The sequence below is a fragment of the Bidens hawaiensis genome, unplaced genomic scaffold (assembly GCF_021521415.1).
Source record: "Bidens hawaiensis isolate Kalapana, Puna unplaced genomic scaffold, B.hawaiensis_p1.1 tig00021974_1, whole genome shotgun sequence".
NCBI classification, from domain to species: Eukaryota; Viridiplantae; Streptophyta; class Magnoliopsida; order Asterales; family Asteraceae; genus Bidens; species Bidens hawaiensis.
This window is the reverse complement of record NW_027493400.1, coordinates 40,996-113,084: the sequence shown is the minus strand read 5'-3', so window position 1 is coordinate 113,084 and position 72,089 is coordinate 40,996. Positions and strand designations below refer to the sequence as shown.

Here is a 72,089-nt window from a genome sequence, read left to right as displayed (position 1 = left end):
AGAGAAGATGATTGCTGATGAAAAGGGGGAGCCTGTGGATGAACATGAATACAGAGCCAAAATTGGATCCCTGGTGTACCTTACTGCAACAAGACCAGATATTATGTTTGCTGTATGTGTGTGTGCAAGATTCCAATCAAATCCAAAAGTCTCCCATATGAATGCTGTGAAGAGAATTTTTAGATATTTGAAGGGAAGACCAGACTTAGGAATTTGGTATCCAAAGAATCAGTCTTTTGATCTGATTGCCTACACAGACAGTGATTATGATGGCTGCAACATGAGCAGAAAGTCAACTTCAGGTGGATGTCAATTTTTGGGTGACAGGATAGTGTCATGGCAATGCAAGAAGCAGACCACTGTCTCAATATCAACTGCAGAAGCTGAATACATTGCTGCATCTGCTTGCTGTGCACAAGTTCTATGGATTCAAAACCAGATGCTGAACTATGGTTTGAATTTCTTGAATACTTCTATTCTTATTGATAATACTGCTGCATACTTTACTGTTAAGAATCCAGTTCAACATTCTAAGACTAAGCACATTGAAATCAGACATCACTTCATAAGAGATTGTAGTGAAAAAGGTTTGATTGAAATGCAAAGAGTTGATACAAGTGATAATTTGGCAGACCTATTCACCAAACCACTTGATAGAACCAGGTTCAACTTTCTTTTGAAAACCCTGGGAATGATCAACTCTGATGAAATCTGATTAAGGATGTGTGCCTAGTTGTGTGCCTCTTTGTGCTAACTGATTATATTGTTAGATGTTGCACATAATGAATGTTAAGTGAATATGCTTAATTATGTTACTTGATATGTGCTTTAACTGATTATGAGTGCAAAATTTTGATATGATTGATATTTTTGCATGTTTATCAGTTGATGTGTGTATGTAATGTTAGGATGGGTGTTTTTGTTTTGAATTACCTGAAAGTGTAAGCTTATCTGACATCACTGCTTAATTGCTTGATTATGTACTTTATCTGGTCTTTTGATATTATTAGGATAGGCTAGACATTGAATGTTAGTACTGTCTGCTTATCTTGATGATATTATGTTTGATTAAGAATTGATTATGTTTGACAATTGTTTGTGTCAAAATAAGTTTTATGTCAAAGTGAAATGATATAATGAATTTACTAATGAATTTGCATAAACACTTTATTTTGGTCAAAACATGAGCAAGTTGATTAATGGTGTTGAGATATGATAAGACTATTCAGTTCAAACTTTAAAGAAGCTTAAAAGAAGGATTTTTTTAAAGAAAAGTCTCAAGTAGTTGTTTTTGCTGAAAATTATGTCATTTGTCCAGTTAGATGGACATACACTTGTGTATGTTTGGTCCTATAATCTGTATAGATTTAAAGGATAGCCATTAACCAGAAAACTGAAAACATTTGGGGCAATTATAACTTGTTTTCAGTTCATTCACTTAAAACTATGTCAATAACTCTGACTTTGAAAGGACATATATTCACATATATGTTTGGTCCTGTTGACCATTTTTGGTCAAACAGGATAGCCATTTGCCTGCCAAATAAGAGAAATTCGGGTGATTGAATATTAAACTAATTTTAATTTGGGAAATGATAGTACATTGTCTACTTAGCCAATCATATGGATTTAATAGGCTGAAAAGACACTTAGTATAGTCACTAACATGTATGGTTGCTTTCCCATGATGTGTAAAATCCAAGGTGATATAAACATAATGAATATGTTGATCTTTATGTGGAGATACATAGTTGTCTTTGCATGTCTCAAGATAAATCTCTCCAAATGATAGGCAAAAAAGTGATTACCCAGTCATACACAAGCCTGTTGTTATTTGGTCAACCAAAATGAAACATCTTTGTATATGACAAAGAACATGCTTAAGAAAAATTTGTGAAAATATCAAAAACAAGGGGAAGAATGAATAAATCAACCAAAAGTTGATAAGTGTTTTAAATATTTTATCAAACAAGAGGGTTACAACTAGACTACAAAGATGTTGACTAAATCTATCTCATCTTGAATGAAAGGCCTGTTATTTAAACCGTAAGTCCAACGTTCAACCTCTATATATGTTTGAAAATCAAAAATACAAAAAGATCCAATAAGTTCTGTCATATAAAAACAAATTTTTGACCAAATACAGGAGGTTAGAGTCAAATTGGGGTGATCTGGGGAAAGCCAAATAAGCTTTGAGAAGAGATATGAGGCATCATAGCATAGTGTTGACGATTACTGAATTATGCTTTAATTGAACCTTAATCATATCACCAAAGAGATGAAATTCATGCTAAGTCTAGACATGCTGTTAACCTATCTATGTTGTCATAATAATGCTGAGAATGAAGTATTGAGAAAGCTACTTAGTCAATATGATCCCATTCTTGAGATCTTTTCAGAAATAGAAGAAATTGTTTTCAAGAGAAATACAACTGAAATTTGATCTCTAAATGCACCATTTGCTCTTAAACTATGATCTTTAATGAAAAATCTACTTTGACAAGTGGTTTAAATCAAAAAGTGTTGCATTTTGCCTAAAAATGTCTGAATATGAATTTTCGGGTAAGGTTTGATGTTTATAACCTTTTCGGGCAAGCTTAGTCATTTTGGACTAAGTTTATGATTTTCGGGCATGCTTTGAAGTGTTTACACTTTCCGGGTAGAGTACACAACTGTACTAACTTCCCGAGCAAGCTTGAAGTCTTCAGATGAATATATGATTTAGCTAGCTTTTAACAAGGATTTCTTGTTCCGGGCAAGATTTGCATCTTATATGCTGAATGATATACCAAGCAAGCTTTGTGAACTTAGTTTTAGTACACTGAGTAAGCTTTGTGTTTTTAATTGATCAAGAGTGAATATGTTTCTTTCTTTGAAATTACAAGTGTTTTCGGGCAAACCTTGTTTTTCCAGGCACACTTTATATTCCGGGCACACTTTGAATGTTCAAATGTTCCCTTAATATACTTAGGTAATTTCACAGTTTATCCAAGTACACTTTGTGATAGAAATCCCTAGCACAATGTATTCTGTATCGGGCATACTTTGTATTAAAGTATACTTGACTGATTATTCAACTTGTAATTGACCGAGTAAGGTTTGTGATTAAATGTTTTAAATGAGCAAGGTAGTTAAATTAGATGTAAATTATTTGGGCATCTTAATTGATTCCTAGTAAGGTTGCATTTTTGATGTGTTATACTTGATTAATGTTACTTGTGATTTAGTTCTCAAGAAATCTTGTATTTCAAGTAATCTTTCTTCATTTTAACTTCTAATTTATACCAACTTATAATCGGGTAAGCTTTGAGTAAGTGGAGTATACCGAGTAGACTTTGCAAAGTTTACTTTTCCGAGCAAGGTTTGCTAAACTTAAATATTAAAGAGTTGGATGTTTTCAAATGTTTTTAAAATATCAAGTGGATAATGTTACTGTTTGACAGCTAGTAACTCACTAAACGACAAAAGGCATTTAAAACCCACTTTTCAAAAGGTATATAAGAGGGAGTGAGAGACGGTTTATACATTATTTTTTCCCTCTCTCTCTCTCTCTCTCTCTCTCTCTCTCTCTCTCTCCTTCCACTGATTACTCCAAGTAATATCAAACCGACTCATCGCATTCGATTAATCCTAACCCTAATTTTACCAGCCCACTAATTCCGACTCAGTAAGCAATAATTACTTGTTTTCCGACCACGATTAGATGATTATGGGCTTCGATTATGTATTTGATTACTAACACTCTGTTTTATGATTAGGTTATTAATTTGTCGAAGATCAGGTTCTTAATGATATTTCTCTCTTTCTTCTTCAAATTTATAACTTGAAATTGCTTAAAGTAATGAACTTCTATGCTAATTTCACTTTGAATATGTTTGATTGTGTTGTTCAGATATGGCAGAAGAAGAAGATCAACCCAAATATGTCTTTGAACAGAAGCACAATATGTATGCCCTGTTGCAAATCACTCCTGACAATGAGCAGGTGTCTAGGATGATTACATGGATGTCAAGATCAAATGTGAGTTTTGCTCTCACGGAGTGCCCAGTCATTTAAAGAAATCATTCACTCGATTTCTGGCGCTCAGCAAGACTGGTTGATGATATAAATGGTCGAAGAATAGAAGCGACAGTTGCAAGACAAGAAATACAGTTAACTGAAAGATTGATCAGACGATGCTTGCAGTTACACGATGACGACCATAACCCTATCAATTTCAACACTGATCACCTACTGAGAATCTTTGAGCAAACGATGGGATATCAGGGGACATTACATGATGGGCAATTTCAAAACGACATGTTCCCTATGCTGTACAGATTTTTAATTCATCATGTGATACAGGGGTTTGCCCCGAGGAAAGGATCATGGACTCTAATGAGTCGTGACTTAGCAAATGCCACTGTTGCTATCATATATGATCTACCATTCAATTTCTCCAAGATGATATTTGAAGGAATGGTAGGAAATTTGAAGAAGGCTGAAGTGGATAGATTCCTACAATATCCCAGATTCCTACAGATAATCTTCAACAAGGAGTTACATGACTTACCCAAAATTGGCATTACTCATTTGCTGCAGAATCCCAACACATTTAAAAGAATTGTAAATCCTGGAAGAGCAAACAGATTTAATCCAAACATCCCATTTGAGATTTTGCCATGGTTATTGAACCATGACTTGGAGATTATGCCAGTACTTGACTTGAGCTCAGAGGAGGAAGAAAGGGATGATGTTGGAGATGATGATGGAGACAATGATAATGATGGAAATGAAGGAGGGGCTGGAGGAGCCATGGCAGTTGATGTACTTGATCAGGGGGAGAACCAACCGATACCAACTCCACCATCCACACCTTTAGCCTCACAACCTCTTATACAATCACCACCACAATCACCACCACCCATCTTAGACCAATCACCACATGTATCACCACTACCACAAGACCACACAACTCAATCCCCAATCCAAACCTTAACCCTAAGCCATCCTGAAACATCAACTCATATATCCCCAACACCACAAACACCACCAACCACTAGCCCAATTCAAACAGATTCATTTATTCCAAGCCCACCCTATACACAATCACCACCCCAACCCACTATCCAAACTCAAACCATAACCAAGAACAATCTGAACATGAACATTTCTCTACATCACCACCTACAACCCCACATACTGAAACAGACCCATTTCAAAGAAATTTGGATTTAATAAAAGAAAATGCTGAACTAAAGAAGAGGAATGAGGAGGTGACAATGGAGAATGTGATGTTGCTAGATCAGTTAGCCCGGGCTATGATAAGAATTCAAACCCTGGAGCAGGAGGTTGAGAAGACCTCAGCTGCCCCAAAACAGGGGGAGAATATAAATGTGCCAACTGATGCTATGGAGAATGTGGAGATTGAAGAGGATACAAATGATGAGACTATTGATGGTTTGAAATGTATACTGAATGCATATGATGATGATGAGGATAGTGAAGAGGGGAGAATAGAGGATGTTGATTATGAAGCAAATTCTTCTGATAAAGGAGAAAATTATGATGTTAGTGATGAAATAATGAATGTGATATGGAGAGAAGAGGATGCAGAGGATGATGAGGAGAGTAGGGAAAAGGAGAAAGTAAATGAAACTGAAATGATGATCAATGAAGAAAATGTGGTTTCTATTGATGAGGCAACTGATGTCTTAACTGACATTCTAACTGAAGAACAAACTGATGTAATAAATGAAGAAGATGCTGCTGCTGAGGAGTTAATACTTACTGAATCTGAACAAAAGCTCCAAGACTGTAGAGCATGATGAGGAAATGGATGAGTTAGATAGAGATATTGATGATTCCCCTCCAGAGAATGCAGAAGAATTGAAGAAAAGACTGGACAAGGGAAAGGCTAAAGTAACTAAAGAAGAGCCTGTTAAGGCAAATCCTGTGAAAGAAATTTTATTCACTGAAGATGAAGAAGCTGCTGCTGCTGCAAGAAGAAAACTTGAAGAAATTATAAGAGAAACAAGGGAGAGGGAGATACTGGCCCAAACCTTGACTCCTCAAGAATTAGCAGAGCATGAAGCATTGATTGATCAGGCCAATGTTGCCAAAGTAATAAATGAAGAAGAGGCTGATGATCAGATTGTTATTGAAGCATTGATAAATCTGAGAAGGGATGAGGAAGTTGACAATTCTCTAGCCATGGTTGTGAGTATGTTTGCACAAAAGGATCCTGAACCTGAAAAAGAATCTCAAAAGAACCTGAGAAGGAACCTGAAAAGGAAACTGAAGAATCAATTGAAGAAATGTTGGCTAAAGCCTCAAGAATACATTAAAATGTGGGCAGATTTGAAAAGACATATTCTAGAAAGAGAAAAGCCACTAATCAAGGTATGAGGGAGGATCTGAAAACCAAGAAAGGAAAATGGGATGAAAAGAACAAATGTTATGTAGAAACTCCTGATGATGAAGATAGTCCAATCAGAGCAGTTCCATTGCAAACTTTGAAACTAGGTGAAATCTGCCTGGTGTTCCAGATGTTCCAAGTGTTGATACAACACCAGAAAGTCCAACTCCTGATGAACCCAAAATTGATGCAGTAAATGAATCAACAGAGGAGAAGGATGAGTATGATGAATCTGATAATAATGATGACAATGATGGAAAAGATGATGAAGTTACTAATGTTGTGTCCCCACAAGTCACAATGACTGATGAACAAAGGGAAAACATTGAGCTGAGTATGTTGGAAGCTAAAAGGAAACATCCATTGGTTATGAAACTGAGAACCTTTGGTATAAGCTTTGAAACTTTGGCTGATTTGGATGACAATCAGTTGCAAAAGAGATTGGACAAGGAAAGATATGAAATCAAGAAAAGAATGGAACAAAAGAATAGAGATGCTCAAAAGTATAAAGAATATTTGAGAAAGCATGGGTACTCTGAGAAAGATTTAACTCACTTCAAGATTGACAAGCTTCAAGATCTCTACAATAGTGAAAGAGAAAAGGTAAAAGAAAAATATATCAAAGAAAATGAAGAGGCTGAGAAACTTGAGGCTTTAAAAGAAAATTTTGATGGTAAGTGTAGATACTTGTTGAAGAAAGGATTGAAGCCAAGTATGATTGATTGCTTGGAGAAAGAGGCTGTTGATACACTCTACAATAAAATGAAAATAAAAGACGAAATGAAGGAGTTGTTACAAACTGAAACATCCAATGTTGAATCAAAAGCTTTAAAGCAAGAAAAAGAAAGACAAAGATTCACAGAGTATCTAAAGTTGCACAATCATTCTAAAGCTGACTTGAAAAACTGCACTTATGAGCAACTCAAAGATCTTTATCACAAAATCAAAGAAGCTGAAAAAGAAAAGGAGTTTGAAAAGGCTAAGCAGAAAGTTGCAAATGAGAAGGAAAGGATGGAAAAGATCAATAGCAAGTATGGTGGAAAGTGCAAATTTCTGATTGATCATGGAAGAACTTTGAATGACGTGGAATTAATGACTCAAGATGTGGTTGAATATGAATACAATATTTTGAAAAGAAAGATTCTGAATGAAGAAAGAGAAAGCCAGACTAAGCCTCCTAAGAAGAAAAGGAAGTTAATGTCCTTGAGGAAGAAGCAAGAGGCTGATAGAGCTAAAACCCATGAAACCCCAATCCCAGAGGAAGTAAAGCCTGAACCGGTTGATGAACCCATTGTTCCTTGAAAATGATGAAATGATAGATATCTTGAGAGGGGTGATGACTACACAGAAAGGAATGGATGTAGATGCCTTTAATGCACTGAACAAAGATGAACTGAAAGAAATGTTCTATATGCAAAAGGCTGAGTAGGAAAAGGTACTGCTGCAGGGGGCAAATCCAAGAAGTTTTATTGGAGGAAGATTTGTACCTGTTGGTTTACTGCGTAATGAGGCAATTGATGAAATGATTGCAAGATTGTTTAGTGAAGGGGGTGAAAAGCTGGATGAATTAGTTAATCTTCCTGCTGAAATGGTCATGAGTTGGTACAAGAAAAGATTTGAAGTAGAGGGGCCCAGTCAACCCATGATGTCTACACAAACAGGGTCATCCACATCAAGGCAACAACCAACAACTCAAAGAGGTGAATCAAGTGGAGCTGAATTGCAAAGAACAACAAGACCACAATCGGATGTGGATCTACCCAGAAAACTCTACTATGATTCAGTCTCTCAGTCTCTAAAAGTAGTAATGGAAAGTAAACAATTAAGAGACATTATTATGAAAGAAGACTTTGCTGAGTTCACCCCAGAACAATTGAAGTAAATGGCCAAGCTTGACCTTTATGACTATCATGACACAAGCAAAATGGCGGGAAGACAGCAAAATGAACTCTCAAAGTTCCTAAGAAATGAAGTTGACATGGGATTCTCCTTCTTGAAAGAAAAGAAAAGCTGGAAAATGAAAAGACTTGAGAAAACAAGAACAGCTAAACTGAAGAAATAGCTAGTGCTGAACTGAGATATGAGATGAATATCAAAGATAAAAATCCTTTGTCAAATATGAATACCTGCATTAGAATGGAAAGAAGAATGACAAGACCAAATTACACTGTGCAGAAGAATGGCATCATTGCAGAGATTGAATAAAATGAGAATACAGGCCATTATGTTCTTAGAAACTCAGATGGAGTAACTTTGGCATTAATCAGAAGAGATGAAGACTTGACTTACCTTCACTATGAAGACTTAAGAGATATTAGGGATTTGGTCATTCTAGAAAGTCACACTCATTACCAAATCGTTGATATTTTCAAACAAAGAGCAGCAGCAGTCATGGTGAATAGAAGACAAGCCTACTACAATGCAAGAAGAAAATGATTTTTTGTATAGGATTTGTTTTTTAATGTCTACGGACAGCATTTGAATATGTAATTATTTGATTTTGTTACGAATATGTATTTTGATTTTGATTTGTTATGTATTTTGACTAAGTGTATGTAACCATAGAGTTGTTTTAGGCCAGCTGAGGTGTTCCAGTCTAGGGGGGATTGTTGAGTCGAAGATTTGACCTAAAAGAGATATATGGAAGATTGGAATCTTCTCAACCTCCTCAGAATTCACTAAGTATGGATCCGGGCACACCTTAGACTTCCGAGTAAGGTCTTACTTAGCCGGGCAAGATTATCTTCTAGAATTCTTCTTTAGTGGATATCCGGGCAGGGTTTGCAAATTTGTGTATAGCCGGGTAAGGTTCACTAGTTTGTACATACCAGGGCAAGGATTACTTTATCAAGCAAGTCTGTTCTTCATAGCCAAGTAAGATTTACTCCCGAGTAAGCTTTTGGCTAACCAAGCTCATGAAGCCAAGTGATTGGAAGACCGGGCAAGGTATTCAATAATAATACATTGGTCCAAGTAGGCTAGATGAATAATGGAATATCCCAAGTTACATCGGGCAGAGATCAACTCATGCAAGGAATAGTGCTACTGGGCACACTTTGCAAATAAGCTATTTTCTAGTAAAGAGTTGAAGGGAACATTGAAGAACAAGGTTGCTCGTAAGAGTTTGTCGGGCAAAGTATGATAAAGTCTAGAAGATTGAAGTCTACCCGGAAACTGAGATCGGGCACACATCTATATTACCAAGTACTGAAGGAACGCAGAGCACACAGTCTACTCGGAAAATCATATTGCTACAAAGCCTACCCGGGAGACTTGTTTTACACTTAGAATAGTTTTGAATATGTAATTTGAATATGTTTTAGCATTTAGGGTTTCTAGAAGGAATGATAGCTGTAAAGGAGGTGTTAGGCCTATAAAAGGAATAATTTAGGGCACGCCTCAGAGGACGGATTCAGGCAATCACACATTTAAGATAAGAAGGAATATTTCTGAGTGTGACAGCCGTCCTAGGAATCGCACGGATATAGCTTTCCATTCAAGAAGCCCTAAATCGATTATCGTTTGTATGATGAACATTATATGAATGGAAATCTTTTGAGTGAATCTTGAGTGTGTTAGATACCTTTGATTTATTTTTTAGCAACTACCCTGTTTGTTATTGATTCCGCCTTTAACAAACGGTTATCTTTCTATATATAGCAACCCGTCATTAACTCCCTTATTTATTTGTGTGAGTTATGACTTGATATGTGTAAGATCTACCTGAAATTGGGGACCTAACAAGTGGTATCAGAGCTTGTTGCTGTTATTTCAGAAAGATACTTGTTGCTGATAGAAGATTTGAAGATACTTTTAGAAAGATATTTGTGTAAGATCTACCTGAAATCGGGGACCCGACATGCCCATTTGCCAATGGTCCCTGATTTCAGGTAGATCTTACACAAATATCTTTCTAAAGAAAATATAGTTCCTTAACGATTAAGAAACATAGCATTTCATACACAAGGAATATAAAAAAAACATTATTTCTTTATGACTAAGAAACATAAGATTTTACATTCAACACTAGCAATAATTGAATGTTTCTTCTTGAAGAATAAACAGATTATAGATGTTTCTTCATGAAGAAGAAACTCAGCATATGATTTGGTAAATAAACAGAAAGACTACAGGTCTCAATATTTTATTCAAACGAATGCTCAATCAAGGTTTAAAGCTATCAAAACCAGACTAAGGGTCTGTAGCCGGATCAGATGACGATCCGGATATTTATATAAACCTATTTTATAATAGGTCAATCATCAATCAATCAATCATTCACAGTCAAGGTTTCAAACGAGATCACCATATCATTCAGACAATCACAGGTGAATATGTTAACCTTTTCAATCAATTAAAACATATTTATACTCGATAAAGATGAACGGGTGTTTGTCTTAACGAGTCAGTCAATGTTTACATAAGATTATGTGATCTTTAAAACGTTATAATACAATATAGAAAATAAAAGCAACTTAGACCGAGTACACATGTGTCTGGACCCAAACATAACTGTCCAGTCCATCAATCAATGGCCGGGGTGGCCGCGGGCTAACGGTCATAACTAGTTCTCCTTGCAGGGGCTATACGCATATAACTCGGGGGAACAGTTGTGTGTGTGTAGGGGAGTGGTACAAATCCCAGATGTGGCCGTGCATCTGCTGAGTGAAAAGAAAACTATGATTGTATTGTAATTGTCATTCAAAATGTTTTATAGGGTCATACGTGTTCAGCAGCATATAGCTGACGTATTTTCCCCACATTTCAGGAAAACAGATTAGCACAAGTAGCAAGGAATATAGTCATTCATGAAGATAGATGCTCGCAAGGTAGAGTTGGCTCAGTTTTAAACTATTGAATTATTATAAACAAGATTTAAACATGGTTTATAAATCAAACATTCAGAGATTTATTATCTGAGATGCTTTCAAATAAATTAATATTATATTATAACCAATGTCTTCCGCTAAAATAAATTGCAACTCTGATGTATTTACAAAACAGGTACCAACTATTGGTCATACGCCTAGGCCCTAAGCATGGGTGTGACAGGTTGGTATCAGAGCCATCGATTTTAGCGAATTAGGTATTTAATCATACCTAGGCTTTGATCAAAGATAGATATCAATCTTATAAATATGAGCCATCGGTTACAACAAATTAGGTATTAATTTATTGGTACCTAAGCTTTAAATTATTTGTTGAATAAGTAGGGATAAGCAAGAATTGATAATATCCCTGAAGCATAATTTGTTCATATGTCTTATATAAACTACCTTGGGCATATATGTCGAGTAGTTAGACATTCAATCACCGCATTCGAATCTGAGCCATCAGACATGGCGAAACAGTAATAACAGTTGTTATACAAGCATTATCAGTTAAGAACAATCGATGAGTTCCTAAATTTTCCATATGAAGGTCAACTGAAGTATCTTCCTGGCAATTCATAAGTACTTATAGGAATATCAAACATAGTTACAGTAAATTAGATATTTGATTGAAAAATATCTAAATAGAATATTCAAACATTACGGATAAGATAGGAACGCATTCCTACTTTCAATCAAACCTCACGCAGATGTCTAATCACAATAGTTATACCAGTTGACCTCGATTCAGTAAAGGAAAGGGGCACATTGAAACTCCTAATTCATGTGTCCAGTGACAAAGACTTATATTAAACAACAATGGAATTCAGATTCATTCGATACTAAGACTCCGCCATTTCTGATAAGTGCAAATCAGAAAACGTAAAGAGCAGGATCAAATAAATCAAAACCAAAAGGAAAAAAAGAATAATAAGGGACAACAATATTACAATTATCGAACATTTTCGAAATCCTTACTTTGCTCACGCTTAAGGAAAAATGCTCGAATATGACTCAAAATTTCCTTAGAAGGAATGTATGACATTAAAAATAATTCTAATCATTACGAAATCAATGTCACCAAATTAGTAGAAACACTGCTTAAGAAAGAAATGGAAAACGAGAAAAAGCACCAAGAAGGAAAACAAGATCAAGAAATCAATCATTCGTTGAAAGAAGTAGACAATAAAGATCTTAATAGTTATAATCAGTATAGAAATAGAATAAGAGCATAAAACTCTTAAAGTAACTCTCCTAGCAAGTCTGGAAGAAAGAAAATGTCAGCATAAGGAAAAGTTCAGGTGGACAGAATCCCAAGGATAAGTGACCTCAAGTCAATGCTAAAGAAATATTTAACAAAAGAGACGTAAATAAACCTAGGAAGAGAATTAAAAATTCTCATGGGTTGTCTGTACACAAGGTATGTACTAGTCATTTCAAGAGCACACAATAAAAGGATGAAGTGATTATACCTCTATAGAACCGTATCAAGCATCATCAAGATAACCGGAGAATACTATGGTAATTATGAGATATATGGATTTATCATTTCATAAAACATAAGGATTGTGCTTAGCACAAGACAGATAACCTCAAGGAAAAACTAGTTAAGATAAGAGAAGAGTTGGAAATGAATTCCTCAAAGAATACGACAAATTTATAATTAATAGATTTCTTATACTTGTAGCATTAAATCCATATGTCACGTAGTTTATCATTAGTATAGAAGTTTCTTTTATACTGATGCAATCCCAGTTACAGGATGTCGAACCTAAATAGTCAAGCAAATAATGATGAAGTTTCCAATCAAAGAAGCAACAAGAAAATGACAGAATCTGATCGTGAGATTCATGAACAATGTTTAGTCAAATTGCAAAAGATAATTCATGACACAATAACTCCTCTCACTGATGCGATGAAAGAAGAGATACATAAAGTTAACCATTCAAATAAGGTCGTTAGAAACCATCCTTATCAAAAACCTACGCATTATGATAAAAGCATTCAGAATCTCAAAACTGATAATCGATTCAACAATAAGCTCAAGAATCCTATAGTAACTTAAGGTTGTAGTTTTGAGGATTTCAAAACCTTTGAACCAAAAGAATTTTATGGAAACCAAGGTGTTATACCAACTTTACGATGGCTTGAAGAGATCGAGTCCATCGTCATCATTAGTCAATGTACTGAGATTCAAAAGATTCAGTACGCATCTCTGAAATTCAAAGGTGAAGCTTTTGAATGGTAGAACACTCTAATCATAAGAAAGGGCAGAGAAACCTTGTATCAAATGAAATGGGAAACATTCAAAGAACTCGTATTACAACAGTTTTGCCCCAACCAGAAGCCAATCTTATTCAAACTAAGATGGATATCACAAATCTCATAGAGTACAACACTATGTTCCTTGGAGATTACCAATCAACTTTGCTACTAGACAACTCAGAATATGACAAAGTTATTTAATACACATCAGGATTACCCAAAGAGATAGGAGACATAGTAAGAACCCATATGCCACAAACTACCTCCTCGGCTATGGAATTGGCCAGGTATTTGATCAACAATATGGAAAGAAGAACGGAGGTTAAAGAAAAGAATATAAAGAAAGAAAAAGCCACAATCGAACAAATGAAGAAGATCAACCACGAGAAACCATTTGAATACAGCAGACCAATTTGTGAAAACTGTGGAAAACGACATTTTGGAAAATGTCGAACACAAAACAAGAACAAAACAATAATCACCTGTACTTTTTGTAACAAAAACGGTCATTCAGAAGAAGACTGTAGAAAGAAAACAGTTACATGTTTCAAATGTGGAGAAAAAGGACATTTTAAAAGTGGATGTTCAAAAACACAATAAGCAATAAAAAGATCAACAACAGCAACACTAGAAAGGAGGAAACACAAGAAGCATCTGATAACTAAGTATAAATGCAAACAAGAGGATAAGGAATAAATAGTTAACTCTTGTAACCGTTTGTAAACTAGTGTTTAAAAGAGAAGTTTTGTAATAGAAAAAGGGTATTTAAAACCCTAATCTATATAAAGAAATATATTAGCAACTGTCTTTACATTTTGGAAAGAGGTAGTTAAATTTCGAAAGTTCTCGAAATACAAGAAACTTTGTTATTCAAATTAGCATGTGATAGAAAGATGAAAAACTAAGACATAAGAATATCTGAACTTCGAAAGTTTGAAGGTATCATTGATAAACGGAAGGAATCCGTCAAAATCATGAAGTAAAGAATTACATGATCCAAGAATGGATATCTTGAAAGTTATCGAGATGAATAAATTAAAAGGATTCAATAAATTGAATTCAAGATACAATCGAGTTAACATCAGTAAATGTTTAGAATATCCAGCATAAGGTAAATAATTAAACACAACTGACCACTGTGTTTAGCAATTTACAGTTACTTGTGACGTTCTGAACCATTAACTGAATACATCATCCAAAGACGTGAGTTAACAACAATCAAGAATTCAAATCATTCAAATAACTCTAGTTAAAATACAAGAAACAAATTTGATAGAATCTGATCACAAATCAAGAATTAAGAAATCACTCGCAACGAATCTCGAGGACGAGATTCATTCCAATGTGGGGAGGATGTAACATCCCCAAAATTTCGATCCAAATTTGACAACTAAGTAAAGTTGGAGGATCAAAATTATTCCCTAAAATAAGTGTTGGGAAAATTTAAATAAAGAAAACAAGATCGTTCTATAAGGAAATAAAAATATTCCATAAATAAAGATAACTTATGTTAAGGATATGGAATAAGGAAATTCCATCCCACATTGAAAGATGTAAGAAAGTGAAAGCATTCCACATGGGTATAAATAAGAAATGTAATCTCATCCCACATGGAAAGTGGTAAAGAAATGGAAGCTCTTTATAAGGAAGAGAGATTCCATTATAATATTCTTATATGTCTAGCATGCACCAGTGGTCCTAGCGGAGGGTGCGAAGCACCCGACGCGCACGGGCACGGGCACGGGCACGGGCGAAAGGCGTTGGGCGATGGGCGCAATATGGCGCTTTGATGGTGCACTTTGCACTTCGCACGCCCGCATCGCCGAGAGCCGCCTTAGTATTTTTGGACAGTGGGAGTTAAACCCAGAAGTAACAAGTTATCAAAAGACAAGGGACTAAAAGTGAAAAATTGAGTTCAGGGACCCATCGCGCTACGCGATGAGCCCAGAACACAGGTCATCGCGTATCGCGATGGACCTTGGTGAGTCAGCGGACACGTGTCATCCTGTGGTATGGCGGCGTAGAAAATGCGGCACAGCGATACGCGACGTGATCACCCAGACCCATCGCGTATCGCGATGGATTGCAAATTCATATATAAAAGGGGGGTTCATGGCACATTCATTCCTCACCCCAAATCCTTTCTCTCTCTAGAAATATACTCTCTCACTACCTCGGTTTCCATGCCCCGACCCGACAATCGTTACCTCGTAATACGTGCCATATACCAACGATACCTCAAAGTGCGTGCCATCCAAAAATTACCCGACAATCTATCTCGAAGTACGCGCACGACATGACAATCACCACATGTCGCCTCGATTTGCGTGCCAAGTATCGTAGTGCGTGCCAAGCTCTAAGGTTCCGACAGTTTAAGCTCTAGTACGCGTCAGAGAGTAGAAGTGCTGCTCAATCAGTCTTATTAATCAAACTCCGAATATCCGTGTAAGGTAGAAATTCTGCCTAAGTCATTATTTTATCATTATATTATTATGGCTTAGACCATAGTTAGGGGTATAGCCCAAACCTTGATCATAAATATGTTTACATATGCTTTGAACATACAAGGATTATAGTAATATTTCTTTACAATTAAGAAACATCAATTGTACATTCATTCATAAGAAAATATAGTTCCTTAACGATTAAGAAACATAGCATTTCATACACAAGGAATATAAAAAAAAACATTGTTTCTTTATGACTAAGAAACATAAGATTTTACATTCAATACTAGCAGTCAATGAATGTTTCTTCTTGAAGAAGAAACAGATTAGATGTTTCTTCATGAAGAAGAAACTCAGCATATGATTTGGTAAATAAACAGAAAGACTACAGGTCTCAATATTTTATTCAAATGAATGCTCAATCAAGGTTTAAAGCTATCAAACCAGACTAAGGGTCTGTAGCTGGATCAGATGACGATCCGGATATTTATATAAACCTATTTTATAATAGGTCAATCATCAATCAATCAATCATTCACAGTCAAGGTTTCAAACGAGATCACCATATCATTCAGATCAGACAATCACAGGTGAATACGTTAACCTTTTCAATCAATCAAAACATATTTATACTCGATAAAGATGAACGGGTGTTTGTCTTAACGAGTCAGTCAATGTTTACATAAGATTATGTGATCTTTAAAACGTTATAATACAATATAGAAAATAAAAGCAACTCAGATCGAGTACACATGTGTCTGGATCCAAACATAACTGTTCAGTCCATCAATCAATGGCCGGGGTGGCCGCGGGCTAACGGTCATAACTAGTTCTCCTTGCAGGGGCTATAGGCATATAGCTTGGGGGAACAATTGTGTGTGTGTAGGGGAGTGGTACAAATCCCAGATGTGGCCGTGCATTTGCTGAGTGTAAAGAAAACTATGATTGTATTGTAATTGTCATTCAAAATGTTTTATAGAGTCACACGTGTTCACCAGCATATAGCTGACGTATTTTCCCACATTTCAGGAAAACAGATTAGCACAGGTAGCAAGGAATATAGTCATTCATGAAGATAGATGCTCGCAAGGTAGAGATGACTCAGTTTTAAACTATTGAATTATTATAAACAAGATTTAAACATGATTTATAAATCAAACATTCAGATATTTATTATCCGAAATTCTTTCAAATAAATTAATATTATATTATAACCAATGTCTTCCGCTAAAATAAATTGCAACTCTGATGTATTTTCAAAACAGGTACCAACTATTGGTCATACGCCTAGGCCCTAAGCCGGGGTGTGACACAAATAGTATGTTTACTTAAGTTTGTGCGATGTTACCTATTTCTGAAACGCGTAAACGACCAACTTGGCCAGGCACGGAAAATGGTGAAGCTGAGACAAGACTGGTTTTGAACATTTCATATCGTACAACGTAACAATCTAAGACTACTGATTGTTCTAACAGCCATACCTAGACTAGATATACAGCCCGATTTCGTTTAAAAACTGTACTAATATTAACAATACAATACCGATTATATGTGCTATAATCAAAGTGTAATACATACTACACGTGATACTGCTCGATGCCACTATAAGGTGAGTTGCTCGATACCACATTTGGGGTGGAAAGCATGTTTATATATGCCTATTTATTTGGAAACCTGTTATGATGTGAATTATCTAAGTGCTAACTCATAAAAGTCCCCCCCCCCCACACACACACACAAGTGATTAACTATGAGCCCATGGCATGTGAATAGTATTATTGGTTTGACAAACCCAACTGACAGGGCCGGTGAGGTATGTCGGAACATGTTTTACAATTGCACAAGACCACACGAAACTTTTAGTAACATGCTATGTGGTGTTAGACATAGTACCTTTGGGGAATGTGGCAGTTGAGGCCACGGGGAAACACGTGCGCGATGGAGGCCACGTGGTATAACGTGTCAAGGACATTAGAAAAGATTTGGGAACTCATGATCGGCTCGTATCCTCCTGTCTCAAGTAACTGATGTTCCTCCTTCTCCTACAACTCAAAATCAAATTTTGTCATCTCGAATGACTGATTTTCCACATCGATGATCTGGGTGTCGGACGTGTCTCTCTGACAGACCTTCGTAAGATAGTTGCCTCCATGCATCATGAAAGTGTCGATGAAGTAGAGAGTGTCATCATGCTGCTGAGTATGCCTCATGGATTTCTGCACGTCGAATGTGACTGTATCATCATGAACTCAAAGAGTCCATTTGCCATCGGCAACATCGATGAGAGCACGTTCGGTGGCTAAGAAAGGACGACCGAGGATGAGCAGAACATTCGAGTCCTCATCCATATCGAGAATGACAAAGTCGACCGGAAATATGAATTTTTCCACCTACACCAACATGTTCTCCACAATGCCCCATGGGAACTTCACAGATCGATCTGCCAACTGGATACTTATTCGGGTGGGAAGAAGCTCTCCCATGTTAAGTTTGGAAAATACAAAATATGGCATGAGGTTAATGTTCGCACCGAGGTCGGCCAAAGCATTGCTAACATGAAGATTACCAATCAAGCAAGGAATGGTAAATCTGCCCAGATCTGTCATCTTCCTAGGAAGCTTGTTATGTATGGCGGCAGAACACTCCTCACTAAGAGTAACAGTCGAAAGCTCCTCAAGTTTCTTTTAATTAGTGAGAAAATCTTTCAGAAACTTGGCGTGTTTTGGCATGTTCGCGAGAGCTTCAATAAATGGAATGTTCACATGTAGCTTCTTAAGCATGTCGAGAAACCTAGAGTACTGCTCCGAATTATTCTTCTTCACCAGACGACCGGGATATGGCGGTTTTGGCTAATAGAAGCGCACCGGTTCCTGCTCAACCTGCTTCTCCTTCTCAACTGACACACTGCCTGACCGTGAGGTACTTGCTGGGCCTCGCCTCTGGTTCACCTTTTCAGGCGATGTCTCCAACTCCAGCTCCTCATCGACTTCCTCCTCCTCACTTGATGTATCTCTAACAACACCTCGCCCACTTCGGGTGGTCACTGCCTTGGCCTGAGCATTTTGAAATGGTTTAGAATAGGTGGGACCAGGATTAGGGACGATGTTACTTGGAAGACTCCCAAAGGGTCGTTGATCAATCTTTGCGGACAACTCACCAAACTTGGCCTCGAGATTCTGAAATGCGACCTGTTGTCCCTTCATAAACGTCTCATGTTGCAAAAGAGTGGACTTGGTGCTGGCATCATTTTGTAAGAGCTGATTTAACAATTGAGATTGGTTAGCCAACATCTCCTCGATCTTGGAAGTACTATTCGGTACAGGAGCAGGTTCGGGGGCGGGATCTTGAAACAAATTCTCGCGTTGCTGATAATCGGAGTTACCTGCCCGCCAATTAGAGTTAGAATTATTGTTTCGCCACCCTAAATTGAAGGTACAGTTTTTATTAGCAATAAAATCTACCACCTCCTGAGAATCAATGGGACAATCGGCTGTCTCGTGATTTCCACGACATATCTCACACCTACGAGCTTGCAACTTAAGCTCTCTGACTTCCCTCTTCAGTGCCTCCACATCTGCCGACACACTCGTATTCTGATCAACATGATGCACTCCACGTGATGCTGAGATGGCTGCAGCCTTGGCAGCAGAGACAGACCTTCTACTCGGTGTATGCTGATCCCCTAATGCAATGCTCTCGAACATTTCTTTAGCCTCCTCTATGGTGAGTATATCGAGCATGTTTATTCCAGCGGCGACATTGAACCTTTATTGGGTTTCGGGAGTAAGACCGTTATAGAATTTTTCAACCACAGCCCAATCGTTTAGGCCATGCTGAGAACAACGACTTATAAGAGTTTGGAAACGCTCCCACGCAGAATAATATGACTCATCGGGGTACATATGAAAAGAACGGTGCTCGCGTAGACGCCCGACCTTCGATGGAGGAAATACTTCCTAAGGAACTTGGATTGCAAGTTGGCCCATGTGGCAATTGAGGCATTTTAAAGAGAGTCAAACCATGTAGCAGCACGACCGGAAAGTGAGAATGGGAATAACTTAAGATGAATGACGTCAGACCAGATATTATTAATATTAAAAGTTCCGCAGATCCGCAGGAATCGGGACAGGTGTCCCGGAGCATCTCCGTCATCCAAGTCGTGGAACTGAGCAGAATTGGTCATATAATTCATGACGTGAGATGGAATTTGCCAGTTTTGATTATTAGTCGCAGCAAGTCGGACAATTGCAGATCGGGCTCCTACGATACCATCGTTGGCTCTAGCATGAACGGTTTGTCTCGGCGGTGGAACGGCGTCGCCCATATCTATTATAGGAGTAGAGACGCTAACCTGGATGTCGGGCGAATCGCTCTCGCTATCAGTAGTCTCCTTAAGTCGCTCCTGAAACACTCTCTCAGGCTCTTTTAAAGCATTGAATAAAGGTGGGCCTTGAGAACGGGTATTATGCATGAACTAAAACAAAAATTATTTAATTTAATAAAAAAAATTAAGAAAACCTAAAGGCACAAATAGCAAGTAAAGGCACCTAAAGGAAAAATAACAACTAAAAAGTAAATAAACAATTAAACAGATCAGATAATCAACTCTGTTTAAACAAATAATTTTCCAGTGTCCCCGGCAACGGTGCCAAAAACTTGAGGTGTGAAAAACGTATATAATATTAAAAACCAATTTATATCATATTCACCTAAAAACCATACACAATCGGCAAGTGTATCGGTCGTAATGTAACTAGCAAGTAAGAAAGGATATCGAACCTAGGACACTATGGGTAAACTCTAATTATTAAACCTAATGATTACTAACCTAGACTTTCTTTTGATTTTTATATTTTTTTATATTACTTAAAAACTAATAATACTTAACTAATTAAAAATTAACTAAAAAATAAAACTTTATAAAAATCGGGTTTAAAACAAAAATAAGAAACGACTACCTAGGTAATTGAATCCTACTAGTTAATTTAATAGCTAACGAACTTGACTTGGTTGAAAAACAATATCTTAAAAATATGACACTGAAGACCACTAAAGTACGCTAGATCGCCTCCCGGCCTCACCAACGACACCCTAGAACTCTAATGACATGTGAAGCTCAATTGTTAAAGGTTTGGATCACCTCCCGGTCTCTTGCCTAATAATACTATGGTACCCCAAAACTCAAATCACCTCCGGGTTTCTTCGAATACAATATAAAATAATATAAAGAGAGTATTTTTAATTAACTTGAACACAATAATCTAAGGGACCTAGGATACCTCACTCCCGTGCAATTATTACCAAAACCCGCAAAAGACAAAGATGACACAACACTAAATTGTCTCCCGGCCGCTCTAGAGATAGAACAATAAAATCTAATCCACTCTCAATAATTATTCCTACGATTATTTCAACCATAAACCGCAAACAAGTTGAAAACACAAAGTAGACAACCTAATCATTCATCTAACAATCACCAAAAACTATTAAACACAAGTGAAATAAATATTAAAGTAATAAACTAGATTCAATTACTCAACAATACCATGAACAAACCAATTAAAAACTTTACCATAATACCAAATCAACCAAAAATCAATAATAGTTCGTCAAACTATTAATCAAACATAGTACTCAACCAAAACCTAGGCAGTATAAAATAATTGAGATATTAAAGTTCATTAAAAAGAAATAAAAATAGTAATTTACTAATTGGATTTATTCCTTCAATATACACAAGATCGTCGGCTAGGTTATGAACATCCAAACAAATAGGTCAACCTTTGACCAATCAGGTCAACCTTAGACCAGAATGGTTCCCCTTTAACCATTTTGAGTTTTCGGCCAGAAGACCAAAGTTTCAGAGTTTTCGGCCCGAAAACTTTAGACAGCCGAGAACCTGGAGTTCTCAACCAAGACCGAGAACTATGGTTTTCGGTCAACTGAGAACCATGGTACACAACCATTGAGTTCTCGGTCCAACCGAGAACACGTTTTCGGTCAACCAAAATCTCATGGTTCCCAACCATGAGTTCTCAGCCAACCGAGAACAGGGTTTCGGGTGTCTTCAGCCAGACCGAGAACTATGGTTTCCAACCAAGGGTTCTTGGCTAAAGCTGAAAACCCCGGATTTGTCCAAACAATGAATTTTTCTAGATTTACCACATGCATGTATGGTACCATCTTGAAAAACCAAGGGGCAACCAATATCCTAATGTTTTCGGCCAATATGGTAAAAAATACCATAAAATCTGAACACTTTAGATCCCATTTTGAAGCATGATCGTATAAGCGGCTCCTGATGCCATTGTTGGGTTTTTACAAGATTATCAAAGTCCAAATAAACCCTTTTGTTAGGAAAACGCAGTGAAAATAAGTTTTAAATCTTGTTTACCGAATACACATAAACTCGTTTACGTTAAACCCAATCAAGGATCCATATACAATTATCATGCTATCAAATACAACCATAGGGTGTTTTAAAACATACCTTCAAGTCTTAGAAACACCGAAGGGGATGAATGGTTTAAATGACGAGTCTTCAATGTAGAAAACCTCAAGCTTGTATACCCGAACAAGCCTTCAACAAACACCAAGTTGCTAGGATTCTTACACTTTGTAATCCTCTTGTTCTTCCTCTTGTTCAAGTAGAGAGAAGGAAGAGAGAGTTGTGTGTGTTAGAGAGAAACTGTTTGGTGAGAAGTTCAAGAATAATGATCTCCCTATCACACAACATGCATGTCTTGGAAATAATACAAAAGAGGAGACAGAGAGAGGAGGGGCCGGCCTCCATGGGGTTTCCCCCCCAAACCCCAAAACCAACTTTTGTTTGTTTTCTTTTAAATACGTACTTGTTATTTATCCAAATAAATAACATCTCACAAATATAAATTATCCATATAATTTATTTATCACACAAGTGCAAATATTTAGAAACCCATTTTCTAAATATTATAAGTGTTGATAATTATTACTTAGATCATATCTAATAATAAATCTTGTGGTGTTTGTCTAGCTTGTTATTGGGTTATACCGGCTTGGATCATAACGTACTAGCCACATCAACTCAAATATGTGTCTTGGGCAGATCGATTCCAACACTAATAATATTTGAGATAGACAAGGAATGAGGGATCAGACACTAATAATATCTGAGATAGAAAAGGAGAGTGATCAGACTCTAATAATATCTGAGATAGAAAAGGAAGGGATTCGACCCTAGTAATATCTGAGATAGGAAGGTCAGTAAGTATATAGTATAGAAGTAATAAAGTATAAATGTATGTATGAAATGAAAGTAATAAGTAAAGTACTTAATGTGTATCTATGGATACATAAATGAAGGTAAGTGTATGTATTATATGATGTATGGTTAACTAGAAATCACTCAACGTAGATGCCTTTTAGTATGCACGCAGGAGAGTAGGATGAGGCGGCTACCTTGAGCGGGGCACATGGCAATTGAATAAAGAAGCTGGAATCTGAAGACTCAAGTTGTTTTTATTATTTGATGTTTAATTTGAAAGACAAGAATATTGATTAAGACAAGTTATGAATTACTATGTAATATTTTACGAAAGTTTTATATTCCGCAAAAGTTTTAATTAACTCTGATATTTAGAACTGTGTTAATGAATAAATCCAACGTCCAAAGTAGGGCACCGGTATCGAGGCCTTGCAAGTTGGTATCAGAGCATAAGTTCGATATTAAGCATCCTACATGCTTAGACTCGAAGAGAGAATGTGACTTAAGTAAGAAAAAAGAAGATGACAGTTCAAGAAAGCCATGTGTCGCTCAAGCAAGCTCGATAAAGGTAACTTGCATGATTAAGTTCATGTAAAGATTTAGAAATATATGTATATGTATGTTAAATGAAAGTGAAAGAATATATTATGTTAGCTTAATTACTAAAGTAAGAATTTCTGTATGCTAGCTTAATTGCTAGGGAAAGAATGTGTGTATGCTAACTTAATTGCTAGGGATAAGAATGTAGGTTATATGTATGTTTACATGATTGTGTGAGAAGTAGAAACTAGCACAAGTGAAATCATGAAAGGAAGTATGTAGGACCTGAGGAATAATGTAAAGAGTTAATTACACTTGGCCAATGTCATTAACTACTTACCTTACGAATCATGTGCTAAATAATTCCTAGAGTGATAACATTTGTGTTTCCTTAGAGATAAGATAGATGGCTGCTACAAAAGGGACGAGCACGAGGAGGTCGTACTAGACACTATGGTAAGACACGTGCCAACCAGACACCTTTTTTAAGCAGGTGTGAAAGAACGATATTCGAAAGCAAGATGAATCCGACTGTAGAAAGTAATGAAGAAGGATCACGCTTGGAGTTTCTAGTCAAATGCGCTAAGGGAGTTGCTCAATTATCACCGAAGCATCAAAGGCAGCCCCAAATGGTAAATCCAAGTGGAAGCAACATGAGAGATGCGGAGATAAGCCAACTAGAATGAGTCAAGACATGTAGTATGTCTGCAATAGTTAACTCCATAAGGGAACTTGCTGGGATCGAGAGTAACGAAGCGAACGATGAGGAAGCGGAGATGATCGAGAAGGATGGGTGATTGTCAAGATATCCTAAGTGAGCATGCATTAAAGGATGAGGCTACATAGTGTAGCGAATATGAAAGAAGAAGCTAAGAAGAATGTAGTTGTGTACCTGAAACATTATAGAAGACCACTAGCGATACTTTCGTTAAAGTACGAGAATGGTTAAGAATTTTAAGGTGAAACTATAGGGACGTGAGTTCCTTGCTACTCTTTATGATTGACCTTAAGAGAGTTCGATGTTGTTTGGGAATGGATTTGACGTTTGAGTTTAAAGATCGTATAGCATGTAAGAGTAAGTTGATAAGGTTTACATCATTGGATGGCGGTACAGTGATGGTTTATGGTATTAAGGAAAGTTCAAGGCTTAACGTAATTCCGATGATAAAATCTAAAGGTTTGTTAAGGCGAGGGTGCAGTGCCTACCTGGCGTATGTTGTCAAAGCTACGGCCGACACAAAAAAAAATGAAAGATGTTCTTGTAGTGTGTGACTAATCAAAAGTGTTCCCAAAGGACCTTCCGGGGTTACCACCGGAACGAAACGTAGAATTCCAGATAGAGTTAATACAAGGAGCACGGTCTGTCGCGAAAGCACTTTACCGCCTGGCGCCGTCCAAGATGAAAGAGTTAATGTCCCAACTACCAGAACTCCTCGACGAAGGTGTTTATGTCGGGTATTTCCCTACGGGATGTACCGGTGATGTTCATGAAGGAAAAAAGACGGAAGTATGAGAATGTGTATTGATTTCTACGAGTTGAACAAGCTTACGGTGAAGAATAGGTATTCGTTGCCACAAATTGATGATTTGTTGATTAAATGTACGGAGCGAGTTGGTCCTCGCAAATAGACCTTAGAGCAGGCTATTAACAGTTGAAAGTGAAAGAGGCATACTTCCCTAAGACAACGTTTCAGACACGATATGAACACTAAGAGTTCTCGTGATATCGTTGGGATTGAAGAATGCTCCAGAAACATTTATGGTTATGATGAATAAGGGTTGTCATCAGATGTTGGACAAATCTGTCATTGCCCTTATTGATGATAATATTGACATATTCAAGGAATAAGTCTGACCATGATGAACACTCGAGAGAAGTGTTGTAGATGTTGAAGAAAGAATAAATGTATGCTAGGTTTCCAAGGTATACCGTTGATACAGGTTATAAGAGTTTGGATATCTCTTCAAGCAGAAAGAATGGAATATAAGACAAGAAGATGGGGAAGGCTGATAAAAGAATTGTGATTTTGAAATCAAGTATTATCCTAGTGAGGCGAAAGAGGTCGCTAACGCGCTAAGTCGTAAGTTGAAGAGGTTATCACAACGATTATGTTGTATAAACTAGTTAGCACTTCAGATTTCATGAGCGTGCTCTGCGAGACGCAATAGGAGTTATAAAGAATGAGAGCAAGATGAAGAAGAAAAGGAATGAATTATCGGGTTACATAGAGATTTGAAAGATAATACTTATGATGTGAGAATCAGATTTGGTTGCATGTGGATTCGTTAGATATGTGAGATTCATCATGATATATCAAGACTTGGGGATAGACTACTAGTGGCCGAGTATGGAAAGACATGCAAGGAAATCGTAAATATGGTTTAAACTTATGTTTATTTGAATTGAGTCTTAACACGAATGATTAGTGTTGTGACGGATAATCATATGACTATGAGAGGGAAGCCTCCTAGAACGATAAAGACAAAATGGTATTATAAATGTCCATATGAATGCCAAAGCGTTTCTGGGAAGGAAGTCAGTTAACATAAATAGTTATCATATATTAGGCAACCTGAGATGCAGCTTGATTAGTCAAGAAAAAGGGAGATGTATCATCATGGACTTCATGATCAAGCTACCTTGGACAGCTATAACTCATGAACCCTACATGTTGATGCAGAGCTGAGAATGAAAGAAGGTATAAATGGTGACTTAAGGAGTTCTCCGACAAGTTAAGCAATGGATGTGCTCAAGAATTGCAATAAGTGTTTTACCTTAAGGGAAATAATCATTAAGGAGAAACTGGAAATGTTTCCTTATGTTTTGAATGTATTGCAAGCAGTATACTTGCTAAAGGTTGTAATTGGATGGAATGGCCATTCAGTGCTAAGTGTAAAGATGGTAAGTGCAATGTTTCAATTTAAAGGACTAGAAAGAAGAGCATGCTTGTGGAAGTGATATGTACTTGCAAAGTCTGGATAAGGAAGCGTATCATCGATGACTTCATGGACAAGCTACCTAATAAAGCTATAACTAATTAACATCACTCATTGATTGTAAGACAAAGGATAAGCCTGTAAGTCAGGAAGCTAAAGAAAGGATGTGAATACAGGAAGTATTCCTTTTTATAAGGACTAAGCAGGTTTCGAGGATGAAACCTCTTATAAGGTGGGTAAACTTGTAACATCTCGAAATTTCTAAGAATAATATTTAATATATTATTTATGGTGGAAAAGCTTACTTGAGTTCGTAGAGAAATAATAAAATAATAAAGATGGAAGGATAAGTAGGCTAATTAGATGGAATTAATTATGGACCAAAAAGGAAAGATGGGGCTAAGGTCCATGGGCTTAAGGGAGTATAAATACCCTAAAAACACACACTTCTCCAATTCTCGTTTTTGAGAAAACCACCCATAAAGACAAAACGATTCTCAGAAATCTAGCCGTCGAATCAGTCTCAAATTTTAACTGAATGTTCATGACATATATATGAAGATTTCCACCGATTAGATCTTCGACAGAGGTCGGGAAGCCCGTTTTTTATCAGCAAAACCGTAGCAGCTCAAAAATGAAGATTCTGGCGACTGTTCAGCTTTTTCGGTGACTGAAGCGGTTGTTTCCGTCGAATGTGAGCTGATGAGTTTGTAGATCTGGGAAAGACGGTTCTGTGGCCGCTTGAATCACTCAATTCCGGGTTCGTTTAATATGGTTTTGGGCCTCTTGAGTGATTTCAGACAAAAACCTCAAATGTACGTTTTTGTTAAAAAGGTTTACTTTTCATGAACGGATTTACATGAAATGGTAGGATGATATATCGGGTCATGATTATTGATAAAGTAATGAACTTGATAATAAACGGGCTAGTTGGTTCGTTTCGGGTAAAACGAGTAGTGTTCGGTTTGTGAAAAGTACGGGTAAACGAAGTCGGTTTTGCATGAAATTTAGTAGGATAGTAAATCGAGTGTAGTTATACCATAAAATGTAAACTTGATGTTTAAAATGGACTTAATGAACTCGTTAGTGAATACGGTTCACATAAAAACCCTAGATCTAGCCTAAACGGGTTTGGGATCTACAAAGGTTCAAGGTTTACGGATAAACGGGTTAAGTCTTAGCCGAGCACGAATATGGAAACGTTTATGGGGTGATATAATACTATAATGGGAGGGTATAGATGTCAAAACATGTATGAATAACGAAAATAAAGAACTGAGCAGGAGCAGCTCACTCGAATACAATGAAGACTCGAATACCTATATATATTGGAGTACATTTAAGGCTCGAATACAATGGTGGTATTCGAATACATCTAGAACTCGCATATAATGGTTATGATCGATTACAATACAGCTCGAATAGAATATAAGTATTCGCATAACTCGATTACATGCATGGAATCGCATACAATGCCATTTGATTGCATTCATGGACTCGAATACAATATGCCATTCGATTACATTGTAAAACTCGCATACAATGTTATACTCGATTACAATATTAAATTCGAATACAACATGTAGACTCGATTACAAATGGGTCACTCAAATACATGCATGATTCGCATGCACTGTGTATACTCGAATACAACACGTAGATTTGATTACATGGGTTGTTCGAATACAACATGCAAACTCAAATACAATATGGGTTCAAGGAAATTTCTAATACATTACGGGTTCAATTACAAGTTATAACCCGACAATAGAGGATTCGAATACATTGTATTAATCGAGTACAATAAGACATGTTCGGATAGAATATATATAACCGAATACATTAGATAATTCGAGTGTATCCATATGCTCAAATGCAATATAAACATTCTAATATACGGAAATTGCATGCAAGATTGTATTCTAATGGACCAGTAAAGAAAGAAAGAATGGAAGGGACACATTGAATTTAAATACAAAGTATTTGAATAAATTTAGGTGAGAGTAAGATTATATTCTAAGTAAAATGTATTCTAATAAAAAGCCATACTTATGAATACAATACCTTATAAGGTCATTAGAATAGACCAGACTTAGCCATTTTGGCTGAAATATGAATATTATGATTAGGACAAGTATTGATACACGTAATTAATATACAGTTAGCAGAGCTCAGTTTAAGAAAGGAATAACAGTGAACGGAGAAAGAAACAAGATCCAGTTGAGTTTCTAGCCCCATTTCCTTGCTATGTTTTCGGGGCTGTGTGCATAGTCGATGTGATAGTTAATACACTTACATTAAATGGTAAGTGTATGCCATGTATGATTGTTTTGGTAATTAATATATGACTTGAATGTGAACGAAAGTTTGTCGGTATGTGAACGATCTTCGGATATTGTGCGTATGGACAAGGAAGGTGAGTATATGAATTATGAATGTGTATGAAAGGTATATGTATGACATATGAGTATGTATGAATGTTAAAGAAAGTATGTATATATACAAAGGTACAGTAGGATATGGGTACGTAAAGAAAGTATGCATGAAGATGGAGAAGTAAGGGATCATACCTTAATAATATCAGAGATAGAGAAGTGAGGGATCAGACCCTAATAATATATGAGATAGAGAAGTAAGGGATCAGACCCTAATAATATCTGAGATAGAGAAGTAAGGGGATCAGACCCTAATGATATCTGAGATAGACAAGGAAAGTGGGATCAGACCCTAATAATATCTTAGATAGAAAAAGAGAGGGATCAGACCCTTATAATATCTGAGATAGAAAAGGAAGGGATCAGACCCTAGTAATATCTAAGATAGGAAGAACAGTAAGTATATAGTATATAAGTAATAAACTATGAATGTATGTATGAAATGAAAGTAGTAAGTAATTTTTTGTTTGTTCGATCAAGGGTTATAAATGTATAGTGTCCATAATTAAGATTGATGGGTTTCTATGGTTGTGTGCGACTATAGAGTGGTTTCTTTAAAAATGGTTGTTTGACTAAGTAGTCTAATGCAGATGACATGTGGCACTTGTCTTAGTTCTAAATCCCAAACTCTCACCCAAATATTTTCATCTATGAAATATATTCGCAAACAGGTTGTTAATTTAACATGTTTATTAAATGATTGTGTTCATGTTAATCCGCTTATTAAACATGTCGTGTTTGGGTTGACTTGTACAATAACATAGATTGAATTAACCAATTCAAAGAAATATCTTTTGGGTCGCGTTTCGAATAATTTTTCAGGTAATATAAAAAACAAACTGCCAAATCAAATTATCGGAATAGATTTTTATTTTGCTAACAATTTTCCGTATTATTAAAATCTCATAAGCGTAAAATAAAGTTTCAATAACAACTAGGCATAAACCGCGCTGTGTTGCAATAGCCAGAGGCGGATCCAGGAATTTTCACTACGGGGGGGCACAAAATAATTCGGGTAAAATGTAGGTCGGGTTCAAAAGAAAAGGACCGGTCAACCATTCAGAAGGCCGGAATGAAATGAACTTTCGGGTATTTAATGCACATTGGTTTGGTTTTGAGCATCGTTTGAAACTACCCCAATACCTGAGAGAGTCTTTTTTAGACAGGATATAAACCGTTCATACTGATTTTAACGCTCCATACCTGACTCACACAAGAACACCATCAAAAATAAAACCCACCATTATAAGAAAACCCTTCTGAGTCATGTTTCATATTTGAAATCATAAAATCCAAACCCTTAACAACTACCCTCATATTATTTGACCAGAAGACCAGCTGCATCTTACCTCATCTGATAATTCAAATTTTATTGAAATAATTATTGAGTTATTTTTACTAGTATTTAGTATTTACTACTTTAATGAAAGTTAAATCTAATAAATAACGTATTATATTATATAATAATATAACCAATAAAAGAACCTTACAAAATAAAGATAGGTTTACTACAAATTTAAAATATAAATTAACAAACAAAACAAAATAAACCGTAAAGAACAGTAAAAGTAAAAGAGCATAAGTAAATAATAATAATAAATAATATAATAATATAACTTTAACCTTTGACTTGGACTCCAGGTTGTACAAAGATGTTCATACATTCTTTAGTAAATAATATAATAAATTATTTTCTTCCTCAACGAACAATATTTTGCAGTCCATCGGAAGAAAAAAAAAACTTGGTTCGCTATCTTCTATATTCACTTAGATTCTGTTTTACACTCTCTTCTTCTCTCTTATGGTAATTGACGGTGGGCACTAACCTATTTTTGATTCATAATACACTAGTGCATAACTATAAACACGACACTCCAGCAGGCGGACGGTGGGTACCGGCCCACCCTCCCCAAACCATAGATCCACCCCTGCTGACAGCGGTGCAATGTTGCGAATTTGATAAACCTAGTTTATTCAAATTGAATCGGCATTTGATAGACTTTCAACCTCAAAACCATCAGTGGATTTAATTGGTATCCGTGACTTCGAAATGGCAACGACACTAAATCCAAAAAATAAATCCGAGAATACCCAAACTAGCATTGGCACACGTACAACTTATGATCAAAGAGAAACAAATTCGATCATTATCGATTAACATCGTTATGATACATGCACTATACCCAAAAAATTAAATCAGTAAACACCGGAAAACTCGTATAACTTATGATACAAAAACCACATATATAAAATGGCGTTTATCATTTATCCCGTCTGTAATACCTGGATGTTGCGGCAGCTAGTCGACCCAAATAAGACGGTACCAGTTACATTCATTACAATATCGCAAAAATATAACAAATTAACATATTTAAAAAAAAGTGAGAGAGAAAATACAACCACCTTGATTATTGATCCATGAAGGAATACGAATTGCGAATTTCCTTTTAATCTTCGTTATCATGTCTTTGGTTTATTCTTCTTCTGATCCTGCGCAATGCCGTTCTTCCGTTAATCAACTCCCCTCAGGTTTCTATTATTATACGTAATTAGTTAATAATATATATAAGATTTTATATAACTGCATGCATGTATATGATTGAATTGATTGTATGATCCAGGGGGCTAGAGCGTGACTTACATGGGGAGATGCGACAACGTTCGGCATTTTTTTCGTCTAACCGGTTTTCAGATTGGGTATCAACGCATGATTGATTTGATTATTTGAGTTTTATATAGGGTTTTGATTGGGAATTATTTTCAACCTAGGCTACTTTCAAATTGTTTATTTATCATGCTTTCATATGGCAAATGTAAAAACATAACTTGTGTGTGATGATAAGCAAATTCTATGACACCTTAGGCTATTGTTTTGTTCTGTTTACTGAAGGATCATGAGCCTATCTAGGGGTATGCATGAGTCCGTCTTGGACATTTCGGCTCAAACAAATCAAAAGCCTAAAAGTTCGGTTTTAAGATTTATAAAAACCATTTTGTTTCAGTTTGTAAGGTTTTCGATTTCCTCATGATGGGTTGATTCGGTTTCGGTTTTTCCATTTTGGGCTTGAAATTTTGGGTTTTTCCAATGTAATGAACTTTGGCCCGAATTTTTGGGCAATTTTGAGACCGTTGGCCATGGACTAGAGCAGAACTCCATAAATAAGTGTACTTGAGTGGGATAAATCCTTGACAATGACCTCCTAGGAAGTTTCCACTAATGCAACAAAAAAACATTTTTGTTAACTTCTCACAGGCAAAGCGAAAAATATTGGTTATTAGGAGAGGCCGTATGTTACAAACACCCTCATGTTTTACCATCTAATATGTAACCCTCGCCTTTAAATAACTAGTAAAGTTATGTTTGGTACACGAATATATACATATAATTAATCATTGACTTGTTACTTGCAGGGATTTGCAGTCTTATCTTTCTGATCTTAGCCTTTTCTTGGCACCTGAGAGCAAGACATTTTACATATTGGTGGATAACAGACCATGGCTAGAAGACTTGGTCTCAGGGCCCACACACCTTTGGCAGTTAATGATTACCAAGGTTAACTCTTTTCTAATATTAACGGCTAACTTTTATAGTTAGTCCAATACTTTATGATTTCTTCTTGATTTTGTTACCAGTCCAGGTTGTCACCCTTTGCATTCACAAGAGGCCAAAAGGAGAATAAAGAGGATCCCGAGTTCAGTGAGCTCAACTGTCGTCCCAAAACTTTAAATCATTCACAAAAGTTGAAAAGATGGTTGTCAATGGTAACACTTTCAAGAAAGAGGGTGTTGCTGCCTGTAAAGAAATTTAGGACTTCTTTGCTTGCAAATAGTAAATTGCATATATGGGTTTATTGTTTTTGAAGTTGCGTGGAAAGATGTCCGCGGTGTCAATTATTTGAATGAGCTTCAGGTATATCTTGTCCTACTTCTGTAAATCCTTAGTTCCTTAGGGAGGAATTTGTAAAATTGACCTTTATTTTATCTGGATTGCAAAACAGGTTTGTTTTGTAAGATTGCGTTGTCATTGGTTGTTGGGAACATCATGAAAATATCCATTTTGATTGAGAAAATTAACAAAATAGCCTTGACTTTTAAAATAAAGCAATCAACTAGAGGGAAATAAAGTTTTTTGGAGCAATGGATTACAATCTGGCGCAACAGATAGAGACCCAAAAATTAAAAATATATATACTTTTCTTTAAGTTAATTCGTGGCATAAGAGATTACACTTCTGCGCAAAGAGATTTTAATCGAGGGTCTAATCCTTCAGTGACTTGTAGAAATAGTTGGAAATTAAAACTAAAAAAAAAACCCGCCTATTTTCGTAATTTCAAATGTAAAGTTTATTTTGTTCGGTCAAAATGTATTTTTTCATGATTTTCTGTTTTTGTTATGATGTGGCAACTTACGTACGGATAACTTTGACAATGTTGGCTTTTTTCTGTGTTAAAAGTGGTTAAAATGTTGAAACCTAAATTAAAACATTTTGAAGTCCAAAACACGAAACAAAATCAGATCAATTTGCCCTATTTTTTTACTAATGTGTAGCAGGTATGTTATGAGCAGACTGATACATCTCTTGCTATAGAGGCGAAAGACATGAGAAGATGGGAATTTGATAGTATAGCTCAAGCTGCTAACAGCACAACTTCATGGTTTCTAGGCACTCCATATGAGCGTCTTCTTTTGGAAAATCATCTCAATTCCATGACAGGTATACACTAGTTATATACATGGCAAAATGGGCTGGCCAGGCCGGGTAGGCTACTTTGATATAGAATGAAACATGTTTTAAGTCTGCAAGAGCCACTTTGAAAAATGAATGAAAGGTGTTCAGTTGTCAAACTGCGTCTGTTTGGTTGACTACTAACCTTTATATTTTTTAATTTTTATTATTTTTTTCTATTTAGGCAAATTGAATCTTAATAATCTAAAGTCTAAACCATTACCTATTGACCAATGAAACTCCTAACTTCACTTTCAATGCCAACGACAATCCCAATAAGAAAACCATCAAAGATTTACCCCTGATTTCCACTCGATTAAGAGTTTGCTCTCAACTCCGATTATAAATTAAGTGAGGAGACTTACAAGCGAAATCGAATGAACATTAAGTGTAATTTGTCTTTAAATCTTTGATGATTATGCTACTTGCATTGCCATCGTCATTTGTCAAATATAATGGAGGTTAGTAGCGACATTGGTCAAATTGCAAGTATGGTTTATTATCTGCGAAGGATCATAGTTTGGATTAGTGAAATCCAATTGTCTGTTTAATTAAATAAAAATTAATATACTACTTATAGTTCTATGATAGGGATTTGTAATTACAACGCTATCAATTCTACAGAAACCATCTAATTAACCGCGAGAATATGTGGATTAAACTATATCTTCTTGTTTTGTTTGTGATTTCTTCAGGAGATGCATTTCATGAAGCTGGTATGGATACACCAAGCACTTGTGGTTCATCAACTGACCTCGACGAAAATGATGACAAAATATTAAACAATGGTGTGTTGTCATCACATGGGTCACCATACAATGTTAGTGGTCAACTAGAAACTTTACAAGAAGATGTAGACCAAACAAGTATAGAGAATACAACATTAATAAACGCTCCTGATAATTATGATATTGATAATGAGTTAAATACCGAAGCATCCTCACCGTCTCCAAGTGAATGTTCAGATGCAACCGACGCAACCCAATACACAGACGTGTTACTCTTATTTCGGTTCAATGATTGTCACCTCCCGTTTAAATTACAAAAAATAATAATGTCGGATCTTCGCTTACTTTATTAGAAGCTGGACTTCCATCATGGGTTATTTTCTTTCAATCTTATCCGGTTTTCTGCCATGTGTACCGTCCATGGATGTGCCCGTTAGCAAGAACTCTATACGTTGCAATATCATTCGTTACTCTTGATCGGCTTCTATGATTTGTACAAAAACATCCCAGTTCTTAAAGCAGCCGCTTCCCGTTTGTTTGGACCTTTGTTTGACTGGATAGAAACATGGGAGATGGTGTCTAGGATTAAGTACTTAGGTACAATGCTGTTTCTGCATAATGCTGAGAAGGCGATTATGTGGTTTTTGATGGTGACCCGCACAGTTAAATCGATTGTTTCGGTTCTCACACAGCCGTTAGTTGCACAGTTGATGGTGGTTTTTGACGGGCTCTTTCCATTTTGGAATGTGTTTATTGATATAGGAGATCATTTCTACTCGTGTATTTGTGTACTTTTGGGGACATGTTGGAGTTTATTGGATAATTTGATTGACACTCTTTTGCTCCCTGTGTGGTACATCTTATCAGTTATTTTCAATTTTGGTAAGGTTTTTTTCTCTGAATAGATCTTTATTAACCTGAATATATGGGTCGGTTTTGGTAGTGTTTTATCTTTGAGTCATGGGTCAGTAGAAAAATAGAGTAAATTACAGTTTTTGTTCTATTGTTTTGTTATATAAGAATGAAAGTGAAATTTTCTATGTAGTTGTGAAAGACAAAATGTGTAATTTACTCTAAACAAATATTAGCTAAAAGGGGATCTGGTTAAGTGTATGGGCTAAACAGATTGAAATCAAATCATATTAATGCAGTGAACCTTGAAGCTTTTAGTCAAAGATAAATATTATTATATTATTGTAAGAATATTGTTTTTATAATCAGAATTAGCACATAAGTTTACTTGAAATACATAAAATTTATATAAAATTACAAGTTTCAACCTGACCCATATTGATCTGTCCGTTTTGCCACCTAACCGACAACTTAGTTTGATGCATAATGCTGATATTATGAGTTTTGTAAACTGCAGCGACAGGTGTCATGGGCCCGATATTGTTGTGCGTTTGGAGAGCAATTTGTTCTCCAATACATGTCGTTTTTGAACTATCCAAGTTTTTGGGATATATATACAAGTACACATATGAATCACTTGAAGGTATATGGTTGTTTGTTAGCAGCATATTAAAGGTAGCTTCAAATGCTGACGTGGCAGCCACGCATACATATGAGGTTTCTATGTGGCGTGCGCTTTGGAGTGACCTGTTCTCTAAGGTTGTTAAATATGACAAAATTGTTGATTTTTTGTTTTTGTTTGTTAAGATACTGGTGGTGTGTACTCATAGAATAATGTATCTTGTTTTAGGTTTTCCGGGCAATCAAGAGCATTTTATATGGTGTTGTTGCGTTCTTTGCAGCTTGCAATAGACACCGACTAAGGTTAGATTCGTTGATTTGCTGGTTATTGAATTTTAAATGCAGCTAGTATTATATTTATATTTATAAAAAAAAATTAGTTCTGATAGCTAGATGATAAATTGATAATAATGCTAAAGAATGATAATAATAATAATAATAATAATAATAATAATAATAATAAGACTAGGAGTGTGTTTGGTTCATGGAAATCAATTGAAACCGAATAAATTTCATTTATTTAATGTGTTTTTCGAATAGAATTTGTTTTAATGGAATCTAAATTGCATTCTTATTGGGTTATTTCGTCTATATAATCATATTTGCAGTATATACAATCATTTGCGAGAGTTCATACAACGACTTCATCAGCCAGCCCAACCATTGATTTCTAGCACTAGAGTGCAAAAAAATGGAAATAGGATGCCACCCGTAAGTTTCTTATATAATCATATTATTATCACACCGGTCGTTTGTCCCTATTTTAGTTCATTTATAAATAACTATGGTTGCAAAAACAATCTAAATCATTAACTGAAACAATTGCCTTCTAACTACTTGTTTGACCTGTTTTTTTTAGCTTTATTCCTTATTCGGCCCGTTTAAAATAAAACACAATCCAAATTAGCGCATCACAGTCTCGCCTTATAACTCTTAGGTTATAATGATGGATTTCTTGATTTATACAGTCAGAACCCAGGGAATTTAGGCCATTGCCTACTAAAAGCACAAAACAGAGTTGACATCATCTTTTTATGTTGATCAACAAATTCTACTGATGTTATTATGGGATTGGCCCTTAACATTGATAGTTACAAAAAACAATGATTTTCGTCCTTCAGGGTTTGAGTTTGTGTATAGTGTTTTCGTTTCTATTTCATAGGGAGAGATGTAAATAGGTCTTGGTGTATTTGGCTATGATGTTGTTCGTTGTTAGCAATGGAGTATAGTTTGTGTATATTTACTTATTAAACTTGTAATGTCATTAGACCACAATGCTCTTCGTTTTTTAATCGAGCAATCTATTCTGCTAGATGATACTTGTAACATGGGAAAGCATCATGCGCAAACATGTAAGCAGTGGCGTAGCCAATTTTTTTTTTCTACAGGTTCGGAAAATTTCGAGAGACGGTCTACTGATTGTTTTAAACTTAGATTTGGGTTTTCTACGGGTTTGATGTTGAAATTTCTACGGGTTCGATATCAAAATACACTAATATATAACACTAAAACAAAATTTTGTACGGGTTCGACCGAACTCATTCCCCTAAGGCTGCCTACGCCACTACATGTAAGTAGAAACCCTTTTGGAAAGCATGCCAACAAGTCAAGGAAGTCAATGCAGTATGCCATTCAATTTAATTTGTAGATGGGTACTGGGACTTCGCTGAAGGATCATGTGGGAATCAATACAAGTACATAACAATATTTGGTAGAGGCCTTTGCACTTTTTTTGTTGCTTGGGAAATTATTTAGTGTGTAACGAGTTGGATATTATAAGTTGATCACCTAATTGAGCCATTAGGCGGCACCATATTAGTCAACATTTTTATTTTTATTTTTGTTTTTTTTTTCGTTTGACTTTTGGTAGTGCAACGAACGTAACGAACACATACTGGATGCCAAATTTTTTCATGTTTTAGTTCTAGTACCGTAATGAATGTGACAACAACCGACCGAATTCGCGCAGACTCTCCACGTTTTGTTTTAGGTATGGTACCGTAACGAACATAACAAAACCGACCGGGTGACAACGTAACAAAAATATAAAATGGGTCGGATTTTCGGGTTTGACAAAATGGCGAACGTCACAAGACATTAAGTCTAGGAATGTTAGAACACAACCTTGATCAACCTAGGCTTGATGAAAGACTAACTTGTGTAGAAAATGGCAAAGGTCGAGTTCCACGGTCAATGGACACGAGTGCCAACAATGGAGTGGCTTGGAAGTCCGAGGAGAAGCAGTTCTCACTGTTGATTAGACCGACTGTCACATCGACCATCAACATGGCAGTTTGGAATTTAGAAATTGTACCCGGCTCCACGGTCGAATAACCCGACTGCCCACCGAGTGTCACAACGACCTTCAAAGGGGCAATGGCTAATCCAGATTTTGCATCCAATTTCACGAGCAATCAACGGAATCCTCTTCCCAAAACCTTCATTGATACACTAACCAAAGCTCAATTTTGATCCTCTTTGGCTCAAAAATTTTACGAATCGACTCTGGATTTTTGATCATCGACATTTGAGACATCTATTGACAGTTAAGATTTTTAATTTTGACGTCGATTATTTTTTGAGGATTTCTTAGTTTTTGCTATTCCTAATCATCACATAATGCCTTGGTGTCACACCCCGACCAGGTAAGTGATCTAGCGTAATACGAGAATGCAACAGAAACCTCTGGTATCAACCACATTGTTTATAAAGAAAATTAACAAACAAATTTACATCATGTTACATTGTTTTGTATTAAGTTTACAAACTAGATGAAATACACATAACCAATTCTCCTGGTCGATTATTCTTTAATAATATATTTACGTCTATCTACACATTGTCAGTCTCATTCTTAGCACAAAGCACATAAGCAAATTATACCAATTTCGGCCCACCTAAAAAACATGTGAAAACAGGTCAACTACAAATAGTTGGTGAGTTTCATAAGTGTGTACAAGATCAGTATACCTAATCGTAGTATTCAGTATGTATGTATGTATGTACGTACGTATGTATGTGATGCAATTATACTAAGCCACAAGTGGATCATTGACACGTTATACCACGTGGCCTCCACTTCCCACGCATGTCCCCGTGACCTCAACTACCACATGCCCCAAAGGTACTATGTCTAACACCACATAACATGTTACAAAAGTTTGTGTGGTCATGTGCAATTGTAAAACATGTTTCGGCATACCCCACCGGCCCTGTCAATTGGGTTCATCAAACAAATAGTACTATTCACATGCCATGTGCTCGTAGTTAATCACTTGTGTGTGTGAGGGGTGGGGGGGGGGGGCTTTCAAGTGTTAGCACTTCGATAATTCACATCATAACAGGTTTCTGAATAAATAGGCATATATAAACATGCTTTGCACCCCAAATGTTCGTAAAACAATTCAAAAAGTGGGGTCATGAAACTCACCTTATAGTAGTATCGAACGGTATCACGTGTAGTATGTATTACACTTCGATTATAGCTCGTATCCTATAATCGGTATTGTATTGTTAATACTAGTACAATCTTTAAACGAAATCGGGCTGTATATCTAATCTGTGTATTGTTGTTACGCCCAAAACATATTAGTAGTCTTAGATTTTTACGTTGTACGATATGAAATGTTCAAAACCAGTATTGCTCAGTTTCATCGTTTTCCGTGCCTGGCCAAATTGGTCGTTTACACTTTTCGGAAATAGGTAAGATCACACAAACTTAAGTAAACATACTGTTTGGTAAGACTTTCGATTTATAAAAGAAATTTAAGGTTTCAGTATATTGGCCGCAAGGTTCGTTTTCGTTTTATACAACTCACCCGAATTTGATTGTACAATATCGTACAACTCACCCGAATTTTCCGGAAATCTCGTAAAAAGTTCATTTATCAAATTCATTCAAAACTATGATATTTGACCACTTTTGACGTTTTGACATACCAGTCAGTTCGTTAAACATATAACTCTTGGTTTTGTCAAAACATATATATTTTAAATCTTTAAATTATTATAACTATGGGTTGGTATCATTTAAAAACTCTAAAAAAGTTAAAAACTCTTAGGAACCATTAACAACCAAACAATTTTTTAATTTTTTTATATATTAACATTATTTAATAGTAGTTTTATCATATTTTATATAAAAAATTTTGGTTACATATATTAATCACAAGTTTACATATATATAAAATTTATATCTAACAAATTTACATAGGTGTAAAACAAAACACAGATATGTAAAAAACTAATTTTAAAAATTGTAATCGTACATATAGATATAAAAATGATAAAACTAACTCTCAAATAACATTAACATACAAAAAGTTTTATAAACAACGTTAGTTTTCAAGAGTTCCTTCAAGTTCTTAAATAATTTAACAGTTCTGCAATGATACGCATCCTTATAACTATTTACTTAAATATATAAAAATTAGGGAAATTTTTGTACTAACAAATTAAAATATGTAGTATTTTATAAAATAGTTCCAGAATTTTTACACTTATTTATTTATAAATATTCATTTTATGTGTTATAATTAACCGATAAATCATTCGTTTTTACTAAACGATTCCCGAAAAATCCGATAAACTTTTTGAATTGTGAAAATATAATCAAATAATCCCTGTAAAATTTCCAGAACTTAACTCATTTTCTAAAAAATCTTTTTGTGCATGATTCGGCTTTAAAACTCGATCAAACGAAAATGCACGAACCATACTTAGAATAATCCAATTGATCCCAAATTTTCTGAGTAACTTAACAATGAAATTTCTGAGTTCTCCACAATATATCTACATTTTTCCAGTAGTTTAACTATTTTTCATAATATATCCACAATAACGGTAATAAATTCGCCAAATATTCTCCGTTTATCATAAAATTTCCAAATTTGGACAGGGACTCTATTATATGGTTCCTAATGTCCCTGAAACTTTTCATAGTCTAACAATAAGCACATTTCAATCTAATCTTAAACAACCCCTAAACGATAATTCGGTTATTACCTTTTTCGGTTCGTTTTCTCGCCTCTCCAGGTTCTTGTTTCTCAAGTTAGTATATCTATAGGTCATAAAAAAATACCAAGCATCCAAAATCAATCAAAAAGCCATGTTTTTTAGGGTTTTGGTTAGGTTTCAAACCGAACTTTTAAACCGTAAAAATTCTATATAAACATTCTAATTCGTGTACTTAGCAAAAATGTCACACCCCGGCCAAAGGGCGCGGAACATGCAACAGATTGCCCAAAACACAAGACACTATTTAAGTGACAATATTTAATCAACTCATTTTATTTCATAAAATCAATAAACAACACATCTTGCTCATACAAAACAAATTGGATACAAGTAAACAAATATATATTGTTCGTTTTGCTAATATCCTAATAGTCTTGATAACGTTTTCCTTCAAGTCCTCGAGTCAACTAAAATTAAAACATGTAACATTGCATAAAATAAAGTTTATCAACACAAGGTTGGTGAGCAATTTCATAGTTTTGAACAATACGTATATACTAGGAAATTCCACAACTTGTATACAAAACAATAAATAATAGCAAGAATTTGGATAGTGAGATCGTTAATAAAAACACATTAACGACACCGTCTATAAGAGAATACCAAATAGATTAGGAATCTATATGAGATCATCAGTAAGAATACATTAACGATACCGTCTATAAGAGAATACCAAATATCTTCGGATTTCTATCAGATCATTAATAAGAACACATTAACGACACCGTCTATAAGAGAATACCAATAGATTCGGATTTCATAAATCAACTAACCAAAAGCGGTAAACACATTAGCATGTAAGCATGTAAGCATATAACACAAAATCGAGCATTTATTTAAGTAAAGTATACAATAAAGTTTGTGGTTTAAGACTCAAGTATAAAACATTTAGTTTGAATAAGTATGCAATATCACCCCCAAAACGAAAGATGGAAAACGGGGTATGAAAAGTACTCACATTCAAGTAATAAACTTGATCGGTAAAATGACGAGTAACCGGAGGGATGAGGTTTAACGAGCAAGGTCTAGATGAAAGGAAATCTTGTATTAGAAAGGTTGTCTAGGGAGTCTTTAAATAAAAATAAATGATAAGAAATGCAAACAATTTAAAGTTAAGGTTTAAAAATGTAAATATTAATGAATCGTAATACTAGTCTTTTTAAAATATAAGTTTACTCGAAACCGGGTTAAAGTATATAGCCTTAATATTTACTCAACGTATGTTAAGTAATAAGGTGGGTAAAAATGCAAGAATGCAAGTCCCTATATAATATAGATACTAAAACGGGTTTTAACGAGTGTTTCGGGTTGTTGGTCCGGGTCTTGATAATTGGTCAAACCCAAAGTCAACTTTCCAAATTAATGAATGTTATGAGATAACTCAATAAAATTTAATAAGACTTAACCAAGTATGTAGTTCTATTGTTTTAGAACTAACAACGTCCATTAAGTGAGTGTTCGGTTTTGTCGGTCCGAACTTTGCTATGAGATCAAGTTGGATCCAACATTCCCAAGTACATAAGAAAATAATTAAAATCATTTGATAAAGTATTTTTAAAGATTTATACAAGTCTTGATAGCTAAAAACACACTTGTGTGTCTTAAGCGAGTGAAAATCGGTTTAGTTCGGTTTCCAACTCGCAATAAGTTCATAGATGGTTTCCACATGCCCAAATATCAAAGAACTTGTATTATAATTTATAAATTAAGATACTTAAGTTTTACAACAAAAAAGTTAACAATAAAGTCTTTAAAGAAAGTTCGATTTTCGGTTCGGATCTTGTTTCGGGTTAAGACCGAGGTAAGATTCTACAAACCCATAACCATAGAACTTATAAAAAATGATTTTACAAACTTAAATCTAACAATAAGCATGTTTAAACAATTATTTAACAAAACTAGTAAACAAGTTCGGTTTAAGGCTTAGAGCTATTTACGGTTAAACCGAGGCTAGTCTCTACAAACCTATAACCATGGAACTTCATAAATATGATGTACAAACTAAAATGAGTAGAAGTTAAGCATGGTTAATATGTATAAACAAGTTATATAAGTATATATATATATCAAGGAGTACGAAAGTCCTCCATGAAGCCTTGCCTTACGAGGCCTGACACTCCACCGAACGAGACCGGGGAAGTGACCACCAAAGGTAACAAGGGGTGTATATTATATATATGTTGTGCCATAAACTTCAAGTATTAATAAGACTATACAAGCTAATTAAGATGTAAAAACATGGTCAGTTTAAGTTTTATAGTCAAACTGCCAAGAACATGAACAACAAGCTTAAAGAGCAATGAATTTGAGTGAGAAAATGAAATGAGAGCAGGTATGGATGTATGAAAGGGTCTTGTATTTATGGGACAAGGTTTGGAGGGTTAAACAAGAGGTTTAGTGTGTAAAACCGGGTTTTGGATAAAGGAACAGACAAGAAAGCAAAAACTGCAGCTGCTGTCTGGTGTATCCATCGTGATATGCGACCACAAGGGTGCTCCCCCATCGCGTGGCGCGATGGGGTGGGTGACCAAGAAATTTCAAAGTTTGAAAAATATCAATTTGGCCCCTTAAGTTCGTTTTAAGCGTTTAACGCGTTTTAAGGACCGAAAAGGATGTTTTTGAGACCCAACAAGTGTAAAACAATATTGTAACATAAAATCCTTCATTTTGAATATATCGAGGGTTTCGGTTTACTATCCGGGTCAGTTTCGTAATAAACAAATACGAAACAATAATACGATTGACCTTAAATTGACGAATGTCATAGTATCCCCAACTTTTTGGAAATTTCGTCCCGAAATTAAAATAACATTAAAGAAAAAGTAATTACTAAAGAATGTCATTTTTCGTAAAATAATTGCATGAAAAATTTTAAGAAAAGGAATAACGTCAAACCCTTGTATGACTCGAAAAACGTTACAAATGAGAAACATAATAAAGACACTTATATATAGGACGTACCGGCGGCGTATCCACCATGCCCTTATAATAACTCGCATTTCTACCGTTTTTCCGCTATCATTCTCGGGTTTGAGTTAACGCACACAACCACACTTACTATAGTTTCCATACGGGGATTTCGATAATTAAGTGTGCACCCGTATTATTTTGATCGTCGTATGGTCCATATGGTTCGTTCAATTGTGTGGTTTAAGAGGCATACTTATTTCGAAATTTTGAACATTAGAAACGTACATAAAATCTGTTGAATTTTACAAATATTGATAAACCAATACCTGTGGTTAAAAATAAGTAGGAAAATGGGATAGATAATTGAAACAACTAAAATCTTAAAATATGAACCAAGGTGAATATAACAATTCGGTTTAAATAAGTAAAGACGATCAAAAAATAAATAAAATAAGATTTAAGGGTAAACAATAAGAAATGAGATTTGGAGCCAAATGTCATCAAGTGAAAGAATAAATAAATAAAATCCATGGTTGTAAGTCGGGATACTAAATTAGTATAAAATCCAATAAGTGGAATTTTGGTAATGAGAACTCCGATAAAGGGAAATGAGAAATCCCATAAATGAAAACGAGAATTCAGAGAGTGAAAATGATGAAAAATCTAATAAGTGAAAAATGAGAAGTCCAATAAATGGACATATAAAGTTGGGATAAACAACTATACAATTTACAGTAACACCTTACGATGAGTTTCACACGTGAACAAATTTGAGGTTATAAGTATTTAAGGATATGATTGCGTGAAATGTGATAACATGAGAATTTGATGAGTTCTATTGGGGTGATGTATACATGTATCAAACTAAAAATAAATAGAATTTTGATTAACAAACCAGTCGATGAAATGTGATAACATGTGAATATGGCTCTCTATTATGAAACCATTTACATAATCATGATTATAGTAATGGTTCTAATAGCGCCAAAACTTGCGGACAGCCACACATAGGCCGTTGATAGATTAAATGAAATGATGTCGAAAAATGCGTAGAATCGTGTTTCGCTTTAAAAGTATAATACCCAAACATGCACTCATAGTCATGAAAATAAAGTTTAAATGTAAATTTTTTTTAGCGAAAATGAGGCTTTGAAAGTACACAATTTGTTATTAAATAGCTTGAATTCGGTCATGAATAATCAAAACACAAAATGAAATCTCATGTTCCATGGAAACATCTCATCAATTGAAAAGAAAATCGTAATAATCGTGAGACTCAAATTAATGACGAAATATGTATATATCGTATCTTATACCCTTTGAATATATAAGAATAAAATCGAAATTGAAGTCTCAAGTAAAGCCGTTTTATTGTTTCCAAGAAAATGTATATAATAACAAAGCATCGCGGTTACGCGTAGCTAGAGAGACATTTAAATTGCTATCAAACGAAAATCTTGTAAGTTAAATTGTTAAACGAATTTAGCACACGTAAAGTTGTCGCGTTTTTAATAAATCATGAATGAAATGGTGCTTGTGATAATAAGGAGTAAAAATTCGCATAAACCGTTATCGAACAAAATTCATGTTACAATATTTAGCGTATGAAACATTTATGAATGCGTCCCAAAAGATTTTTAAAGCCATGGTCATGAGTTTTATGCATAAAGATGAAAGTTAAAATTTATTATTGAATAAGTCTCGAATTCAACATTCAAAATGAAACTTCGTATCTATAAAGTTATTATGGGATCTATCACCTTAGGTGACAATATTTAAAATCTTGAAATCACCCATATAATCGTTTAATAATTCTTAAAAACAATCCTCACAATTGAATTTTGTTGTCATGATAATATTATATTCTACAAGGATGATTCAAAAATATGAGCGAAATACGTAAATCGTTATTCTTGAAAGAGTTTATAACTTAAAAGTGGTTATTTGAACACATGAGGTTGTTCTAAATACGCTAGCTGTATATATATATATATAGGATGAGTATCATTACAAAATTGTTAAATTATTTAAGAACTTGAAGGAACCCTTGAAACCTAACGTTTTTTATAAATTTTTTTGTATGTTAATGTTATTTAAGTGTAGTTTTATCATTTTTTATATCTATAATTACGATTATATTTTTGAAAATCAGTTTTTATACGTATCTATGTTTTGTTTTACACATATGTAAATTTGTTGATACATAAATTTTACACATATGTAAACTTGTGATTAATATATGTAATAATTTTTTTTTATATAAAATATGATAAAACTACTCTTATATAATGTTAATATGTAAAAAGAATTAAAACTTTCTTTTGGTTATGTAGAGTTTCTAAGAGTTCTTAATTTTTTTAGAGTTCTTAAATGATACCAACCATATATATATATATATATATATATATATATATATATATATATATATATATATATATATATAATTTTAAGGGAAAAATGAAGCTCGCGTGTGTATGGAGAGGTCTTAGGCCTTAAATGGTGAATGGTTTGGGAAATTTAGTGAAGAGTGAATGTGTTTAGGTTGGCTTGCGTAGTTAAGTTTTCTTGAGTTGGACTGATGTGGTTTTTTGAGTTTAGGTCATTTGAGTGGGTTAGGCTTAGATGACTTGTGTGAGTAGTGGTTGGGCTATTTGGATGAGGTTTGCTTATTTGATTTCAGATTAACTTGATGGGTTGAATAATTTGACCTTGATTTGTTTGAGTTGGGATTTGGTTTATACATGTATTTCGCAAGGAGTGTTTAGGTTATTGATTTGGTATCAACTCTATGGTTGGGTAGGAACGGTGTGGCGACATGGTTTGCGATTTGGCATAGCATAGATCGAGTGTGACAATCGTCAATTTCATGTTAACTCCGTTAACTCAACTCCGTCAATTCAAACTTAAGATCACTAAATCTATAACGCACACTTCATTACATTTAAACTAGGGTTTAAATGACGCTTAACACTTACTACATGTGTAGTCTTTCGGGATTTGCACCGAAACGCAAACGAGTTGACGCAAACGATTGATGAATAAACGAAAAACGTCAAAACAGTAATTATGTGATAATTATGTGTTAGACTTATGTGTTACGTGATAACATGGTTATGAACATTAACTCAAGATGTAAACTAGTTAGTTAAGTTAGAAAAACAACAATTGAAAGTAGAGAGACTTGAGTGTAACTTGTGTGTTTATAAATAGATCATTAACAAGTAAACCCTAACTATTATTATTATAATCCCAACCCCGATCGGAACTCTCCCACCCCAAACCCTTGGCTGCCGTCGACTTTCACACACACATACATCAAGAAATCAAGCCCTTGATTGAAGAACTAGGTGCTAGGAAGGTATAATTGATTATCCTATACATTCTTATTACTTGATTTTGATGTTTGTTGGGTTAATTGTAAACCCTAAGCTGCCGATTTCATATATACATGTAATCAATATGATTGTTGTTGATTGAGTAATGATTTGATAAGTAGAATTGATATTGTAACATGTTGATCGTTGTGTCTTTGATTTGAGTTCAAACAAAAACCCTAATCTTGTGTGTAATGTGTAATTGATGTGCATGGATGGTTTTTATGGAGTCTAGAGGGTTATATGAATGCATGATAGTTCATAGATTGTTATTATGTTGAGTTTGGATGCAAACAGTTTCTGGACAGAATGTGTATTTGATGTTTAAGTGACTGTAACGAAGTGTAAACATGAAAATTGGTTGAGATTATTAATACTACAGTAAACTAGGTTGAGTCTAGTTTCTAAAGAATATAAACTTGTAATTTTTGGACAAGTAGAATTTAACGTTTATGATTTTACAAAAACGTTGTGCAAAGCTGAGCTGTTAGACCTGATGTTAGGTTGTTTTGTAAATGTTATATCTCATGAACTACGAGACCAATTGGGTTCGTTCCACTTCTGGAAGTTGACTCATTGAGTTAGGAACCTAATCCAAGTGGTCTTGCATTTATTGGATTTTTCGTTTAACGGGAATTGCAAATAACATTCTGTTGCGCATGAATTTGACTGTTATGAGTTTGCTGTAATGATTTGATGATTTTGAGAAAACTATCTGGAATAAAAATATAATAAAATATGTTCTGGAAACCTAAGACATATATGCTTCTGTGATGATTTTTAGTAAATTAATTGAGATGCCATGATCGGTGAAATAGTACAATCTTTCTAGTAGGATTTCTGTCTCGATGAAACTAGCTGCTGAGTTGTGTAAAAAAATGCATGAAACATGATACTTGCTATATAATTGTTTTGTTTTGACCAAAATACCCTTGCGGGGAATAATTGCTAATTGATTGCCATGATTTGACCAAATTGCCCTCATGGGGAATAATGGCTAGTTAATTGTTATTTGTTGACCAAAATGCCCTTACGGGGAATAATTGATAGTGATGTACTATATGAATACATGACACGTATATGATTGCTTACACATGTAATGTGTCACAAAAACACTTGTTAAAGTCACACATGATTCACAAACGAAACACGAAACATGTTATGTGCACAGGTATTATGTGCCGGGTCTAGAGACTCGATAATATTCCGACACTTAGAAAAATCTCTTTATTGTCTTAGAATGCTAGAGAGAGTTTTTTCGGTGACGCGCATCTTGGTGATTTAATTTGGGAAATTCTTCGCAAACAGTGAGTTTCACTTTCCCCTCTTTAAATTGTTTTCAAACGCTTTTCACTTGGGGGAGATAACATACTCCACAACGCATTTAAGATTTTGTTATAAATTATATATCACTTGTAAAGGCTAAGTGTCAAACGAAACATTTGAAGTCCTACACATCGAACCGGTTAATATTTTGAATAGCGAGTCACTGTTAAGTAGTACTACTGGGTTTGACAAACCCCACCCAACGCTAAACTCGACGGGAGGTCGAGCGGGTGTAATTTTGGCTAACACGTACCATGGTCTGGAGGACCTGGTGACAAGGCACTTAATAAACGAGTCAGCTTCGGTGTCGAACACTTAGTAATACTTGTTGTATAGACTAGCTACCTATCGATATATAATTGACATAACACTATCTGGTAACGCAAAACGCTGTAACGCTGTAACGCAAAACGCTGTAATGCAAAACGCTGTAACGCACAACGCTGAATGCAAACGCTGAACGCTTTATTTTTATATAAACTTGTGAACTCACCAACCTTGTGTTGACACTTTTAGTATGTTATTCTCAGGTAGCCGAGGCGGGCGCGCGGTTTAGGAACATGCATTGCTTGAAAAACTTTTAACTATGCAAACTTACTGTTAACTGTTATCATTGGTTTTAAATCGTCCTGCGTGACGTAACATTGTTTCTATGGTTTTACGCTTCCGCACTTATTTTCATTTAAACGTTTTTATGGTTTGATTATAACTGATGATTCCGATCCTGTTAGTTCACACCCTCTGATGGTAAAACTCCGTTAGTGGATTTTGAGGGTGTGACAGATTGGTATCAGAGCCATTGGTTATAGCGAACTAGAAGCTGCATGCATACTAGACTATAACCGCGACGACCCATTAGTTATAATGATACGCACTGCATAGATTTGAGTAGTATTTGTTATCCTACCTCTTTACCTCTTTCACTCATACGCGCGCGCATACACGGCTTACCTGTAAGGATGTCGACGCCATCATCATCATCATCCGATCAGATGACGCATGCTCACGGGAAGGAACCGCAGTTACCCACCGCATCGCCACCCCGAGTAGTCCCGGAACTCGAAACTCCCGCACCGAAGAGGTACCCGCCTATCCGGAGGCATATACGAAAACAACGTTAGCTGGGATTGGTACCCTAACATGATCAGACGTATGGTCTATCGCAAACAAGTTCCCCCGTTACCTCACCCGAACCATCCTGCTTATCCCAACACCCTACCACCCATAACCGAACATGTAGAGCGAGTTCTCGCAGTTGTTGTTTCATGCTTGGAACGTGACGTGGGTTACATGCGCTATACGAGAGCGAACGTTTCCGGACTGTTAAAAGACGGAACCGAGACTAAGGAGGAGATTGCCCGCATGGCAGCGGCAATGAAGGAAATGCAAGAGGCTAGTGATCAACAGATGAAGATTATGATGAAGATGCAAGCCGAGATGATAGACTTGCAAGAGCAACTCCAGGTAGCAAGGACCCGAACCGAGATAGCTCTAGAGCGTTGCGATGTCTTACAAATGCAACTTGCTCAGAACGCAGCCGAGCATGAGGCGGAGCCTGAGGCCGAACCTGAAGAAGATCCCGAAGAGGAGCCTGAAGAAGATCCCGAGGAAGATCCCGAGGAGGAACCCGAAGAGGAACCGGAGGAAGAACCGGCTGAGCCAGAGGCACACTCAGAGGTGTCCCCAGACGATGTGCAGATGTGCAAATTCTTGGATTGGAACTGGCTAACGCTATGAACTGGGAGGAGTTCAAGAACATGATGCGAGAGGAGTACTGTCTGAGAGAAGAGATTTCAAAGTTGGAGTCAGAATTTTGGTCGCTGAAGATGGTGGGCTCAGAAATTGAAGCCTACACTACTCGTTCTCACGAGTTGGCTGTGATGTGTCCGCGGATGGTGGATCCGCCGAGTAAGAGGATTGAAATGTACATTGAAGGGTTAGCACCGCAGATTCAGGGCATGGTGACGTCTTCCAGACCAGCCACGATTCAACAAGCGATCCGTTTAGCTCACAAACTGACGGATCAGGCTGTGACCCAAGGTGCGTTACCACCTAGGGGTTCAACCACTAAGGCCCGTGACAACCCGAGTAACGACAACAACAGCAACAGCAACCCGAGCAGCGGAAAGAGGAAGTTTGACAACGCCAGATCTTCATCCTCGAACCTCCCACCGCAACAGCACTACCGTAAGCCCGAATTCGCTCGGAGCCTTAACACTCAGAGTCACAACAACAACAACAACGGTAGTGGGCAGGTTTCGAGCGGTTATGCTGGGAGATATCCAAAGTGCAATAGGTGCAACTATCATCATGTTGGCCAGTGTGACCGCGTCAGGTGTAAAAGATGCGGAAAGATGGGTCACCAAGCGAAAGAATGTAGAGGAGACCTTGCGGCAAAGGGTGCTCCTAAACCATCTATGACGACTAAGGGATGTTTTGAGCGTGGTCAAGAGGGCCATTATAAGAAAGACTGCCCTAAGCTGAAACAGAACGACAACAATGGAGATAATGGAAGTGGCAGTGGTGGTGGAAACAATGGTAAAGGAAGAGCTTTTGTTATTGGGTCGGGTCAAGCCCGCAATGATCCGTACGTGGTGACTGGTAAGTTCCCTGTGAACGATTGTTTTGCTTCTGTATTGTTTGACACTGGAGCTGATAGGAGTTTTGTGTCGAAAGCCTTTAGTCAACTCTTAGACCTAACTCCAACCCCGTTAGATGCTAAGTTTCCTGTTGAATTAGCTGACGGTAAGACTATAGTAACGACTCATGTACTTGCGGGATGTAAGTTAAAACTGTCAGGTCATATTTTCGATATCGACCTCATACCTTTTACGCTTGGTAGTTTCGATGTCGTTGTCGGCATGGACTGGTTATCCGAGAACCGAGAAGAGATTATATGTCATGACAAGATAGTCCACATTACTACCCCTTCCGGCGAGATCATTTCGATCCGAGGTGAGAGAAGCGGCATGACCAACAGCGTCATCACCCTCATGAAGGCGCAGAAGTATCTACGAAAGGGTCATCCGGCAATTTTGGCACAGATTGTTGAGAAACCCGCGGAGGAGAAGCGAACTGAAGAGATACCGATTGTGCGAGATTTTCCGGAAGTTTTCCTGGAGGATTTGCCTGGACTCCCTCCTATTCGTCAAGTCGAATTTCAAATCGAGTTGACACCCGGTGCAGCACCCATAGCACGAGCCCCGTATCGGCTCACACCGGCGGAGCTTCAGGAACTGTCCACTCAGTTGCAAGATTTGTTGGATAAGGGCTTTATCCGACCTAGCTCATCGCCGTGGGGAGCCCCTGTCTTGTTTGTCCGAAAGAAAGACGGGACTTTCCGAATGTGCATCGACTACCGGGAGTTGAACAAGGTGACGGTCAAGAACCGTTATCCTTGACCCCGAATAGATGATTTGTTTGACCAGCTTCAAGGATCGAGTTACTACTCGAAGATCGATCTGCGATCCGGTTACCACCAACTGAGAGTGCGCGAAGAAGATATTTCAAAGACGGCCTTCAGAACACGGTATGGTCACTACGAGTTTTCGGTTATGCCTTTTGGCTTAACCAACGCACCAGCCGTATTTATGGATCTCATGAATCTAGTATGCAAGGCGTACCTCGACAAGTTTGTGATTGTTTTCATTGATGATATTCTCGTCTACTCCAAGAACGAGGCTGACCACGAAGAACACTTAAAGGAAATTCTGGAATTGTTGAAGAAGGAACAACCGTATGCTAAACTCTCGAAATGTGAATTTTGGCTTCGCGAAGTTCACTTTTTAGGACATGTGATCAACGAGAATGGTATCCATGTCGATCCCGGTAAGGTAGAGGCCATCAAAAACTTGGAAGCACCTAAGACTCCGACTGAGGTGCGGCAATTCCTGGGACTGCCGGCTACTACCGGCGTTTCATCGAGGGATTTTCAAAGATTGCTCAACCCCTCACCGCTTTGACTCACAAAGGCACTAAGTACAACTGGGGTGACGCGCAAGAATCCGCTTTTCAACTGTTGAAAACCAAACTTTGTAGCGCCCCTATTCTAGCCCTCCCCGAGGGAACGAAAAATTTTGAGGTACACTGTGACGCATCTATACAAGGTCTCGGTTGTGTGCTGATGCAACTCGAGAAGGTTATAGCCTACGCCTCCCGACAACTACGGGTTCACGAGAAGAACTACACGACCCATGATTTGGAACTTGGAGCTGTGGTGTTTGCTCTTAAGATATGGAGGCATTACTTGTACGGTACCAAGTTTACTATTTACACTGACCACAAGAGTCTCCAACATATCTACGATCAGAAGGAGCTGAACATGCGACAGCGTCGTTGGGTCGAGCTGCTTAAAGATTATGATTGTGCCATCAAGTACCACCCTGGCAAGGCCAATGTGGTGGTCGACGTCGTCAGCAGAAAAGAAACAGATAAACCCAGACGGGTGAGAGCATTGCAACTCACGATTCATGCCAGCTTACCCGATCAGATTCGCGATGCGCAACTTGAAGCTTTGAAAGATGACAATCTTCCATCGGAACTCATGCGGGGCATGAACAAGCAACTTGAAACCAGATCGGACGGGGTCCGATATTTTGAGAACCGGATTTGGGTTCCACGATACGGAGAGTTGAGAACTCTGGTGATGGACGAAGCACACAAGTCCCGATATTCTATCCACCCTGGCTCAGATAAAATGTACCATGACTTAAAGGCACTTTACTAGTGGCCGAACATGAAAGCCGACATTACCACCTACGTGGGCAAATGCTTGACTTGTGCAAGAGTCAAAATAGAATATCAGAAACCATCTGGCCTACTACAACAATCGGAACTTCCAATGTGGAAATGGGAACACATTTCAATGGACTTCATCACGGGTTTACCTAAGACACCGACGGGATGCGATACCATCTGGGTGATCGTTGACCGGTTGACTAAGTCGGCACACTTTTTAGCGATTAAGGAATCGGACAAAATGGAAAGACTAACTCGTGTTTACATGAAAGAAGTGGTGTCTAGACACGGAGTGCCTATCTCGATCATTTCCGATCGAGATTCTCGTTTCACGTCACACTTTTGGAAGTCGATGCAAATTGCGCTAGGCACCCGTCTTGATATGAGCACAGCATACCATCCTCAGACGGATGGGCAAAGTGAACGAACTATTCAGACCCTGGAGGATATGTTGCGTGCCTGCGTATTGGATTTCGGAAAAAGTTGGGAACCTCACTTACCTTTGGTAGAGTTTTCGTATAATAACAGCTACCACGCAAGTATTAAAGCAGCGCCGTTTGAAGCGCTGTACCGACGGAAGTGTCGATCACCACTCTGCTGGGCAGAGGTGGGTGACAGCCAAATCACTGGTCCGGAACAGGTACTCGAAACTTCGGAAAAGATTGTCCAAATCCGAAATCGCATGGCAGCAGCACGAGTTCGCCAAAAGAGTTACGCCGACAAGCGCCGAAAACCTCTCGAATTTCAAGTGAACGATCGAGTGTTACTCAAAGTCTCACCTTGGAAAGGTGTGGTTCGCTTTGGGAAGCGAAACAAACTCAACCCACGATATGTTGGTCCGTACCGGATAACTGAGCGCATTGGTCCGGTGGCGTACCGACTGGACCTGCCAACGGAACTCGGTGGTTTACACAATGTATTCCACGTGTCCAATTTGAAGAAATGCCTATCTGATGAAACCCATGTAGTCCCTTTGGAGGAACTGCAAGTCGATGAACAGTTACGTTTCATTGAAGAACCAGTCGAAGTTTTGAATTGGGAAACCAAAACGCTCAAGCACAGCAAAATTCCAATCGTTAATGTGACAATCGTCAATTTCAGGTTAACTCCGTTAACTCAACTCCTTCAATTCAAACTTAAGATCACTAAATCTATAACGCACACTTCATTACATTTAAACTAGGGTTTAAATGACGCTTAACACTTACTACATGTGTAGTCTTTCGGGATTTGCACCGAAACGCAAACGAGTTGACGCAAACGATTGATGAATAAACGAAAAACGTCAAAACAGTAATTATGTGATAATTATGTGTTAGACTTATGTGTTACGTGATAACATGGTTATGAACATTAACTCAAGATGTAAACTAGTTAGTTAAGTTAGAAAAACAACAATTGAAAGTAGAGGGACCTGAGTGTAACTTGTGTGTTTATAAATAGATCATTAACAAGTAAACCCTAACTATTATTATTATAACCCCAACCCCGATCGGAACTCTCCCACCACAAACCCTTGGCTGCCGTCGACTTTCACACATACATACATCAAGAAATCAAGCCTTTGATTGAAGAACTAGGTGCTAGGAAGGTATAATTGATCATCCTATACATCTTTACTACTTGATTTTGATGTTTGTTGGGGTAATAACAAACCCTAAGCTGCCGATTTCTTGTATGGTGTGTGTTAACATGATTGTTGTTGAATTAATTATGATTGATAACTAGTATTGATGTTGTTACATGTTGATTGTTGTGTCTATGATTTGAGTTCAAATAAAAACCCTAATCATGTATGTAATGGGTAATTGATGTGCATGGATGGTGTTTATGGAGTCTAGAGTGTTATATGAATGCATGATAGTTCATAGATTGTTATTATGTTGAGTTTGGATGCAAACAGTTTCTGGACAGAATGTGTATATGATGTTTATGTGACTGTAACGAAGTGTAAACGTGAAAATTGGTTGAGATTATTGGTACTACAGTAAACTAGGTTGAGTCTAGTTTCTATAAAGTATAAATTTGTAATTTTTGGACAAGTAGAAGTTAACTTTTATGATTTTACAAAAATGTTGTGCAAAGCTGAGCTGTTAGACCTGCTGTTAGGTTGTTTTGTAAATGTTATATCTTATGAAATACGAGACCAATTGGGTTGGTTCCACTTCTGGAAGTTGACTTATTGAGTTAGGAACCTAACCCAAGTGGTCTTGCATTTATTGGATTTTTCGTTTAACGGAAATTGGAAATAACATTCTGTTGCGCATGAATTTGACTGTTATGAGTTTGCTGTAATGATTTGATGATTGTGAGAAAACTATGAGGAATAAAAATGTAATAAAATATGTTCTGGAAACCTAAGACATATATGCTTCTGTGATGATTTTTGGTAAATTAATTGAGATGCTATGATCAGTGGAATAGTACAATTTTTCAAGTAGGATTTCTGTCTCGGTGAAACTAGCTGCTGAGTTTTGTGAAATTGCATGAAAACATGATACTTGCTATTTTATTATCGTGTTTTGACCAAATTGCCCTTGAGGGGAATGATTGCAAGATAAATGTCGTGTTTTGACCAAAATGCCCTTGCGGGGAATAATAGCCAATTGATTGTAATGATTTGACCAAATTGCCCTCGTGGGGAATAGTTGCTAGTTAATTGTTAAGTGTTGACCAAATTGCCCTTACGGGAAATAATGGCTAGTTATGTACTTTATGAATACATGACACGTATAAGATTGCCTACACATGAAATGTGTCACAAATACACTTGTTAAAGTCACACACAATTCACAAACGAAACACGAAACATGTTATGTGCTTAGGTATTATATGCCGGGTCTAGAGACTCGATAATATTCCGATACTTAGAAAAATCTCTTTATTGTTTTAGAACGCTAGAGAGAGTTTTTCGGTGACGCGCATCTTGGTGATTTAAGTTGGGAAATTCTTCGCAAACAGTGAGTTTCACTTTCCCCTCTTTAAACTGTTTTCAAACGCTTTTCACTTGGGGGAGATAACATACTCCACAACGCATTTAAGATTTTGTTATAAATTATATATCACTTGTAAAGGCTAAGTGGCAAACTAAACATTTGAAGTCCTACACATCGAACCGGTTAATATTTAGAATAGCGAGTCACTGTTGAGTAGTACTACTGGGTTTGACAAACCCCACCCAACGCTAAACTCGACTGGAGGTCGAGCGGGTGTAATTTTGGCTAACACGTACCATGGTCTGGAGGACCTGGTGACAAGGCACTTACTAAACGAGTCAGCTTCGGTGTCGAACACTTAGTAATACTTGTTGTATAGACTAGCTACCTATCGATATATAATTTGACATAACACTATCTGGTAACGCTAAACGCCGTAACGTTGTTACGCAAAACGCTTAACGCAAAACGCTGTAACGCTGTAACGCTGAACGCAAACGCTAAACGATTTATTTTTATATAACTTGTGAACTCACCAACCTTGTGTTGACACTTTTAGTATGTTATTCTCAGGTAGCCGAGGCGGGCGCGCGGTTTAGGAACATGCAATGATTGAAAACGCTTTTGTCCTGCAAACTTATTTTTAACGGTTATCTTTGGTTTTAAGTCGTCCTGCGTGACGCAACTTTTGATTAAAGATTTTTACGCTTCCGCATTTAATTACTCGTAAACGTTTATGGTTTTGAAACTTTATTTTATGGTTTGATTATAATTGATGATTCCGATCCTGCCAGTTCACACCCTCTGACGGTAAAACTCCGTTAGTGGATTTTGAGGGTGTGACAGATTGGTATCAGAGCCATTGGTTATAGCGAACTAGAAGCTGCATGCATACTAGACTATAACCGCGACGACCCATTAGTTATAATGATACGCACTACATAGATTTGTGTAGTCTTGTAATCTTATCTCTTTACCTCTTTCACTCATACGCGCGCACATACCCGGCTTACCTGAAGGAATGTCGACGCCGCCATCATCATCATCATCCGATCCGATGACTCATGCTCACGGGAAAGAACCGCAGATACCTACCGCATCGCCGCCCTGTTTAGTCCCGGAACTCGAAAGTCCCACACCGAAGAGGTACCGCCTATCCGGGGGCATATACGAAAACGACGTTAGCTGGAATTGGTACCCTAACATGATCAGACGTATGGTCTATCGCGAACAAGTTCCCCCGTTACCCCACCCGAACCACCCTGCTTACCCCAACACCTTACCACCCATAACCGAACCTGTAGAGCGAGTTCTCGCAGCTGTTGTCTCATGCTTGGAGCGTGACGTGGGTTACATGCGCTATACGAGAGCGAACGTTTCCGGACTGTTAAAAGACGGAACCGAGACTAAGGAGGAGATTGCCCGCATGGCAGCGGCAATGAAGGAAATGCAAGAGGCTAGTGATCAACAGATGAAGATTATGAGGAAGATGCAAGCCGAGATGATAGACTTGCAAGAGCAACTCCAAGTAGCAAGGACCCGAACCGGGATAGCTCGAGAGCGTTGCGATGTCTTACAAATGCAAATTGCTCAGAACGCAGCCGAAACTGAGGCAGAGCCTGAGGCCGAGCCTGAGGCAGATCCCGAAGAGGAGCCTGAGGAGGAACCTGAGGAAGATCCCGAGGAGGAACCCGAAGAAGAACCGGAGGAAGAACCGGCTGAGCCAGAGGCACACTCAGAGGTGTCCCCAGACGATGTGCAGATGTGCAAATTCTTGGATTGGAACTGGCTAACGCTATGAACTGGGAGGAGTTCAAGAACATGATGCGAGAGGAGTACTGTTCGAGAGAAGAGATTTCAAAGTTGGAGTCAGAATTTTGGTCGCTGAAGATGGTGGGCTCAGAAATTGAAGCCTACACTACTCGTTCTCACGAGTTGGCTGTGATGTGTCCGCGGATGGTGGATCCGCCGAGTAAGAGGATTGAAATGTACATTGAAGGGTTAGCACCGCAGATTCAGGGCATGGTGACGTCTTCCAGACCAGCCACGATTCAACAAGCGATCCGTTTAGCTCACAAAATGACGGATCAGGCTGTGACCCAAGGTGCGTTACCACCTAGGGGTTCAACCACTAAGGCTCGTGACAACCCGAGTAATGACAACAACAGCAACAGCAACCCGAGCAGCGGAAAGAGGAAGTTTGACAACACCAAATCTTCGTCCTCGAACCTCCCACCGCAACAGCACTACCGTAAGCCCGAATTCGCTCGGAGCTTTAACACTCAGAGTCACAACAACAACAACAACGGTAGCGGGCAGGTTTCGAGCGGATATGCTGGGAGATATCCAAAGTGCAATAGATGCAACTATCATCATGTTGGCCAGTGTGACCGCGTCAAGTGTCAAAGATGCGGAAAGATGGGTCACCAAGCGAAAGAATGTAGAGGAGACCTTGCGGCAAAAGGTGCTCCTAAACCACCTATGACGACGAAGGGATGTTACGAATGTGGGCAGGAAGGTCACTTCAGGAAGGATTGTCCCAAGCTGAAACAGAACGACAACAATAGGGGTAATGGAAGTGGCAGTAATGGTGGAAGCAATGGCAAGGGAAGAGCGTTTGTAATTGGGTCGGGTCAAGCCCGCAATGATCCGCACGTGGTGACTGGTAAGTTCCCTGTAAACGATTGTTTTGCTTCTGTATTGTTTGACACTGGAGCTGATAGGAGTTTTGTGTCGAAAGCCTTTAGTCAACTCTTAGACTTAACTCCAACCCCGTTAGATGCTAAGTTTCCTGTTGAATTAGCTGACGGTAAGACTATAGTAACGACTCATGTACTTGCGGGATGTAAGTTAAAACTGTCAGGTCATGTCTTTGACATCGGCCTTATTCCTTTTACGCTTAGTAGTTTCGATGTCGTTGTCGGCATGGACTGGTTATCCGAGAATCGAGCGGAGATTATATGTCACGACAAGATAGTTCACATTTCTACCCCTTCTGGCGAGATCATTTCGGTCCGAGGTGAGAGAAGCGGCATGACCTCCAGCGTCATTACCCTTATGAAGGCGCAGAATTATCTACGAAAGGGTCATCCGGCAATTTTGGCGCAGATTGTTGAGAAACCCGCGGAGGAGAAGCGAATTGAAGATATACCGGTTGTGCGAGATTTTCCGGAAGTTTTCCCGGAGGATTTGCCTGGACTCCCTCCTATACGTCAAGTCGAATTTCAAATCGAGTTGACACCCGGTGCAGCACCCATAGCACGAGCCCCGTATCGGCTCGCACCGGCGGAGCTTCAGGAACTGTCCACTCAGTTGCAAGATTTGTTGGATAAGGGCTTTATCCGACCTAGCTCATCGCCGTGGGGAGCCCCTGTCTTGTTTGTTCGAAAGAAAGACGGGACTTTACGAATGTGCATCGACTACCGGGAATTGAACAAGGTGACGGTCAAGAACCGTTATCCTTTACCCCGAATAGATGATTTGTTTGACCAGCTTCAAGGATCGAGTTACTACTCGAAGATCGATCTGCGATCTGGTTATCACCAACTAAGAGTGCGCGAAGAAGATATCTCAAAGACGGCTTTCAGAACACGGTATGGTCACTACGAGTTTTCGGTTATGCCTTTTGGCCTAACCAACGCACCAGCTGTATTTATGGATCTCATGAATCGAGTATGCAAGGCGTACCTCGACAAGTTGTGATGGTTTTCATTGATGATATTCTCGTCTACTCCAAGAACGAAGCTGACCATGAAGAACACTTAAGGGTAATTCTGGAATTGCTGAAGAAGGAACAACTGTATGCTAAACTCTCGAAATGTGAATTTTGGCTTCGCGAGGTTCACTTTTTAGGACATGTGATCAACGAGAATGGTATCCATGTCGATCCCGGTAAGGTAGAGGCCATCAAAAAAAAAAAAAACTGGGAAGCACCTATGACTCCGACTGAGGTGCGGCAATTCTTAGGACTGGCCGGCTACTACCGACGTTTCATCGAGGGATTTTCAAAGATTGCTCAACCCTTCACCGCTTTGACTCACAAAGGCACTAAGTACAATTGGGGTGACGCGCAAGAATCCGCCTTTCAACTATTGAAAACCAAACTCTGCAGCGCCCCTATTTTAGCCCTCCCCGAGGGAACGGAAAATTTTGAGGTACACTGTGACACATCTATACGAGGTCTCGGTTGTGTGCTGATGCAACTCGAGAAGGTTATAGCCTACGCCTCTCGACAACTACGGGTTCACGAGAAGTACTACACGACCCATGATTTGGAACTCGGAGCTGTGGTGTTTGCTCTTAAGATATGGAGGCATTACTTGTACGGTACCAAGTTTACCATTTACACCGACCACAAGAGTCTCCAACATATCTACGATCAGAAGGAGCTGAACATGCGACAGCGTCGTTGGGTCGAGCTGCTCAAAGATTATGATTGTGCCATCAAGTACCACCCTGGCAAGGCCAATGTGGTGGCCGACACCCTCAGCAGAAAAGAAACAGATAAACCCAGACGGGTGAGAGCATTGCAACTCACGATTCATGCCAACTTGCCCGATCAGATTCGCGATGCGCAACTTGAAGCTCTGAAAGATGACAATCTTCCATCGGAACTCATGCGGGGCATGAACAAGCAACTTGAAACCAGATCGGACGGGGTCCGATATTTTGAGAACCGGATTTGGGTTCCACGATACGGAGAGTTGAGAACTCTAGTGATGGACGAAGCTCACAAATCCCGATATTCTATCCACCCTGGCTCAGATAAAATGTATCATGATTTAAAGGCACTTTACTGGTGGCCGGACATGAAAGCCGACATTGCCACCTACGTGAGCAAATGCCTTACTTGTGCAAGAGTCAAGATAGAATATCAGAAACCATCTGGTCTACTGCAACAACCGGACTCCCAATGTGGAAATGGGAACACATCTCAATGGATTTTATCACGGGTTTACCTAAGACACCGACGGGATGCGATACCATCTGGGTGATCGTAGACCGGTTGACTAAGTCTGCACACTTCTTAGCGATTAAGGAATCGGACAAAATGGAAAGACTAACTCGTGTTTACATGAAGGAAGTAGTGTCTAAACACGGAGTGCCTGTCTCAAACATTTCTGATCGAGATTCTCGTTTCACTTCGCACTTTTGGAAGTCGCTGCAAAGCGCACTAGGCACCCGTCTTGATATGAGCACAGCATACCATTCTCAAACGGATGGGCAAAGTGAACGAACTATTCAGACCCCGGAGGATATGTTGCGTGCCTGCGTATTGGATTTCGGAAAAAGTTGGGAACCCCACTTACCTTTGGTAGAATTTTCGTATAACAACAGCTACCACGCAAGTATTAAAGCAGCGCCGTTTGAAGCGTTGTACGGACGGAAGTGTCAATCACCACTCTGCTGGGAAGAGGTGGGTGACAGCCAAATCACTGGTCCGGAACTGGTACTCGAAACTTCGGAAAAGATTGTTCAAATCCGAAATTGCATGGCAGCAGCACGAGATCGCCAAAAGAGTTACGCCGACAAGCGCCGAAAACCCCTCGAATTTCAAGTGAACGATCGAGTGTTACTCAAAGTCTCACCTTGGAAAGGTGTGGTTCACTTTGGGAAGCGAAACAAACTCAACCTGCGATATGTTGGTCCGTACCGGATAACTGAGTGCATTGGTCCGGTGGCGTACCGACTGGACCTGCCAACGGAACTCAGTGGCGTACACAATGTATTCCACGTGTCCAATTTGAAGAAATGCCTGTCTGATGAAACCCAAGTAGTCCCTTTGGAGGAACTGCAAGTTGATGAACAGCTACGCTTCATTAAAGAACCAGTCGAAGTTTTGGATTGGGAAACCAAAACACTCAAGCACAGCAAGATTCCAATCGTTAGGGTTCGATGGAACTCGAGACGTGGACCGGAGTTCACGTGGGAACGCGAGGATCAAATGATGAAAAAGTATCCTCACCTTTTGGAAGGGCTAACCAAACACAGAAAACCGCGAAACCCGGCAAACCGTCAGACATCACCGGAGGTATGAATTAAATTTCGGGACGAAATTTCTTTCTACTAGGGGATGATATGACAAACTGAAATTTTTTTTCTTACTCTTTCAGACTCTCATCACGACTTGACTCAAATTTTCGGGACGAAAATTCTTTAACATGGGAATGATGTGACAATCGTCAATTTCAGGTTAAATCCGTTAACTCAACTCCGTCAATTCAAACTTAAGATCACTAAATCTATAACGCACACTTCATTACATTTAAACTAGGGTTTAAATGACGCTTAACACTTACTACATGTGTAGTCTTTCGGGATTTGCACCGAAACGCAAACGATTGATGAATAAACGAAAAACGTCAAAACAGTAATTATGTGATAATTATGTGTTAGACTTATGTGTTACGTGATAACATGGTTATGAACATTAACTCAAGATGTAAACTAGTTAGTTAAGTTAGAAAAACAACAATTGAAAGTAGAGGGACCTGAGTGTAACTTGTGTGTTTATAAATAGATCATTAACAAGTAAACCCTAACTATTATTATTATAACCCCAACCCCGATCGGAACTCTCCCACCACAAACCCTTGGCTGCCGTCGACTTTCACACATACATACATCAAGAAATCAAGCCTTTGATTGAAGAACTAGGTGCTAGGAAGGTATAATTGATCATCCTATACATCTTTACTACTTGATTTTGATGTTTGTTGGGGTAATAACAAACCCTAAGCTGCCGATTTCTTGTATGGTGTGTGTTAACATGATTGTTGTTGAATTAATTATGATTGATAACTAGTATTGATGTTGTTACATGTTGATTGTTGTGTCTATGATTTGAGTTCAAATAAAAACCCTAATCATGTATGTAATGGGTAATTGATGTGCATGGATGGTGTTTATGGAGTCTAGAGTGTTATATGAATGCATGATAGTTCATAGATTGTTATTATGTTGAGTTTGGATGCAAACAGTTTCTGGACAGAATGTGTATATGATGTTTATGTGACTGTAACGAAGTGTAAACGTGAAAATTGGTTGAGATTATTGGTACTACAGTAAACTAGGTTGAGTCTAGTTTCTATAAAGTATAAATTTGTAATTTTTGGACAAGTAGAAGTTAACTTTTATGATTTTACAAAAATGTTGTGCAAAGCTGAGCTGTTAGACCTGCTGTTAGGTTGTTTTGTAAATGTTATATCTTATGAAATACGAGACCAATTGGGTTGGTTCCACTTCTGGAAGTTGACTTATTGAGTTAGGAACCTAACCCAAGTGGTCTTGCATTTATTGGATTTTTCGTTTAACGGAAATTGCAAATAACATTCTGTTGCGCATGAATTTGACTGTTATGAGTTTGCTGTAATGATTTGATGATTGTGAGAAAACTATGAGGAATAAAAATGTAATAAAATATGTTCTGGAAACCTAAGACATATATGCTTCTGTGATGATTTTTGGTAAATTAATTGAGATGCTATGATCGGTGGATAGTACAATTTTTCAAGTAGGATTTCTGTCTCGGTGAAACTAGCTGCTGAGTTTTGTGAAATTGCATGAAACATGATACTTGCTAATTTATTATCGTGTTTTGACCAAATTGCCCTTGAGGGGAATGATTGCAAGATAAATGTCGTGTTTTGACCAAAATGCCCTTGCGGGGAATAATAGCCAATTAATTGTAATGATTTGACCAAATTGCCCTCGTGGGGAATAGTTGCAAGTTAATTGTTAAGTGTTGACCAAATTGCCATTACGGGAAATAATGGCTAGTTATGTACTTTATGAATACATGACACGTATAAGATTGCCTACACATGTAATGTGTCACAAATACACTTGTTAAAGTCACACACAATTCACAAACAAACACGAAACATGTTATGTGCTTAGGTATTATATGCCGGGTCTAGAGACTCGATAATATTCCGACACTTAGAAAAATCTCTTTATTGTTTTAGAACGCTAGAGGGAGTTTTTCGGTGACGCGCATCTTGGTGATTTAAGTTGGGAAATTCTTCGCAAACAGTGAGTTTCATTTTCCCCTCTTTAAACTGTTTTCAAACGCTTTTCACTTGGGGGAGATAACATACTCCATAACGCATTTAAGATTTTGTTATAAATTATATATCACTTGTAAAGGCTAAGTGGCAAACGAAACATTTGGAGTCCTACACATCGAACCGGTTAATATTTAGAATAGCGAGTCACTGTTGAGTAGTACTACTGGGTTTGACAAACCCCACCCAACGCTAAACTCGACTGGAGGTCGAGCGGGTGTAATTTTGGTTAACACGTACCATGGTCTGGAGGACCTGGTGACAAGGCACTTACTAAACGAGTCAGCTTCGGTGTCGAACACTTAATAATACTTGTATAGACTAGCTACCTATCGATATATAATTTGACATAACACTATCTGGTAACGCTAAACGCCATAACGTTGTTACGCAAAACGCTTAACGCAAAACGCTGTAACGCTGTAACGCTGAACGCAAACGCTAAACGATTATTTTTATATAACTTGTGAACTCACCAACCTTGTGTTGACACTTTTAGTATGTTATTCTCAGGTAGCCGAGGCGGGCGCGCGGTTTAGGAACATGCATTGATTGAAAACGCTTTTGTCCTGCAAACTTATTTTTAACGGTTATCTTTGGTTTTAAGTCGTCCTGCGTGACGCAACTTTTGATTAAAGATTTTTACGCTTCCGCATTTAATTACTCGTAAACGTTTTCATGATTTTGAAACTTTATTTTATGGTTTGATTATAACTGATGATTCCGATCCTGCCAGTTCACACCCTCTGACGGTAAAACTCCGTTAGTGGATTTTGAGGGTGTGACAGTTAAGGTTCGTTGGAACTCGAGACGTGGACAGGAGTTCACGTGGGAACGCGAGGATCAAATGATGAAAAAGTATCCTCACCTTTTTGAAGGGCTAACCAAACACAGAAAACCACGAAACCCGGCAAAACGTCAGACATCACCGGAGGTATGAATTAAATTTCGGGACGAAATTTCTTTCTACCAGGGGATGATATGACAAACTGAAAATTTTTCTTACTTTTTCAGACACTCATCATGACTTGACTCAAATTTTCGGGACGAAAATTCTTTAACATGGGAATGATGTGACAATCGTCAATTTCAGGTTAACTCCGTTAACTCAACTCCGTCAATTCAAACTTAAGATCACTAAATCTATAACGCACACTTCATTACATTTAAACTAGGGTTTAAATGACGCTTAACACTTACTACATGTGTAGTCTTTCGGGATTTGCACCGAAACGCAAACGATTGATGAATAAACGAAAAACGTCAAAACAGTAATTATGTGATAATTATGTGTTAGACTTATGTGTTACGTGATAACATGGTTATGAACATTAACTCAAGATGTAAACTAGTTAGTTAAGTTAGAAAAACAACAATTGAAAGTAGAGGGACTTGAGTGTAACTTGTGTGTTTATAAATAGATCATTAACAAGTAAACCCTAACTATTATTATTATAATCCCAACCCCGATCGGAACTCTCCCACCCCAAACCCTTGGCTGCCGTCGACTTTCACACACACATACATCAAGAAATCAAGCCCTTGATTAAAGAACTTGGTGCTAGGAAGGTATAATTGATTATCCTATACAATCTTATTACTTGATTTTGATGTTTGTTGGGTTAATTGTAAACCATAAGCTGCCGATTTCATATATACATGTAATCAATATGATTGTTGTTGATTGAGTAATGATTTGATAAGTAGAATTGATATTGTAACATGTTGATAGTTGTGTCTTTGATTTGAGTTCAAACAAAAACCCTAATCTTGTGTGTAATGTGTAATTATTGATGTGCATGGATGGTGTTTATGGAGTCTAGAGGGTTATATGAATGCATGATAGTTCATAGATTGTTATTATGTTGAGTTTGGATGCAAACAGTTTCTGGACAGAATGTGTATTTGATGTTTAAGTGACTGTAACGAAGTGTAAACATGAAAATTGGTTGAGATTATTAATACTACAGTAAACTAGGTTGAGTCTAGTTTCTAAAGAATATAAACTTGTAATTTTTGGACAAGTAGAAGTAACTTTTATGATTTTACAAAAACGTTGTGCAAAGCTGAGCTGTTAGACCTGATGTTAGGTTGTTTTGTAAATGCTATATCTCATGAACTACGAGACCAATTGGGTTGGTTCCACTTCTGGAAGTTGACTCATTGAGTTAGGAACCTAACCCAAGTGGTCTTGCATTTATTGGATTTTTCGTTTAACGGGAATTGCAAATAACATTCTGTTGCGTATGAATTTGACTGTTATGAGTTTGCTGTAATGATTTGATGATTGTGAGAAAACTATGAGGAATAAAAATGTAATAAAATATGTTCTGGAAACCTAAGACATATATTCTTCTGTGATGATTTTTGGTAAATTAATTGAGATGCTATGATCGGTGGATAGTACAATTTTTCAAGTAGGATTTCTGTCTCAGTGAAACTAGCTGCTGAGTTGTGTAACAAAATGCATGAAACATGATACTTGCTATATAATTGTTTTGTTTTGACCAAAATACCCTTGCGGGGAATAATTGCTAATTGATTGCCATGATTTGACCAAATTGCCCTCATGGGGAATAATGGCTAGTTAATTGTTATTTGTTGACCAAAATGCCCTTATGGGGAATAATTGATAGTGATGTACTTTATGAATACATGACACGTATATGATTGCTTACACATGTAATGTGTCACAAAAACACTTGTTAAAGTCACACATAATTCACAAACGAAACACGAAACATGTTATGTGCATAGGTATTATGTGCCGGGTCTAGAGACTCGATAATATTCCGACACTTAGAAAAATCTCTTTATTGTTTTAGAATGCTAAAGAGAGTTTTTTCGGTGACGCGCATCTTGGTGATTTAATTTGGGAAATTCTTCGCAAACAGTGAGTTTCACTTTCCCCTCTTTAAACTGTTTTCAAACGCTTTTCACTTGGGGGAGATAACATACTCCACAACGCATTTAAGATTTTGTTATAAATTATATATCACTTGTAAAGGCTAAGTGGCAAACGAAACATTTGAAGTCCTACACATCGAACCGGTTAATATTTTGAATAGCGAGTCACTGTTGAGTAGTACTACTGGGTTTGACAAACCCCACCCAACGCTAAACTCGACGGGAGGTCTAGCGGGTGTAATTTTGGCTAACACGTACCATGGTCTGGAGGACCTGGTGACAAGGCACTTAATAAACGAGTCAGCTTCGGTGTCGAACACTTAGTAATACTTGTTGTATAGACTAGCTACCTATCGATATATAATTGACATAACACTATCTGGTAACGCAAAACGCTGTAACGTTGTAACGCAAAACGCTGTAATGCAAAACGCTGTAACGCTGTAACGCACAACGCTGAACGCAAACGCTGAACGCTTTATTTTTATTTAAACTTGTGAACTCACCAACCTTGTGTTGACACTTTTAGTATGTTATTCTCAGGTAGCCGAGGCGGGCGCGCGGTTTTGGAACATGCATTGCTTGAAAAACTTTTAACTATGCAAACTTACTGTTAACTGTTATCATTGGTTTTAAATCGTCCTGCGTGACGTAACATTGTTTCTATGGTTTTACGCTTCCGCACTGATTTTCATTTAAACGTTTTTATGGTTTGATTATAACTGATGATTCCGATCCTGTTAGTTCACACCCTCTGACGGTAAAACTCCGTTAGTGGATTTTGAGGGTGTGACATCGAGGGATTGAGTCATAGTTGGGTAAACTTTGGTTTGCATATGTTCAAGACATTCTTGGGTGTGTTTTTCATGTTTTCAACTCAAATAACGATTATAACAAATATAATAAATCGGAATACAACGTCATGTCAAAACACTAGTCCACGAACCACCGTGGTTCTATTGTTTCAACACCGAAAAAATTAGGATGGCGACCGGAACACTCGCATTCGACTACTTAAAGTGGTCATCTCATATGAGACCATCTTTAAAGAGATTTGAAACAACGGGATCCAAGTTAGGCTCGTGATCCATAAAACATAATAAAAACTAATGTTTTTACGGTAAGATAAGGATACCTTAGATTATTTCACTTCTTGGGAAAAATGCTCCAATAAAAGGGTTTTGAGTTCAGCTCATGACAAATGATTTATTGCTTCTTGTCCCCTTATTTGTACAATAATGTTCCACCACATCAAAGCATTATCCACAAACATACATGTGACATACTTGACTATACCGTCTGGTGGACAGTCACTGATGATGCTTATGGATTCCATCTTTTCGATCCACTTTACTAACCCATTGAGTCCCTCAGTACCCTTGAATTCTGTCGGTTTACATGACGTAAATTGTTTGAACGAATATTCCTGACGCGGGGGTTCTTGGTTGTTACGATTGTTATCGGTATTTGGTTGAGCATTAACATTTGCATTTGTATTGACATTCGGTGGGGGAGTTTATTCATAACATTATTGGTGTTTAGAACGGGTTCAGGGTTCCCGATGACATTAACGGTCGGGCGATTATTATTATTGTTAATAACAATATCAGTAGTCAGCGGGGTAGAAGTGCCCGGGGCTACATTAGTACTTGGCGGAGGTCTAGTACCAGTGGCTGTAGTGGTGCTCGGCGGACAATTAATAGTTGTATTTTCATGAATACCGGCAGTGAAACAATAGTTGGAATCACTACTTGTAATTGGCGAGCACTCATTTCGGCCACTTTCGTCTCAGATATAGGGTTAGCTTTCTTTGGGGCCATTTCATAACAATAATCAGATATATATATATATTGATTAGTATCATTTCCACCATAGCAAACACATTATCAAGATAATCATAACCATAAACACATAACTATGCCAAAGAACACATTATATTACTCATAATCGTTATTGTACATATGCATAAAAATTTAGCGCATAGGCTTAACCTGGTATAGGCCAGCGCTTGTATATGCGTATCATAATTTGTCACAGATAGACTTAATCCGATAAGGGCTAGTGCTTGTAATAATAGTAAACCGAAAATATTTCCCATGTCAGCCCAACATACCGCTACAAAATGTTGCATGAGATGTCAAAAGACTATGTACAACCTAACTATACTACTCGTGTTCTTCCCATTCATATGCATATGATATAACAACCACACAACAGCAGCCACTAAGGCCGTAATGACTGCCATACAAATCCCCAACAGTGTAATCGCCCGATCCAAGCGCCAACGGTAACGAGCATTTGACCTTTGTACGTCCCTCACTTCTCGACGTATATACCAGATGTGGTCCTGCATCTCGTGTCTGTGTTGGTTAAGGTTGTTTATTGTGTATGATTATTCTAATATCTGATTAGTTAACAATCCCAACCATGCTGAATCAGATAGAAAGGGTGGCTCCAGTACTGGTGCAGGTAGACCCCAAGTGGGGATGGGTATCTCGATAACCTGTACACGTGAAGTTCCTCACCTATGGTATGTTGATATGGTCTAAATTATATACAATTATTATATATATTCCCTACACTTTTGTGTTAGTTTTGAGCTGTTTTTATTGAATATATTTCTATTTAGCTCATAATTGGATTATTAAGGTTTCAAGAGACAACGAGCTAAAACGAAGTGTTTTTACTAAACTTGATGACGAGTGAATATTTTTAGTAATTACAATAAATAAAAAGAAAAGAATGAAAAGAACTTTATTTGTTTTCTTTGTTTGTGTTTGGTGTACATAGGTGACAAAAACAAACAAATCATGTGGCTAGGATTTCAAAAGGAATTGACGTTGACTTTAAAGTTTTAGCAAACCAATTTACTTATTTGGGCTGACAAGACAACCCACTAAATATTATGGTGTTTGTCTAGCTTGTTATTGGGTATGACCCGACTTGGATCATAACGTACCAGCCACATCAACTCTAATATGTGTCTTGGGTAGACCGATTCCTACAATCTCCCACTTGCACAAGATACATAGAAGATTGATGCAAATAGCAAATACCGCCTAACAACGGTTTACTACCCCTAATACGTATGAAGAAGTGCCATTCAATAACATCATCCCCTTCAAGTCCCTTACTTGAAATGATTTAGTTGAATCTATCATTTATCCTTTTGCCATGGATGTCATGTCAAATCCAAAGACACAGAATGATCATTCCTTGTTGATTTAACTTAGCAGGCTTAGACATCTCACTCTCAACGAATAAGAGGGACAAATCCCCTATTGACTACATACGTTTCTCATTATCACCTTGTTCTACACTTGAGCTCAGCCTTATGTACTGAGATGTTTCAGACCAGCGAAGAACTAAGTCAAAATATAATAGTCGATGAATATCAAGACCCAATATGTACCTCAGGTCGGAGGATACTATGATGTTCGCCTTTACTCAAATTTACTTATGATCACAAATCACAAGGATTCCATGCAGTAAAATTGAGGGCGGGTCAGTCCAATATTTATATCCCATAAAATATCTATGAACCTTGGTAGCAAACCCTTGCTCTATATTCATGCCTTATGAATATCCAACAATCTAAGTTCATAGTAGTCTTACCTTCATACTTGTTCCCACAAATATGAACGACTACGGACATTTAGAATAATTAATTTATTCATGGATTTAAACATGCTAAAATGGAACATAACTCAAATGTCATAATCATAAACCATAATCATATGAATGAGTCAAAATAACTATTGTTCCGATATCCAAATACAAAATAGATCAAATCCAATCACTAGAATATCGAAGTCTTAAGGCGCAAGTATGACCCTCATGCTTCGGCCTTTCAAGGAGCTTCGTGAGTGGATCCGCAATGTTTTGATCAGTGCCAACTTTGCTATACATATCTTTCCCTTTTCAACTTCATCCCTTATGTAGTTGAATCTCCGTTCAATGTGCCTTGTCTTTTGATGTGCACGAGGTTCTTTGATTTGAGCAATGGCACCCTCGTTGTCACAAAACATCTCTAGAGGGTCCCGAATGGTATGGACTACCCCTAGATCGGCAATGAACTTTCTTATCCACGCAGCTTCTTGAGCTGCCAATGAGGCGGCGATGTATTCCTATTCAGTGGTGGACAAGGCTACCACATCTTGTTTTGCCCTCTTCCAAGAGACAGCTCCACCATTCATAACGAAAACATATCCCGATTGTGATCGAGAATCATCTCGATCAGTTTGGAAACTCGCATCAGTGTAACCCTTTACAACGAGTTCCTCCTCACCATAGCCATATATTAGAAACATATCCTTAGTCCTTCTAAGGTATTTCAATATGCTCTTAACCCCCATCCAATGGCTACTTCCCGGATTTTGTTGGTATCTGCTTGTCATGCTCAAAGCGCACGACACATCCGGTCTAGTGCAAATCATGGCATACATATCCATTCATTTTGTCTTGCTTATCCTTTGAGATTGGACATTGAGAAGCACTCAATATTGTTCCTCTTTGAATGGGTACAAAACCTTTCTTATAGTTGTCCATCTTGAACCTTTTCAAGATTTTGCCAATATATGCACTTTGATTCAAACCTATCAACCGCCTTGATCAATCCCTATAGATCCTTATTCCTAAAATATAGGTGGCTTCACCAAGATCTTTGATGGAAAAACAATTTCCAAGCCAGGCTTTTACACCTTTCATGGTTGGAATGTCATTCCCGAACAAAAGTATGTCATCAACATACAA

General features: G+C 37.4%; 1 protein-coding gene and 1 long non-coding RNA gene across 2 annotated transcripts; both read left to right on the top strand.

Annotated features, from left to right (window-relative positions):
• The first annotated feature begins 32,520 nt into the window (after window positions 1-32,520).
• LOC143564293 (uncharacterized) lies at window positions 32,521-34,923 on the top strand. The gene is made up of 3 exons (XR_013140839.1): window positions 32,521-33,048; window positions 33,705-33,852; window positions 34,560-34,923. It is a non-coding gene; the product is annotated as an uncharacterized LOC143564293 (long non-coding RNA).
• A 52-nt stretch (window positions 34,924-34,975) lies between these two features.
• On the top strand, window positions 34,976-37,119 carry LOC143564291 (uncharacterized). The gene is made up of 5 exons (XM_077051612.1): window positions 34,976-35,474; window positions 35,962-36,203; window positions 36,295-36,368; window positions 36,674-36,776; window positions 37,034-37,119. The coding sequence occupies exons 1-5, from the start codon at window positions 35,165-35,167 to the stop codon at window positions 37,085-37,087; spliced, it is 783 nt and encodes a 260-aa protein (XP_076907727.1). The 5' UTR covers window positions 34,976-35,164; the 3' UTR covers window positions 37,088-37,119.
• Window positions 37,120-72,089: the final 34,970 nt, after the last annotated feature.

Coding starts and splice junctions, on each gene's coding strand:
- LOC143564291 (XM_077051612.1), top strand. CDS start 35,165: ATGGTGTCTAGGATTAAGTACTTAGGTACAATGCTGTTTCTGCATAAT. Junction 35,475..35,961: donor ATCAGTTATTTTCAATTTTG/GTAAGGTTTTTT, acceptor TGTAAACTGCAG/CGACAGGTGTCATGGGCCCG. Junction 36,777..37,033: donor ATGGAAATAGGATGCCACCC/GTAAGTTTCTTA, acceptor TGATTTATACAG/TCAGAACCCAGGGAATTTAG.